Source organism: Teleopsis dalmanni, chromosome 2, assembly GCF_002237135.1.
Source record: "Teleopsis dalmanni isolate 2A chromosome 2, ASM223713v2, whole genome shotgun sequence".
Taxonomy (NCBI): Eukaryota; Metazoa; Arthropoda; class Insecta; order Diptera; family Diopsidae; genus Teleopsis; species Teleopsis dalmanni.
In genome coordinates this window covers 84532446-84604534 of record NC_051847.1, presented here as the reverse complement: position 1 = coordinate 84604534, position 72089 = coordinate 84532446, and the positions used below count along the sequence as shown (strand labels likewise).

Sequence of the window (72089 nt, the reverse complement as noted above, 5' to 3'; positions counted from 1 at the left end):
TTGCATTTGAAACTGCACTTTGGCTACAAAGCTTAATTATTGCTTAATTGATTCTAAATTAAAAACGTCTCGTGCGGTAATCAATCGACCGTTATACATCCCGTCTTTACCGCTGAAGCTGATTACTTTTAATTTTCAAAGCATTGCACAATATTCACTTGATAAACAGTTTTCAATTAAGTGCTCAAACGTTTAATTAGCTACTGCAAATTATACAATAAAAACAAAACTAAACGAACTCTAGACTTTGATAGACTGCAATGAAATTCAGATAGACGTGGCGACCGCCAGCATCAATCAGAGAAGGAAACGGAATGAGCATACGAGTATAAAATATCGCAGAAAACAATTGCAAAAAATTAATTGATTTTCAATTTCAACCGCAATATAATTTCATTTTAATAAGTTTTTATTCCCCCCTCGAGGTTCGAACTCCAAGCACATAAAACTTACAAACTAAATGAATTCGTCTTTCACTGTGTGGTTAAGTAACGATAACAATAAAACAGAGACTGCACTAAAACGTTGGATAAGAGAAGTAAAAATTCATTTAATTTCATTTTATTTGATGAGCTTACAATTGCACTCATCATTCCATCAAACAATGGTTGCTTGGATTCAAACGATGGTACTTCAAACCAAGTTTTATAGTTTTCCGTACAAACTTGGCACGAAGTTTTCGACTCACATAAACTCACAATCCCTGTAAACTCTAAGGACGGCAATCATTTGTGGTGCGGTACAGCGGTAATGATAAAATTTTGTAAACAAAGACATTCAAATTTTCGTAAAAGAATCTGTTATGGGCACAACAGTAATATATATACCAGTAGTATACTCTCAGTGGGGGATTTGGCCTCAATAATTAGTCCACATCTGAATGTATTTGGTGCGTCTCTGTAGATGTCGTTCCATGTATGTCGTGTTTCAGCAACACCTTTATTTTCGACTATTCTTTTCCACATTTTCACTGAAACACCAGGTCTTCTGCTACCTCGTAGATTCCATGCCAACGCTTGCCTCTCTATGTAATCTTTCGGTTGTCTGAACGTATGGTCTATACACATCCACTTTCTCATTTTTATCTTATTTTCTACTGCTTTATAGTCTGGTCACTATATTTTCAGAGTTCTACGTAGACACAAAGTTTCTCCCCAAAACAAAGTTTCTCCCCAAAACAAAGTTTCTCTCCACCTGTCTGGAGTGCTTTCATGTTTAATATGTATAAGTATGTACATATATGCCTCGTCACACAGGGATCAATGGTAAAGAGTCTGCGGACAGTCTTGCGAAGTCAGACTCTGTCATACAACTGTGTGAACCGCAGTCATATTGTGGATTAAGATGGTCTACAACTAGACCTCTGATTGATAAATGGTTTTCAGGCTGAAGCTTTTAAATACCCCCGCGATATTTTCAGCATTTGCATTGGCTAGACACTCGCATTTATCAATACTTCCAGCTGGTTGTAACATGACCAATTTTCTTTCCACTATTACATGAAATTATAAAATCAAAACGCCTTTCTTAACTAATTGAGAATAATTTGTTCTACTCCACTCCACTCCACTTCACCTAAACTAATCTAAGTCCTTCCATTTTATTAGTAAAAACTTGTTAGAAAACAACTTATATTTTATTCTTACTTTACACTGCCTCTCTTTCCTCTCATAATAAATATAAATAAAATTGAATGGTTAAACCTTTCATATCGTTGAAGCGTTTTATGAGTTATAATTTTTAGATTCACCTTTCTGCGATATCATAAAAGGATTTATTTAAGCCCTACTATATCCACAATGATTTTAAGTGCCTCATATTGTAAAATAACGCATTTAGAGGATAAACAGTTTAGGATAAGATCTCGGGGACCTTAGTCAATATATAGCAGCTACAAAAAAATAATTGTGATGAACTAAAGAAAAGAAAATATTATATGTTTTTAAACCACATGGGGACTTAATATGATAGTACCAGAAATAGAAAATAGAAATAAGACAGATACATTGTTAGAACGAAATTTTTTTTTATTATAATCTAGAAGATAATTTCGTGACATTAATTTTTTAATATTGATATTCGGAATATGTCTACTGCAGCCACGAGTTACATGTTTCAATCGATGTCTAAATTTTGACTATAATAAATAATAAATGTGGCCGTATGGCGTCAATGTTGGCATAAACATTGGCTATCAATGCTTAAAGAGTCGGATGATTTATCAGCATGAACCAATGAGTAATATAGTACCATAAAAAATAATCGAGAGGCTTTAAATCGCTCAAACGAGGGGGCCAGTTAAGAGGACCACTTCTAGAAATAAAGTTCTTGCCGAATTGATTGTTGAGCGCGGTGTATGGCACGTTTCGCCGTCTTGTTGGAACCAAATGCTAAATAATATCGGTGTTTAACTAAATAATTTTTTTTTTGGAATTGCTGACAAAAATTCAGTTAGCATAGATCTAAACCGCCTGCAATTCACCGTAATGGCAGGTCGTACCTCATTTGAAAGGAAATAAGGACCGATGATGCCTCTAGCGAGTAAACCGCACCAAACTATCAATTTTAATGAATGTTCGCTCCATATATGGCAATTTTTGACGTAACCGTTTCCAACAGAAATGAGCTTCTTCACTAATAGACGAATTGCTGTATGAACTTCGCGAACAGATTTTTTTTGTGAAGTTAATTTCCACATTTTAGAAGCTTGAAACGATTCAGGATGAATTCTTAAACCTTTCCGAACTGAAATGTTAACATTCTCAGTTGTAAAATATAGTTATCGATATATTATCGATATCTCATTCTTTTTCGAAAAACGTAGAAATGTAAGCTTAATATTTTCACATATAAGAATTTTTAAATTATTTTTAAAGAATTCATGTAATCCGACATGATTATTATATTGAATTTTCTAATTACTTTGCATAGAGTGCTTGTAGTATACACAAATCGTGGCCAATATTCTCAACCCATACCAATGCCAACCATTAACAAAAGTTGAAAAGTTAAAGAAATCTGATATATCATTAATCACATTTGTCATGATTCGGTGCTCATGAAGTATATAAATAATATAGTCATGTGGAAGATAATGACAAGTGAGATTTAGACAAATGATAGAAATGTCCAGGCAAACCGGAGTCCAAATATAAAGGCTTCAACCATTTGTTGTTTTTTTTTAATTAGGGGTCAAACTAACCTAATTTGTTTAAATATTTTAAATATTTAAACACTCAAACAAGCAGTACACTCTATTTTATATGAAATTGTGAAAAAAGAATTCATTATTCTGGGATCCACTTACATCACATGTTCACAATCAATAGATTGGTAATCCAAAAATCTTCAAAATTCGACAAAGATAATCTGTTTTGGTGGTTTTGTTGCTGCGGTTCTCGTGTCATAATCTTAATATCATGAAGAAGTAACACCCATGACATTACACTACAAAAATTAATGTAGCAAACTATATTCCTAATATCAATTTATATTAAACTACAAGTACAACGCATAGAACCCACCAAATTTTAAACACAAACTCAAGCTGGAGACCACTGAGTTAACGTTGATAAAATCTTTATTAACCTTGATTAAATCTAGATTTCTGTTAAATTTCATTTATTTTTATTGGAAAATAATAAGGTTTTAATCCGCGTTGAAAATTTGACTACTTTCAGTGGTCAAGCATTGTATTACTGTATGATGAGAAAGTGACACTACGTAACTAGATATATGGATATCGAGTAACATACATCCAATTTTTATTCTTTAATGAAAAACATTCAGATACATTTATTTTATGTATTATTAACAGACTTGTTGGTTATTTTAATTTTAATTTGAAATAAAAACAAATCCTGTTCAATATTAGTGGATATTTAAATGTATCAATAACATGCTCCAATATATCAATCATCTTCAAAAGCAATCCTCAGGAAAGGGAATTAAAAACAACACTGTAAAAATGTACTGAAATATCACAAATACTGAAAATCCAAAAATAAACAATACATGTACATACAATATAATACCATCACTCTGTATTCATCAAATTTTTATATATAGAAATACAGCTGTTGTGTCAATCCTGCAATTGAGCCTTAGATTATTTGGAACCCTTTATGAAGAGAGCGTTTTAAAGAAAATTTTTAGTAGTTTCATTCCATAATATGATACGAATACCCACACACCATCCTTGTAAACTTGTCATAGTTGCTTTGTATTGATACAATGTGAAGTCATCCCTGTTGATTGCTCATCGCCTTATCATGCATATTCTTATGAGACGACGCATGTTTGTAGAAGTCGAGTTGGACGTATGTGAAGACAGATTTTATATAATAAAATTAATAAAATACTTGGGACTGAAATTGGACTCCAAGCTATCATTCTGGGCACAAATTCAACAAGCGACAAGCTAGACACTAAGGGCTACTGCTTCGTTAAGTAAAGTAATACCTAACGTTTGCGGCCCAGTGCTGAGCAAACAAAAATGGGTAATGTCAACAGTCAACTCTGTTCTATAAGGAAGTGAAATATGGACTGATTCGCTGAAAGTAGAACAGAAACGTAAGACATAAGCATCAGTACAACGAATGGCAGCTCTGATCGTTGCTTCAGCATAGCGTACGGCATCAAAAGGCAGCGGTGGTGCTCATCAGTGGCACATTAGCTATAGATCTAGCAGACAAAGAAAGGAAAATAAGGTACCAAATTAAACAGTAACAAAACACAACGTTAAATGATCTAGAAGTATAATGACACATCCAAGAACTGTGGCTACAAAGATGGAATGCAGAAACAAAATGAAAATGGACAGGAAGATTAATCCCAGATGTAACGAAATGGTCAGACAGAAAAACTGACGAAGTAAACTATTATCTGACCCAATTCGGTTTTGGTTATGCATATTTTCAAAAGTACCTTCTCTGTATTGGCAAAGCAAATGATCAGAAATGGAAATCATTACGGAGATGCAAACGAAGAGGACGCAAAACACACCATTCTATTCGATGAAATAAACGTCGAAGATATCACAACAAAGATGACGCTATCTGAAGAATACTGGTCCGCAATAGACCGATTCATTACAATCATACTTAACGGAAAAAAATGACTAATTTCGAAAAAGAGACAAACCTAAACGGAAGTGAGGCCAGGCTAACGAAAAAAAAAATTTTTTGATGGATAACCAACACAAGCACCCTATCCTGAAGTATTCCCGATAAAGTTCCAAGCAAACCGGGCCTACCACTATTGTGATGATATAGTGACGATGCGTTAGACAATTTTAAACCTCCTCTCTCCACAAAAAAAAAAAATCATTGTGTATACTACGTTCACGCCTAGTAATTCGCAGTTATCGCAGCATAAAATATTCGAAAAAATACACAAGGAAATTGAAACGATACGCAAAGCGTCATAAGAGCAGTAGTTGAAAAACCATTAAAAAAACTAATCCAGGGTGTAGATCTCCTCTCAGTACAAACTATTTCTCAAATTATAATTTATAACCTATTATAACGAGACTAGTAGTATTAAAGGGAAATATTTGGGTTCGAATTAAATCAATGCCGCAGTAAAAGACAAAGGAAAAGTCAACTGAGCATATCGAAAGTAAATATACAATCAGCTCAAAATCCAAAAAGTTACAAATAAAAACCCATTTCATCTATGTTCAAAACAAAGCTACTATACCTATATTCGATTAATGAAAAAGCTATGTGCTTATTTGAATACGGTCATTTGCAAAATGTCAAGTTCTCTGATGGAAAAAATTCCCAATGGCACCACACGTGAATGATTAAAATAATCGATTTTATTTTAAAAAGATCATATAAAAATAAAAATATTTCGGTGATCACAAAAAGTCAAACACCACAGATTATAATACCAGTCGTGGCTCATATAATGGTATGTCGCTCTTCGTTAGTGTTTTTGGATCGTGGCATCAAGATAAATGCGGATGACTATCGCGAAAGAATTCTGAATGATGTTCTACTGCTATTGGCAATCAAATATTTTGATAACAGACAACCGACATTTCAATATGATTCTAAATCGTTACACTAGTTTAGAAGTTACAGTGGTTTTGCTGATCTAAGTTTTATAATTTTCAAAACAACCGTTTAAAAAAATTTTCATGTTTTTTATATTAGCCAATATAAATTTCATTATTTCAGTAAACTTACTACAAACAAACAGGTAAACGTTTTCACCTTAGATGTTTTTCCCAAATTCCTTTTTTTCCCAATCCAAAATGGATATTTTTTAAAATCTGTCTTAGGAAATATTTGAAAAATTCTTCTTTTTGACAAAAAAGGAGAGAGAGTTGCAAGAAGATGTCTAAAGGAAAAATGCTGACCTATCTATTTGTAGTAAGTTTACTGAAGACACATAATTCGAATTTCTTAAAGCAAATAGAGATTATATGATAAATCTTTCATTCACACTATAAGATCTCAAACTTTAAATTTGAACAAGTCATTTTCAGTAACCTAATTATCTCTTAAAATAATAGATTTTAACATGTTATTACAATATATTTATTATCTCTAAGATACTTAACCTCAATTTTTAAATTGTAACATGTAATTTCAAAATATCTATTATATCTAAGACATCTCATAAGAAAAAAATTTTCTATTAAATAACCGATTTTATCTATCATAAATAAAATCTAATCAGATCTTAAAATAACAGATTTTTATTAACCCTACTTAGCCTCAATTTTTAAATTTCAACATCTTATTGCAATATATCTATTACCTCTAAGATATCTCTTAAGAAAAAATTTTCTATTAAGATTTTGAAACCTCGGTTTTTGAACTTTAACTTAGTTTTGACACAAACCATAATATATATATATAGTATCTTAAATAAAATTTTTTTTAGCCGTAAGATACCTTTGTTTTTTACTTTTAATAAATTGTTGTCAAAAACCCACATATCTCTTGAAATAAAAATTTTTTATTCACCCCATAAAAACTCAAATTTTGAAAGTTACCAAGTTATTTCCTGAAACCCATATATCTCTTAAAAAATAAAAAATTGTTATTAATAATTTTTATTATTTTATTATTATATTTCCAAAACCACTGATGATGGGTATTTGGCAATACTCGAAACAGCTATATGGTCGGCCAAAAATTCAATTAATTAAAATAATATAAAACAGAATTTTTGTTGTTGTAGTTCGGTACTTTTTAACAACCACTTTAATTATTTTAATATAATATTATTATAATTTACTAGATAGCCTCAATTTTTGAATTTTTTCAAATTATTTCCAGATATGTTAGCTCCAATCACTAATATATCCCTTCTGATTTAGTCCCAAGCCCCGATATCTTTCAAAAAGAAATTTTATTTAAGGCCTATAAAACCTTCGTTTTTTAATTTTAAGAAGTTATTGCCAGCGACCTATATGTGTAAGAGAAAAACAGTTTGCAATTTTAAGCCCATCAGACCCAGTTTAACCAAACACCATTACAAAATAAAGAAGAATATAGTGTCGCACAGTAAAATTAATGAAATCATTAAATCAGTTCACGATTTTAATTTTAAATAAATTAAAAAAAATTATTTTTGAAAATTTTCCATGAATAAAAATTACGTCATGTCCACCAAGAAATGAGTGCCTACCGCCTTATACAAAATATGAAATCCAATTTCATGCCCAAAGCAGACCGAAGACCGGTCATACGATCGTATGGGAAGACGCGGCTTACGAGTTAAATCTATTAAGCCATAAATTTAAACATACATAATGGATTGAATGAATTCTTATATTTTGTCTTCATTTTAAACGATTATTACTTTTTTAATCTGTGCATTTAAAAATGGCGGATAATGAATGAATGAAATGTAGCATTTTTAAAAGGTTGCTGCGTAAAGTCATAAGAGCGGATTTATTCACAGCAACAACGACGACCTCACTCAGGTAAAACACATAGCAACGTACAGAGTACGGCGAACATTGAAACATTGAACAACTTTATGGTCTTAAGTCCGTCCGTCCGTATAGTCAACATACGCAAGCCCGCCGCTCAACGCAAACAGCAAACAGCAAACAGCAAACAGAAAACAGGCACACCAGAACAATCAGAAGCAGCAAAACAAACAAATAAGACGAGCAGGTACCACAGCACAACCGGTGCCAGTGAGGAAAGACAAACAGACACACACTTGTGGGTGGGCTTAAAGCGCACTTTTCGATGTTTTACATATTCCAGCGAAATAAAATGAATTCAACCTCAACTCGAATGCTACAACTACAACAATGCAGTCAGTCAGTCAGTACTCATGTTGCGAACGGAGCGAGAAAATTCTTAAGTAAATGTGCAAAAATTTTTATTTTATCCAAGAAAAAAAGATTGTAAATTCTTCGCAGTCGGTAGGATTCGAACCTACGCTCCCAGAGGGAATCTGATTTCTAGTCAGACGCCTTAACCGCTCGGCCACGACTGCCACACCAGCCACATCAGCCACACTAGCCATACCAGCCACACTAGCCATACCAGCACATGCTTTAAATAATTTAAATAATTCGGCAGAAACGCAGCTATCTGCGCCCGTCATCAATCTATGTCCATTGTACTTCATTGTCGTTCATTGTTAACGTATTTATGCAACTCAAGTGGCTACTCGAAAAGCTATCAAAAAATAAACTCAAACAAAAGCCAAAAAACCAAAAACCAAAAAACCGAAAGACAAACAAGATAAAAGTATGTCCAAAGCAAATATATAAAAAACAAAAAATAAAAATAAATGAAAAAAAAAATGAAAAAAAATAAATAAAAAATTTAAATTGTTTAAAATCAGCGCGTTTGCTTTGTGCAAACGTTTTGCTTTCACCACTAGAGATAAGATATTTTAAAAAATATTTTATTTTTGTATTTCGTAGATACTTTAAGCTACCTCGGTGAACAAAAGTTTTTACGATTATTTGCACTTCATACAAAACGTATCGTGTTCATTGTGTTCACGTCTCACCCAGAGGTGTGCATAAATTAGTTTTTTATTTTCATAGATTGATGTGTGTGTCTAATTACGGCAATAATAAAATAATGTATGCTATCGAATACTGTGGATACGAGTCTTTCGGAGATACATTGCTTAGGTGTTAATGTAATGGATGTCTATCGCAATTGGCAGTTTTTATATTCGCAAGATACTCGCATGAGTGCAACATATTTCATTCAAGTGATAGATTTACTGCTCGATTTCATAGCTTGCAAACTGCTAAGTAATTTAATAACGAATAAATAAAAAGTGAACATAAATTTTAAAATTGTAATCATTTAATTTGTTGCTAATAAAAAAATTATGTTACATTATGTCGAATAGTCAATAAGACCTCGAGTTCAATATAAATTTCTTCTCTTCCTCTCCGTATGCTTTCATAGAACAGACTCAATCAAAATCTCATTTAATCATTATTATTAAGTTGATGAATTCCACACTGTACACTGAAGAGAACCACTGTAATCCCTATATTCCCCCTGCAGTGAAGGGATTAGAATGTTCCCGCGGAAGGCATGCCTGTCGTCAGAGACGACGAAAATTCCGGTACCACGCCGACACTTGTGTAAGAACTGTGCATGGTAGTAGGTGTTGTTCCAGCCTGCGATATTTGCCCAGATTTGGCAATATCTGGTACTAAGGGGGTCAGTGACCTGCAGCTTCGGCTGTGCTAACCAATTTAAGTTGGTTCCGTAGTGGTAGAATGTTCAGGTATTTCTTATCATTCGGTCGGGGTAAAGTTGCGCATTCTCTACCGGATGCTTAGAACCAAAGATCAGCAGAGGCTTAGTTGGGCCTTGCATCAAGACAAAGCTAAAGTTATGTCTTACACACATTTCTTCATTGGCAAAAAAAAAGAAAGAAAACAACAAGAAAGCAAAAAAAAAGCAGCAAGTCACAAACTGAGGTTGCAGCAACATGTTAACACAGAAGCTGTTAACATCATAACCCCGTATGGACAACAAAGACGACTTAAACGGTGAAATGTAGCTGACATGGCATTGCATTAGAATGTAAAGTAATTTGTGTAGAAAATTGCTTATTTATGTATGTATAGAATTTATCAGATTCAAGCTACTCGTTATTTGTAATGTAAATAGTTGTAGCAATAAAAAATAAAAAAAAAAAATTGGCACCGGCGGAATTCCTGGATTTCTAATGGAGTTTTCATCGATGCAATATACCGATGCGTTTGTGAAGAACACCATGATGTTAAGCCTACATGGCAGGAAATCACGTTAAATAATTCTGGACTTGTAATCCCTATATGAGTTTAGAGATTTTTTCACAATCTCATTTAATTGTTCTTACAAAGTAAGTGGATTCCATATTATGCTGGAAGTCTACTATGCATTCTATATACATTTAAAGATTTTCTTTCAATCCCATTTCCTCAATAAATTCCAGTGTCTAACATATTTTACTGAGTCATATCATATATAACATATGCCTCTGTCTGACACATGAGGGGGGTTTGTTTTTAGACCGTGTAAACTATTGTGACGACATAGTGACAATGCATTATATATAATTTTCATACTCTATTAGGAACTGAAAGAGTCTACAAAAGTTTTACATTGGTTTCTATTTTGTGCTATCTACGCCTTGAACTATTTGCCCATCTCCTGCGGAACTGTTCTTCTTCGGGTCATTGCTAGTCTGCCTCTGTGCCTAATCCCCTGGGGGTTTCAAGTAAGTGCAGAATGCGGGATATCTTTATAAGGCTTGCGCAATGTGTGTCCAATCCACCATACTTCTTTGTTCTTATCTTGCTGTTTACGTTTCTTTGATGCGTTATTCTCCATAACTCTTCATATGAAATCGTTTGAGGCCATCATATGCCTAATATGTTGCGCAGGCATCGATGGATAAATGATTGGAATCTTCTATGGATGTTAGAGTTAGCAAGCCAGGTTTCCGATCCATATAGGCCTACCATACAATGCATTAGATATTTTTAAACCTCCTTTTCGCATAAAGCCAAAATAAAAAAATAAAAAAACATACATAAGATGCCCACCTACGTATTCTTTCTGTTTATGCAACAGTATATAACAGGCTACCAAGCATTTTTTTCCGCTATAAGGTTTAATAAAACAGAATTAATCACAAATTTCATTAAATTATTATTACAAAGTAACAAATCTCACACCATACCTTGGACGTCAACTGTAGTTTGTACATGAATTTAGAGATTTTCTTTCAAACCAATTTCTGCAGTTAATTGTAGTGTCTAACCTACCTTACCGAATCTAAACTTATATTAAATGCACACCACCATTTTTCTTCCATTTATGTTTCAGCGTAGGGCAAGCTGCCTGCTCATGTATTCCACTGTCATTCTCCTCCTTGGTGTGGTTCCATATAACAGAATTTATCACAATATCATTAAATTATTATCATAAAGTGAATCCGACATCATACCCCGAAGGTCTATTGTAGCTCCTATATGAATTTAGAACTGTTCTTTTACTCCAGTTTCCACAAGCAATACTAGTGCCTAATTTTAGACTTACTGAGTCTTAACCTAAGTGTGCATCATATCCCAGTGTGGCGCAAGCCGTCTGCTCGTGTTTTGTGGTGCCACTCTCTTCTCTACATGATTTATAAGTTCCATTAGATAAGTTTCTAGTTTGGTGGCATGATAGACTCACCAACAATGCTACATCGAAATACATTTAATGATTTCAGTTATTCTTATTTAGTTGCAAATAATCTTTAAATTGTTTTTATGCGAAAATCTCTATAAGAAATTTCGAATTTAATAGTCCTGCTACATTTTAACAATACAGCCTTTTTTATTTCTCCATTTCTTTCTGAATAATTGAAAAGAAAAAAGAATAAATCTTTTATCTAAAATAAAATCTTTTTTAACATTGAGTGATATAAAAAGTATCTCATATTTTTTTGATACAGTTTAGAATAAAAGTTTTGTTGATTGAAAATCAGTTTTAATTAATTATATATGGGCATTATGATTCATCGGTGTAGAACTTCTGTGATTTATTGGCGAAAAACCAATTGTTTTTCAGTTGTTCTTTGATCGGCTAACTTTTTACCATTAAGGAAATTTAGCAAACACCAAAATAAATAAATAGCATTCAGGTATAGAAGGTCTTAGCTGTACGATGGATGCATTAAAACATTCCAACCAAGTTTCGTCAATTTTTTCTGTTGAGGCATATACATATATGCGTGCTTATAAGCTTAAATGTTATTAGGTGCCAGTTGATAATTCAAACAAAAAATTCGACATTTTGGACCACTACCATAATCAAAACATTCACAGTATTTGAAGATATGAGAAGCTCTTCAAACATCACAGACCCGTTTGGGTCTGTCTAGAACGAAGCAAATCAGAAAAAATTGTGGCGGTAATTTTAACATACATTTTTTAATTTTATATTCAGGATACTTTTTACATAGAACGTATAAATTACACCCTCTTCTTATGAATGAGTTATGAAAAAATTCAACCTGTAAAAGTCAAATCACCGATAACTTGTTCTAGTAATTAAGGACAGACACTACACCGTAAAGGAATTAATATTCAGCTAAATGAATTTTATTATACATTCGCCATCAACGTTAATGTGAACTGTAACCCAACATACACACCTATTTAATTTTATATTGCTTTCTTGGGTTATCGAACTATTTCCTTCAACTCGTTAACTTCCGTTCCACAGTTATAAAGAAAATAATCAGAATAAAAATGGATTATAATATATTATGTGTAAGATTCTTAAGTCTATAATGCGTAAATATTTCCAAGTTCATAAAAGTTTATATAATTTTCATTCGCGTGTAATGTACTGTCGGAGATGACAAAATATACACAAGTACATTCTAAATTTCGGCAAAATGCTTTTTTTTATTTGTCAAATCATGTCCATTAATTATAAATTACTAAAAAAACAATTTGCTATAAGTTTTTTACAATATACATTCTGAAAAATATTATATTCAGTTCAAGTTAATTATAATTCTCATTAAGTTTAAAAACTTATACATTTAAATGATCTGCAATAACAACATTAGGTTGTTTCCATATATTGGTTTAATTTTAATATAATTTGATTTGTAATTGTCATTTAGCATTTTGGGATTATACATTGGTTTCTTTTTCGGAATTAAGAATAAACTTTCATTTTAATTTATTCTTATTTTTCATTTAAACAAATTATTTTTTAAAAATATTTTTCATCCGATTAAGTCCATTCATTTTTATGCTATCAAATATTTCAAGTTCAAGACAGCAGGCTCAATCTAAAGACAAAAATGGTTCAAGTCCCTTGAAATAGAAAATCAATTTGAACAATTATAAAATATAGGAACAGTAAACCGGCTTTAATATATTTAGGAGTGAGTTTAGGTGGTAAGTGTTAAGTATTAAGAGTGTCTTTATGTCTTACAGTATTAAAAGTGGGCTTATCAATTGTTAAAAAATATTCTATGAAATATTAGAAAATAGTGTATGGAATGAATTGTTATTATTATTTCACCAAGATTTTTATTTCAAAATCAAGCAAAAAATCATACACCTATACTTTAACTCGTCCACATTACCGAGTCCAAATTTTAATATCATTTACCAGTTTACCAAACAACGTGCAGTAATAATCTCTCCCTTTTACAGTCTCATGATTTAAATTGATGGATGGTGTTGAAGAGGATGTCAGAATGAAATTAATTGATGTGTAAAAGTGCATTAGATGAAAGCAATGTCCAACCATATTTAACGTCATGTTAATTAGGTTGCAATATGAAACCTCACATATGGTATAATGATAACCAATACAAAACAACTATTAAAAAAAAATCATCGTAATTCATATATGTATATGCCGAGCTGGCATTGTATAGTTTAGTACTATTGTCGTATTGAAACGAATTTTAATATGAACTGAGACAGCTATTGAAGAATCACAGGTGGGTTTCCTAAAGAACAAATTATTTTCCAAATAAGTTACAAAAAGTCACATAAATAAAGTCACATACACGTTTGCCACTTGAAAATTTTTTCCTGTACCAAAATTGGTTTAAAAAGGTACCATTTCTGTAAAAAAAGGTCCAAAATTATTTTTTCGTTCTGTGTTTTTCATAGTGTTATAAATGAACAAAATATAAAATAGTGCAAAGTTGCATTTATAAAAAAAAATTAATTGGAAATATCCACAATAAAGTTGGGTCGTCAAATTTGTACCATTTTCTGAACATGAGTACCAAACGAAAAAAAAAGTACCAATTTTGGTACTAAAGTACCATAAGTGGCAACCGTGGTCACATAATTCTAAGATATATTTTATAATGTTCTCAATTTCTATAAAAAGAGTCTAAAAACCGCGTTTCTCAATTTTATCATATCCATTTAGTTGTAAGGCTTTTGGTGAGCCTTAGCTCCTTAGGGAAAACACTATCCGCTCATTGACTTAAAAGAGCTTAAAAATATAAGCGTTTTCTGTTTATTTATGGACATCTAAATTATTATCATTTAAAATATATCTCACAAATATCTGAAAATCTTTTTATCAGACATCAAAACAAACGATTTACTACAAAGAGTGAAATGCATACCATTGAGGTAGTAATGAAATCAATTTTGGGGGGGTTAAAAAGCCTTTGTGTTCTTTTAAGTAGAATAATGTATGAGGGGTGTTTCAGAAGTCAGTGACAACTTCGCAGAAAAATTTTCGAAACAAATACATATTTTTAGAGTAAATTATCAGACAATTTATACCATTTTCTTAAACTTAAAATTCTTTAATGAAATGCGTTGGGTAGTAACTATATCTAAATTTCAATATATACTATTTATTTTTAGTAACTATATAGAGAATAATTAATAATATATAATTATATCCATATTTTGCAAAGAAATCGTAAACAAATATATATATATATATTCTAAGTAAACCTTATGTCTGATCCTAACTGAAGCAACTGGAATCAAATCTTCACTAGAAGTTACAGTTTTTAATAATAATATATATTACTATAAAGACGGATTCTGATTTTTATCAGTTCCAGAGACATGTAAACGAAGACGTTACGAGAATTCTTAATACCACAGGTCCACTTCGAGGACTTCAGCGAGAGAAGCCACGTGATTAAATTGTGATGAACATATAATATTGGTTTCTAAATAAACTATGTACATCTAATCTATCTATGTATTCTATGTAATATGTTTACATACCGAAAAAATTTCAACTTTGAATGTTTAGTTAACATTAATACAACTGTATATCCAACTGTCATCCGATTATGGACTTTCCTATGAACGTATAATATTGGTTTCTAGATAATCTATGTACAACTAATCTATCTATGTAATCTATGTAAAATGTTTCTTTACATTGAAGCATATAGACGGAAAGTTTCTGAACTTCAATCTTGTCATGTCAACCAAAACGAAATGATTATATCTTATATACTAAGTATCAGCTTCAATGTGTGCTTTACAACACAAACATCACGACAAATTTAAGATGAAATTTCTTCTTAATGGGGGTTAAAGGATTTAAAAATACGTGACCGCTTACTATGCTGAAGGTGATACATACGTGAAAGTAAACCTGGTACATTTTGTTTCACATTACACCATTGCTAACTAAGCCCATCAAAATAATATTGAAATAGCCTTTTTATACTAGAAGAAAGCTTGAAAATATTTACTTCACACAATGAACTACTTTAAGCATTTCAACATAAACCAACCTCGTCATAATCCCATAAATTTACCACTGGAACCAGACACCGTAACAATAAAGAAGTCAGTTCTTTTTACAAAATTTTTATGCTCAAGAGAGCAATTTACCTAAATTCGAACAAACCGGCATTTATTGAATCAATTGGCTTTCGTCGGTTATGGGTAGGCAAACCAAAAATAACTGACCGGTGGAGAAGAAATTAATATGGCATATGAAACTTCGAAAAAGGAAGTTCTAAAAAGAAATTAGAATAATTGGTGTATCAATAAAATTATTACACTTTTTGTTAATTTATTTTAATGTGCTCTTTAACTATTACTATTTCTATTTTTGGAAAGAAAAGTGTTTAATACATAAAAAAGAAACTTTTTTGCGATAGAAAAAGAAGATCATTAGAATTGGAATACCTCAATGAATTATTGGTCAAGGCACCTTGACCAAGTTGAATAGTTAAAGGTACTCAAAAAACCCGTATTTCACATCGGTGCACCAGAAGGAGCTGTGCAGCAAATTAAACACTACCAGTTTTGCAGTTACCAAATACTATATGAAGACTATAATCACCATTAGATTTTCTTCAAGTTAATATTGGTTCAAACAATACTTCATCACTTGGAATACTGGTACATCTATGAATTTTTTTCTCTTCATTGTTCATTGTCTGGGAAGTAGATTAATATGCTACCTTATAAAATAAAAAATGTCTCAGGATAGAAGGAGAACGAATATCAAAGAGAAGTTTGCCTAAAAATTGAGTCCATTGAAAAAAAGAAAATAAAATATATCTAAAAAATAAAAAAATAATAGAAATCTAAGTATTGTCCAGTTAAGGACAGAAATATTCTATCACATAAACAACAATTATAGTCCAATACAAAGTAATAATTTCCACAAAACGAAAAACCCTACCTCTATCTGATTACTGAAATGCGATATCTGTCAGAAGTTTTTCACAGTCTGTGATAGCTGAGGTCTTCTTTAAATCTTCCTAAAATGTGCTTTTAGTGGGTTCAAGTCTCACACTGTGTTACCAATCTAATCGAAAAATTATAGAATTAGAATAAATAAATAAAAGTAAAACACCGATTATAAGCACATGAACTTATCAAGGAACCTAGAAAAGAATGAAGTGAAGGGGTGAAAAAAAATTTTTTTTTTCTAGAATTCTTTAATTTTTTTTATTTTATTCCATAAATTCTAAAATGTATCTGCTTAGTTTTTATTATAGATCAATATGAGTTTCTTTTTTGATTTAAGGGTGATTGGCACTGGGCTTTGAAGAAAACGTCTAGATGTAAAGAAAGCTAAGTAGATGTGGAATATACATTTTGTCGGAGCTTATAAACAAGTGAATTAAAAATGACGGTTTAAGCTTTAAAAAGAAAATCAACTTAATGGTAAATATGGTCAGTTACATATTCTGGAAATGTCTAATGGAGAGCGGAATAAAAATTTTATGACTAACTATGGTATTGAAGGACAATCGATCAGTAAACAAAAAAACTCTTATAAAGAAAAATTTTTATTTAATTATTTATATTTTTTTATTTATTTTATAAAATAAAATCATTGTTATGAATTTATATAGTTGCTTTGCCAAAAATATAGAAAACATTTAATATCAATAAAAAAAAAAACTCCTGCCAAATATTAAAAGTATTTTTGTGCTATTTTTAAGTAAATTAACTTTATGTTAATAAAAGTTAAAGTTAAGTTAAAGTTAATAAAAGATGGGAAGACTTAATCATATGCAGGCAACTGTATGCAATCTGGTCACGTTACGATAAAAGGAAATTCAAAATTCTCATTGAGATACCCCATAGATATATTGGTCTTTTGGTAGGTTTACTTACACGTCACTGTAAACAAGGGAACCATGCTAGAAGATTAGGTCTCCCCTTCAATTAAATCTGTCACAGCTGTGGGGAAGACGATGGGAGTGTCTCTCATCTACTATGTTTTTGCCCACCTTATGCACGGTGGCAACTTAATACTCTAAGAGCCCCTTTCTTGAGGACCTAGACAAATTACAGGACCTGTCAAAAGTTCTAGGTGGTTTTAAGCCATGAGTTTTTCCTATATATATACGGTAATACAATGGGTCAATAGGCCTAAGTGGATCCACAAGGGATTGCCGATATAATCTAACCTAAGTTAAAGTATCTCAGAAATGTTTAACTCTTCATATATGTATTTATTTTTCTAAAGAAAATTAAAATAACATTTTAATAAAACTTTGAAATAAATGAACAACGCATAAAGTATTGATAGTTTACTGTAGTTGTAAAATTTAGCGTAGAGTGCTCTGCTTGGATTGCTGTCATTTACAACAAAAACATAGAAATATAACGGCGGCAAGACACATGTTTTTATATTTCTATGTTTTTGGATTTACAGTAATAACGCATGCAATCCGTTGACGACCAACAAACAATAAAGCTTTTAACATAACACGAAAGAAATTATAGAGAAAATTTCTATCTGCAATTTTTTTTAATTATTTTCAATTGTTTTCTTTTTTTATAACAAAATATATAATAATATAAATAATATAAAAACAATAAATATAAGAGAATATAGAATTTATGTATGTATGTAATTAGAATATATAATTTTATAAAAAAAATATATAAATAATATCACCAAAATACACTTAGCACTTACTTGAACAAAAAGATGCCGTTTTGCTTATGTGATGCCCAAAATTAATATACTTTAATTATTAAATTTTTTTTTTTAATAATATTTTATATATTCTTAATTTCCAGACTCATGATAATGCTGAATTAGAAGATATTTAAATTTTTTTAACACGCAAACAAAACTGTTTCTTAATATTTTTTTTACTTCGACCACAAAATAAAAAAATATAGCAATTAAAAAAACATCGATGCGTTCAACACTCCACGGCAAAAATTTTCACAACACTCACTCATCGCATTACCGATACGTTTGCACTGCACTTGAAAAAGATCAAAACTAATTGTTTATAATTATCATTTAATGCAAAACAATCAAAAAGTGATATGCAATTTTACAATGAAAAACATACAAAAAAAAAATAATAAGCACAGAAACGATATGAATATGGAATGTACTTTTCAATACAATAAAAAACAATTTAACAGTTCTTCTCATCTAAGCATAATTATTTGTCATTAAAATTCAGTTTAAGTTTTACTTAAACTTGGAACGCAGGTTCCAAACTTATTTTGTTTACACTCCGTTTTCAGCAATAAAATTAGAGTACCACCCCCTCCCTACATTATCACAACTAATGTGTCACAACACAATATATATTAACATAAACAAAATGTCCCAATCGTACTTAACACGTACTCGTGTTATTTCAGCTCACCCCAGGGAACACTTTCGCCCACTTTAGGTGTTAGCTGTGTAGTTTAGAGTGCAGTTTAGTTAACAAAATTCTAAATATTTGTACTGCAGCAACAAATACACGGCATACGTGACACTTGTGTTGGTGCGAATATTAACATGCGATATTAGCAGTTAATTTTTAACCCAAATAAGCAAACATAAATATTTAAACAAATTAGCAATAAAATTTTATTATTGAACTGAAATATATTTTATTTGCAAGCACTTCTGAAGTTAAATAAAATTGGGTGAATATAACACTAAAAACATACATACATATAACATATGTAATTAAGTTCTATTGGTGATTGAATAGTTTAAGTGTAATAAAGAAAAATTGATTACACAGTTATATTATTTATGAACTTCGTCTATTCACAAATTTAATGTACAAAATCTTTCCACTGGTACCTGTTTCTCGCTATAGAACGTAGCTGAGTAAAGGTCTTCTTCGTTTCATTGGCTATTGTTCTTCGCTAGGTTAAATTATGTCGCGGTTCTGGGTTTCCTGTCACAATTGAATGGCCCAGCCATCCATACTTGCGCTTTATAATTTATTTTCCGGTTTTAACTGACTTTCTGATAGTTCTTTCTGTAGTTCTTGGGGGCCATACCATATTTGTATAATGCCTCGCAAACATATGTTAAAGAAAATTTGAATCTTTTGAACAGCCCATCTTGTCAATGCCCATGTCTCGCAGCCTTATAGCAGTAAAGACTTAACACAGGCGCTGAATATTCTAATTTTAGTCTATGCTTTGACATTATAGCTCTCCAAACTTTACTTAGCATTACAAATGCGCCTAAAGCCTTGCTATTTAGTGTTATTCGGTTATCCACATCTGTGAGACTATCACCAGCACTGTTTACAAATGCTTGCCATGTACTCGAATTGCTGCTTTTTTTCGATTTTTCTTCATTCAACAAGAAAACACAAAAGTTATGAGAATAGAGGTTATAACAATAAGTCCAAAAAGTAAAAAATGTGCAAGACATAGAATGTATATATAGTTTCTACTACCTTGGAGTAAGAGTTATGAGAATATGAGTTTTGGGTGATAAAAAAGAATCCTCTGATTTTTAGTACATTTTTGAACAAAAATTTTCTTTATTAAAAATTAATTTTAATCAAGTTTATATTGGCTATTATTATTTATGACCTTTTCAATTTTTTCGGGTAGCTTTATAATTCTGGGAAGTGTTGCCAGATCTAATTCGGGTAGTAATATGCTAGATCGAGAACAGAATTAACTAATTAAACAAATTCACAAAAAAAAAGACCAAAAAATGATTAGTTATTAAAACACACCATCTCTTTTAAATGAAATCCATAAAAACCAAGACAACAATGGTGACCCAAAAACAGCTGGAGACGCAAATGAGTTTATAAAAATACGTTTTATTTCCAGGGCCCCATATGGCCCACTGGAGACATCACATTTCAGGGGTGACCTAGAGAAACATATAAAACTAATATAGAAAGTAAGCAAATCATCATGTAGGAAATATGATTGCCATATAAAATAGTGTTTATAACCTTAAGCATTGTTAGCTGTCACGTGATATTTTATAGGAAAAATTTGACATTTTCGACCACTATCTTATTCAAAAAATCTTCTCATTTTCTAACTGCGCGTTTATGAGATAGTAACAGGGCACGAATTGTAGATCCATCCATATGAGCTTAAAACTAAACTGCTCTGACAATAACAATAGTTGTTGCGATATAAACACTTGGACACAAACGGTTGCTTGTTTTTTCGGAAAACTGCATTTGAGACAACAACGCCACAGAGTGACTTAGAATGCTCAAATTTAAATGATATAGCACTACTAAAGAAAACCAACTTCTATTGGAGGATAATTGAATAGCAAGGTACTATAAGCACCACGACCTTGACTTAAATGTCATGTTCGTCTCTTGAACCAACTCTCTGAAACTGATTTAACAATTTTTAAACATCACTCTCATGACCTCGCGATAGAAGTCTGCTTAGAACAAGACAAAGAAAAATTGTGACTATGACTTTAACGTGTATTTTTAAATTTTAATTTTAAGACATAAGATGTACAAAAAACACACACTTTTTAAGTATGAACTGTGGAAAGATTTTAACCTTTAAAAGTTAAATGACAGGTGACTGCATTGGTCTTAAAAGTTATACATATAAATAAGGTGCTATAATGATACTAGGTTGTTTCCATATATTCTCTTAATTTTAATATGATTTGGTTTGCAATTGTAATTTAAATTTAAAAATTTAGTTAAATATGGATTGATTTCCTTTTTTGAATTAAGAATAAACTCTCATTTTTAATTATTGTAAACTTATTCTTAATTCTCAGTATAACAAATTATTTTTTAAAAATACAGTTCTTATTGAATGAAGTTCATCCCTTTTTAGGCCATCAAAAGTTCCAAGTTCAAGTGTTTTAAGCTCATAATTGAATAACGTAGACGGTCTTTAGTCTAGTTTATGTCCGACATACAATTAAACTCCATTAGCTAAAAGTGCTAAAAATAAAAGTAAACAAATACATTTCAGTGGTACTTCCCATGGTATCTATCTAGAATTATAATTACAAGTATAGGAATTCAATAGGACATTATTAATATTGAAGCTTAAAATTGAAGTTATGATGTGAAGATATGTGGATTCAATAGATGGCGCTACAACTCTTAACATGTTCTTTTTCGCTTTTGTGAAGTGATAAACGTAAATCGGAAACGAAAAATTTTACATTTTGGTGCAGTGGGTTGGCTACTAATACCATACGATGAATCACCACTGGAAAAAGGATCAAATTTATGCGGACAATCTTTAGACTCTGAACTTTTTATAAACTAATTTTTGGCAAGCTATAACCAAGGTTTTGCTAGCTATATGCCGACAATTCTTCGGATATTACTACAAAAGAATCCAGTAGTGCCAGACGTCATACGGAAGACATTTGACAGATGTTATGTTTCGCAAGGTTTACATAAAACAAAGTTCAAATACATAGAAATAAAAATTTGATCAAACATTTACTTTCGGGACCTTGAAATAGCTAATATAGAATATTGTAATATGCACATACATATACCATAAACACAGTTTGTAAAATGTGAAAATAGATTTAGATAGGTAAGTAGGTAAAGAAGAGAAGGATCGAATCCTTCTTAATGAGTTAGGAAAGTCGTTTTAATTCCACATTTCTCGTGATTATGGGTAGAAGGATAGACATATTAGCACCAGCCGGACGAATTAATGTATACAAGTATTTGACCAATACTAATGTTGGATATATCGTTGAGTATGTTAGAGGATGGAACGCCCCATGGCTTAAGCCTGGTTCTGGACAATCTTAACTGTATCTATGTTTATGGTATCTCGTGTTTCTGCTCTTGGAGCGCTGGTACACATGAACTACAGTAGATTTGATAGGGCAACCCAAGCCCAGCGACATCCCATCCTAAAGAAAAAATTAAATGTGTTATACGCTTTTTGTATTCTATCGTATATGAATTAATTGGTACTAGATTACATATACAGTTTTTATAAGTGCAATCAATGTATTATATACACACTTCGAAAACTCGATATCTAGAGATTAAAGCTGTATTAACATTTTATACAGTGATAAAAGTTACTCAAAATAAATAAATCTACTTAAAATCGCGCCATTATCAGTTATAAACGTTCTATCGCAGTATACGGGTATCCATACCCGTATATACACGTATACTTAGTTAAATCTACTAATGAATAGAGAATACCAATTTTTTCCTGATGAGTACAATTTAGCTTTTAAGTAACATGTAAAATGTATTGGCGATGTCATCCCTTACTATTTTATAAACTTACAACAGTATATATAGAGAACCCCCCGTACTCGCCGTTTTGGTGGTGGGTGACTAAACATGCGTATTTTGATATCCATTTCAAGAATTCCAACGATTGATCAGGCTACATGCACTGACTTGGTGACGACTATTCTGCTTAAACCCAGGTATTTTGAATTCCTTTTTAAAGACTCCAACGTCTAATCAGCTTTGACTCAGGTATTTCCGAATCCATTTCAAGGACTCCAATAAGTTATCGGGCTACTATACTTGTAAATAAAGAAGAGAAATAGAAGAGAAAAACAAAAAATAAAATATGGTATTAAAGTATAAAGAGTTCTCCATACTTTTGCTCTTCCCTATCCTTTCTAACCTTCTAAATCCCAGCAGTCTTAAGTGTCTCTGTACGGTAATACATTATTGTATGTATCTGAAAATTCAAGTTTGCTTAATACGTATCATTTGAAGAAGAACATATTCCATATTATTGGGACCTTGAAGTGGCGGGCAAGGTTTCGAAAAACATTTTTACGACATCGACTCTCTAACAAATCGCTCGTTTACATCCTTTATAAAATGCAACACTTGTCTGCATTCACATCCCCATCCTCATCCACATCCACATCCACATCGAAAATCCAGAACATAAAAACACTAATAAAATTAAACTGCAAATCCGTCCGAAACCGAAATTGGCTGCGATGAAAATACTTTTTGCCCATAAAACACATAATATGTACTTTTTGGCATAAAATCTCAAAGGAGAAAAACTTTTGAAAAAAAAGATTGCCAAAGTCAAGCAGTAAAAAATCTTCTCTGCAATTTGTACAAATTTATGTATACAGTTTCTGTACGCGTTTATATGCGCTTGCTTGTGTGTGTGTGTGTGTGTGTTTGTTGAGTGTCGACAGAATGCCAAATGCTCTTTGCAAATTCCAGTGGCAGTTTTAAATTTAAATTTCAACATTATTTCGCATTCAACTGCACAACGCCGCGCTGCGCCGCATAAGCATTTTTTCTCCACATCAAAACAAATATACAAACACCTCAATATATGTATGCATGCATGAGTATGTCTGCATGTATTCATATAAATATTTGTATGTTTGCAGTGTGCGCTTTCGTACAAAGCTATAAGCGATAAGCTGCTAGCCAAATGTAATTGTTGGCGTTTGTGGAATGTTGAGGGGAAAGAATGGTGATTTTAGTTTACTACACTGTGTATAAAGTGTTGTTATTGTAGTTGTTGTTGCAATTTTATATTTTTGCTTGGCTTTTATTGCCATTTCGTTTCGTTTCTACTTTTTATTTATTTTTCTTTGTTTTAAATTTTTTTTTGTTTTTTTTGATACAACGTAGCAAAACAGTTTTGTATATTGTGCGCCATTTGTCAAGTTTTTTTCCGATATTGTTGTTGCTTTTTATTATAATTGTATTTGTTGTTGCTTTTAGTTTTTGCCTTTATTTTCTTTTACTGTTTTTGTTCACAATCCAACAACGTTATGGCTTGTATAAATCGCGTGTTGTCGTTGCTTTTTTCTTTCATTATTTTTCTCTCTATTCTGTGTATATTTTTTGTGCTCATTTTATTTTACATTTTGCTTTTGTTTTTGTGTTTGTATTTTTGTTTTTATTATCTTCTTGTTTTTATATTATTGCTTCTAGCTCTTTAGTTTCTTTCCCTTCTCACCGCACTGCAATGACTCTGACTCTATCAACATTTATTCTCTCGAGCGTTCGTTACCATCGTGTATTTTAGCTTTTTTATTACTTGACTTCAGTATAATATTACTTAGCCGACTTTTCCTCATGCCCCAACGACGGCAGCGTCGCTGCTACATGCCGCTGCTTCGCTAGAACCATTCAAACGTTTTGGCTTTTCACATCATTGCCTGAATTGCTGCCAGCATACGAATTTGCAATTTTCTACTCTGTAAATTTATTCGTTTTCTCTCGATTCCCTTATTTGGTACGTTGTGTTATGCTTGTTCGTTTGGGTGGACGAGCAGGCACGTACATGGTTGGCTTCGTGTGGAGGAAACCGAAAATGTTTGGATAGAAAAAAAACGTATCTTATTAGTAGTGTTGTTGCGTGTCAACTCCTATTTTGACAAAATGACAGTAATATTATTCAACGAAAAATTTAAGCCAGCCAAGTCTGACATATTTTAGATTTTCTGTCATTTGCGAATTTAGCACATAAATTTAATGCTACCTACATAGGTACCTAAATTTCCCATTATTTTGTCTGATAACGTAAACTAGAAAAAGTCACAAGTCAAAAATCTCTTAGTCCATAATTTCAGGTATTACCTGGTTTTTGGAAAATGTTTTAAACATGGAACTGTGAAAAGAAATCCAATTTCGCGTTGAGTTTAAAATGACTAATGAGTCACAAGTCAAAAATGTCTTAGTCCATAATTTCAGGTATTACCTGGTTTTTGGAAAATGTTTTAAACATGGAACTGTGAAAAGAAATCCAATTTCGCATTGAGTTTAAAATGATTACTTAAGTATAGAAAGTACACTGAGACACTGAGTCAAAAATATCTCGTAGTCCATAATTTTAGGTATTATCTGGGTTTTGGAATATGTTTTAAAAATGATTCTGTGAAAAGAAATCCAATTTCGCGTTGAGTTTAAAATGACTACTTCAGTATAGAAAGTACATTGAGACAACCAATAAACATCCTGTTTGGTACCTCAAACCACTGGTACCTCTAAAACTAACATTAAAGTAAAAAAACTCATAAGAGTCAAGTCACCAATACTAGTAATATACCTAAATCAACCAATAATCATTGACAGTGTTCCTAACCAATATTATAGAAGATGTGCTGAGAAAAAAAAAAGCAAAAAATATAATATAAAAAATTTTTATTGTAAGGACCTAAAAGCTATCATCCCAATTCGGACACCTATTTGAATAGGTGACATCCCAAATATGTGCATATCTTGAAACAATAACTATCTGCTAGTAATTACCAAAATCATACGGTGCTAGGATCGGGAAATATAGTACTGAACAAATTTTAAAATTTTTTTTATTTAAGGGAACAAAAAAACTCATACAATCCCAAGATAGAAGAGTATACTGGTGAACAAGTTTCTACAATCCCTGAAGACGCAATGAAGTTGTTCTATTTTTTAGCAGTATAACCTACCATGTTATCATAATGTAGAGACTCAACTCCTTTTTTAACTAATCTCTCACGAAATTTTCAAAAACTTGTGGTAAACAGATTTTACTATACCATTTAGTCAATACCATCTGTCCAGTCTTTAATAAAAATAACTACAAGTTTTGCACTCGTGAAATAAATTGATTTGATTTCTATTATTGCTAATTGCTGTTGTCTAGCTTTAACGAGTAGATTAGTTGCATTCGGGTTCCATACCGATGACCGTTGATTTGTTTCTCGGTTATACTGGTAGAACTTGTGTTGGACCAACTATTTTTAAATTTTTAACGAAAATATTGAGCGAAACACACACTCACCTCTCTTTTATTTTTAGTTAAAACCCACAGTACTGATATCTTTGTGCATCCAAGATGATTGTTTATTATTACCGGCAAGTAAATCTTGGATCTTTATTAAGTTGGAATCTTGCCTGAATCTTACCTTTTATTCTCAATCGGAGACTTTAGATGCCTTCTACGAAATTTATCTTCCACACAAAAATGTGCGGTTTGGATCCACTTTAAGAAGGTCACAGGCAGTGTTGTGTTCTATCTATATACTATTTGACTTTTAAGGTTATTTAAAGAATAATAAATCAAATCTCTTGCTGCAATGGCTAACTGGGGATTAGTACTAACTCTGTGTCATTAAGCGTTTTATTCTTTTCATTTATATATCATTGACATTACCAATGAGTATGCCTATATTTCTACAAAAAGGTGTATTATCTTTTACTATTACCATACTTGCTATCATATAATTTGTATTAACAATCTGAGCTATTAGAACTTCTCGTAGAAGTTCAATATAGTTCTACTTGATGAAATAAACTTACGTTCAGCACAACTCATACAGGGTATTAAATTTTCATGAATCTAATCCAAAAATCTTGATGAAACATGAATATTATTGCCACAGTACGCCACAAATACAAATATTTTTAATCAAAACATCTCAAAAAAAAATTATAAATCATCAAAGAAAGTTCATCTCGGCTTCACCAAAACTAAAGTATCCTCCACAATTGACATCGTGAGCATAATTGGCGTAAAACATATACATAATATAATGATGTGTTGAATAAAACCGTTTTACACAATTATGCAAGTGCCACCTGGGCCATTACAATTCTCGTGCTTCCCTCCCTTACCCTTAACTTTGCTACTGCTCACCATGCAGATGAACTATAAGATTTATTGAGTTAGTATTGAAGAGTAGGATTAGTGTAGCACCCGTAACCGATATGCTATTGTAAAATACCATTAAAGACCTTGTGAGAATAGAACGCTTAAGGAAAGTAGTATTTAGTTAACTTGGGAATGACAGATGAACATAATTTTAATTAAATGCTTATAACAAACTCCTACCATTATACCTATGACGGCTTCGTACCAGATCGATACTAAGAAAACCTAAAAGGGTTAAAATAAAATGCATTGCAGTCGGGTATTACAATTGAGAACCTGTTGTCGATTTAAAATATATATGAATATGTAACGAGACGATTTTCTAAACTGCTCTTTAGACCTTTAGATAAGATAAGGTTATATCGGCGACCTGATATTACTAGAACTTTTGGTCCATAATTTCATTTATTTAAATTATTTTCACACTCTATCTTTATAAAGAGTAAAGTAATAAAGGAAAATTATTTTTAAAGATATATGAAGAACTTTTTCAAATTATATTTGTTATCAGCATATGTACTAAAAATAAACTTCCTCATATATAAAAGATACAAAATTTTAAGTACCTTAACATATATGTAAAATAAAGAAAAACTCAGCTTACAATTAAGACGCAACACAAAATATGTTAAAAATTGTATTTTATGGGTGGGCGTAGCCAGAAAGTCAGACAGTTCGATCACATTTTTAAATAACTTTTTATAAAAACCTAAAGAGAAAAAAAATATTATTCAAATTAAAAAAGCAATGATATCACGCTCAATATCGGTTATCTCAATATCCCTTACATCAATCACCATAGAAAAACAAGCAAATGAAAAATCTGCAATGTGAATAAATCATATTTGGGGGCACATAACCCAATAGATCCTTCTTTCATTATAAAATATTACTGCTGGTAAACTTGAAGGCAGTAAAGTGGCCAGGGTTGGGGCTTGTGGTAGTTTATTAGACCCGCCCTGTAGGCTTCTGACTTAACAACATTTGTTCATTTTCCATTTCTAGATTTAATAAATTATATATTGTTGGTAAATACATAATGTAAAATAATTAATTCGAATATTGAAGTTTAGTTGAAAGAAAAAATAAAAAAAATGTTAAGCTTTCTTCCGCAAACACCATAAAATCACACTTAATTTGACATTTCAAAATGGTTTGTTATTTTTACTTTCTTTTCCCGTAAAAATAAAACAAAGTCAATATTTCTTACATGAAAAAACTTAAATACATTACTATTTATGTATGTAACAACTATAACAATAACCACATTCCCAACTGGAATAACTAACCCATATGTCACCAGCTCAACGATAATTGTTATTGCACATTGTGGTGTCCGCAATGGCTATAATGCATTGTTGTCGCTTCTGCTAAACTTTGTTACTGACAAAGAGATGAAAAAATGTTTGTTATTAGATACATCAAAACTTTTTAAATATTAAAATAAGTTATAAATTATGTCATAAATTAAAAATATCGCACAGCACATGAATTGAAATGAGTTTACATTAATTATTGAGGAAACCCCTTCACTCCACTCGACCAAGTAGTACATGCTCAACTAGCAAATCTTTACATTAAAATAAGCAAAACTCAAAGTGCCAGCTAACCACAACTAAATTGTACAAAATAAAAACCACAACACGATGAAAAATAAATAACAAATAAAAAGAATTATGCCATGAAATCTATTTTGAATAGACAAGAGTGCTAAAAAAATAAAATAAAAATAAAAAGTTTCAGTAATTTTAAAAACCTCACTCATTTCTTTTTATTTATGGGTTATACCTGCCTACAATGTAGAAGCTTAATGTAAAAGACTGTGGATAATTAAACAGTTATAGTCTAACATTGAATATATTCTTCCGCTTAGAAGTGCAGCAAAAAACAATGTCTCTTTTCAAAATCTTTACTTTGTACACACAACACCAATTCTCTTGTCTCTAACAGACTAGTTATGAACTGTCTAATCAGCTCTAAATATATATTCATATATATTTTTAAAGTTAAAAATTTGAAAAAAAAATTATTGTTAAAAAAAATGCATAGCCTAAGTAAAGAAGTGCCAATAAGAGATAACAATAAGAGATACCAGAATTGTATAAACCTATCAAAAGAAAGACTTAGAAATATCACAGGAATCCTAACAAGGCACTTTAAACTAAAATACCACCTTACGAGACTGGGTATACATACGGATGCAAACTATAGATTTTCTGAAGAGAATGAGGAGTCGACCACAAATGTGCTGTTAGAATGCCCTGCGCTAATGCACTTACGAAATAGGTTCCTGGAAGTATATATTCTTGCGGAAGAAGCAATAAAACTCTGTAAAGTAGATTCTGTACTACTTTTTATTGATGCGCCAGGGTTTAGAGACCTACTCTAACCCAAGAAGGGGGCACAATAGACCCGATGATCGCAATGCCACATCCCCTAACAATAATAATAATAATAATGAAGTACCAGGTAACAGCTCTAAATACCAAAGAGAAGAATAATTTCGCAGAAAAACATTTTAGAACTTATGTTGAAAAAAACAGAATTTATAGTTAAAAAATGTGTGGAGTAGAACTAGAACATAAAATATAAATCCCCCAATCGTTGATGTGAAATACATTTGTGGAATGGTTCGTGGGTCCTATGGGTTTGTACCATAACAGATTAAATAGTGTATCTAACGTACAATATATACATCGAATGGAAAACGACTATATCAGACCTTATCCTCCATACATTTTTCGTAGACTAACATATTTGAGCTATGGCCGTTCTACAAATATTTTTTAAGGGTACAATCAACTAGGAACACCTTTCTCAATGTGTTAATTCCACATTGGAGTACAAAAAAAATACAACATCACGCAAGGCTATTATTTGATTATAGAGCTTGTTAGATAACATTCATTAAATGTTTTACCAAAATCGATCATTTTTATATATGTTATCTCCTTGATACAATAAATTTCGGATCCTTTGTGAACTTTATGTATACACCAATATCTGTTTATATTAACATTACAAATAAGACAACATTTTCAATTTATTCTATGGTATATATAGATATATATTTTCTGTGTTATATAAACATTTGACTTCCAATATTGATTTGATCTAAACCATTATAGCTATAAGCAAATTTTCAAATTCGTTATTTGATAATAATACAATCTTATATTCTATCATATTTATCTTTAACCTATAAATCTTATTTATTCTTATTATTTATTAAATACTTTAAATTTATTTCCAAATTCTTTATTCTTAAAATATTTAAAAAAATCATCGTTGTTTACCAAAAACATTTCTTCTTTAACGAAGAACCTCAATACTCCCATTATTAACTATCTATCTAAATCAAATCCTATTTGAAAATCACAAATTACTCTATCTATAACTATCTTGCGATTTGAATAGAAAATACTGTGTCCGAATTCGATGGTTTCGATCGCAGTGTCAAGAACCATGCCTATGGTTTTTGTAGGGTGATAATTTATAGTGATAAAGGCATCACGATGTGTGACATATTAACCAAAAAATTTAGCATTGCTAGGAATCATCTATCGTATACATGTAATTATGTCAGTGCGACTCCTGGTTGTACTTCCAACTGATATTACCGATGAAAGGCAATTGCTTTGACACCACATCGGTAATTTAAAATATTCAGACCGACATATTCAAAACAATTTTGACCGATGAGTATAGAAAATGTTTCGTAAGTTTGAAAAAGACAGTATAGGTATATATATATTAAATAAATATAAATACAGGCATTCTGCTTTCTTCTATTTTAAAACTTGTCACAATAGACTAACACAATAACAATGTGTTACTTTAAATAAGTAAATAAATGCTTTAATAATGCACTTTAAATTTATAAAGCATAATTTTTGTATAAAAACTAAATAAATGGTGAACAAATTGTGATTGTGACCAAACAAATGTCCGATATTAATATGATGAAATATATATTATAATGAATTTGATAAGGCGTAGCACATACCGTACATTCCAATCAGCCTAAATATTTTACTAATTCAGAAAATGATGTTAAAACTATATACATAAAATATTAATATCTGGTATCAGTCCGGATGAATCAAGAAGTGTCGAGAGCTACTAGTCAAAATTTTATAAAAATCCGATATTGAGTTGAAAAGTATTGATGGTTCTGGTGATAATACTTAACTCTGAATTAAGTATATTTAACTTAACTCTTTTGTAAGTATATTTAAGATGAAATATAAACTATTTAAAATAGAAAATGTGTAGGAATTAAAGAATTACAAAAAAAAATTGGATAATTCCAGATACCCATTAGTGAGCAGAGAATATTATGCTTTCAATTTTCACAGAGTAAATTGTTACTCATTACCAAATTACTGAGCTTCGTTTGAATACTTTTATTGTTTTGTTTGATATAAACAGATTTGGACATAGGAAATTTGTTCCAGAAGGTGAAAGTTTAGACACGAAATATTATCTGGGTATTCTACAACGATTATGCGCAGAACTCTACAGGTTCGGCGGCAATTTTGATAGTCAAACAATTCATTTTTGTAGTACTATATAGCACTATCACACAAAGCCATCATGGTACGTAAGTTGTGGACCAGAAAATGCATCTGTGGAATTGTTCTTCGATTGTAATAGCCTGATTTTGATCTCTGCGTCTTCTAGCTATACCACATACCACAAAATTAATTTGTATTGATATTATCTTGTATGAAAAATTGACAGCGCTGTGTTGACTGGAGGTGCAACTATATTAAATAAACTATAATAAAATGTAAAAAAAATTATATAAAAAAAATTTCAGACAAGTCTTATCGGATCTGGGATAGAATGCTTTTTATTTTGACGTGGTTTTTGTACTGAAAAACTGCTTGCTCTTTTTATAAATATTGCGGACTGGGCAAATATATCAAAAGAATGATATCTTCTTCCTTTCTAACCTTCAATAGATAGTTTCTAGATTTATTTAGTTCACATAATGTACACACAAATTATAAATAAATATTATTCAAATGATTTTAACTTAAGCCATTGCAAATAAGGTACGAGTATCTATCGTACCGAAAACATTTCAGATACTTTTTCGCTATAAAATAGGAGGTAACAAATGGCAATTTGCCAGCACGTGGTAATTGTTTACCTTCAAATATTTGCTTTCAGATAACAGCAAAATATTTGCTTTATTTTGATAATTTTATTTACAATTTAATAAATAAATTTAAAAAAAATTTCGAGTGTAAATATATATTTTTTAAGGGAGTTGGAAAAAGATAACCACAGCAAATAAAGCCTGCTAGACATTTCATTTTATAGCATTATAGCGCCTACAAAAGGTAATAAATTACCGAAATAGATTAAATATTTGAAATTGATATATGAAAAATTAATTACTACTTGAATACATCAACTATTGAGAAATAGCTCAGATAACTGATAACCCATATATTAAATGGAAAAAAAACGTTGCTATTATCAAAATTTAATTATTTTTATAATCTAAAAAATGGCAAGTTCTTAATGATTAATGATTATTTTAGAGAATTTCCTATTAATTCAGAAAACATAATTTTTTTACTGTGTAGAAGTTTATACAGCAAAAAAATGGGTCATATTTGAACAGGTGAACTACATAATAGACTTCAAACTAGTGCTAGACAATATTGACTTAGTTTTATTAAGACAATAATTGGAAGGCATTTATATTAACATAGATGTATCTGCATATAAAAATATTGAATTCTATTTTCCAATAAAACATCAATTGTTACTGAATAATAAACAATAACATTTTTTTATATTGAAATAATATGTATAATAATGTATGTATAATAATACAGAACTGCAAAAGCCCATAAAGTAGTTTTAGCCTTACTAAATGAATGACAGTGAGCAGTTTCCGGATGAGGAAAAGTACTCAATTATAAAGGAAGTTGAATGCAGGTAGTTACTTTAGAAATATTAAGAAACTATGACATCACACTTACTTCTCGTTACTTTTACTTTTCCAAAATATTTAGACCTCAATGATATAATCTTATATCATTGAGGTCACCATATTTTAAGTATATATCACCATATTTTAAGTTCCAGTGTATTAAATTCTGGATCATTAAATTTTAGTGCAGTACTTTATCAAAAAATTTTAGTAAAATGTTCAAACTTCAGTGATACAGTCTTCTTACTGACTACAGCCTTTCTGATGTTTCAGAATATTCTATATTTTTCTGGCTTAGTATCCTAATTAATCTCGTTTGAATTTTAACAAAATCAAAATCTAATACCTACTACTTTATATACATTGTAGAAAAAATGTTCCTTACTGAAAATTAATTTTAATAAAGTTTATACTGGCCTTCCTTATACTTCCTGAACTTTTGCCATTTACTTGCCATTTCATAATTTCATCGATGTATATCACTATTTATCGTCCAAAAACTTGCCGAAGTGATATATGGGTACCAAAGAAAACAAATACTCTTGACATCAGCATGATATATCCAAATAAAAAGCGAAATATTTCAGTATGTATCCAGAAATAAGCATCCTCTATTATTTTTATATTTTGTGCTATAAAATATTGTAATTATCTTAGTCTAAAAATGATTATCAATTGCAAACACAATAAAGCCAAAATATTTGGGTAAATATTTATTACCAAATTAATATTACAAAACTCAAATCATAACATTCAAGTCAAATATGGCTTTGGGTCAGTTGGCTAACGAACACTGACTCTGAGCTTCAAATTTGGCAGGGTTCAAGTTCAACTCTTTGTACTAACAGTCTTGAACTTAATAGGTCCATTTTCCTGAAAGCCCTCTGTTAACCGATGAGTTTATAAATTTCATGGTATGAAAGATCATAATTTGACAACATTTCTTTAGTAACATATGTATGCCAAAGAGAACTGCCATCGAAGGGAACATTAGATTAGTCTCTGGTTTACCATTTTATAATATAGATCATTTAACAATCAGTAAACAAAAAAAAAGATAACGAGAATTCACAAATAACTGTGAATAGTCACTATATGGTCTGTCATTTAGGCTGCAGATGTGATAAACAAATTATTTTTAATTTTTTTTAACATGAAGATATGATATAAACCGTTTCTAATAAGCCAAGCGATTATCAATTTCTAAGCAAGAAACTGAAGATATGGATGTGGATGTATTTAACACAATTGTGTGACCAGCCACACAACTCTCTATTTTGTCCTTGTTCTTCGAAGAATTTTCCGTACATGAGATTTTACATTTTGATAATATAAACTGTCCATCAATATGGTGAGATTGTTCACCACTCTATTTTTGTTCTCGGGCGTCTTTATGTTGACAATTCTCAAACTGCTGAAGCTTAACAGATAAGTATGTCTCAAACCTATTACAAGTCATGTACAGAATTTAGTGGAATCTAGAATCTAGTAATGTTAGATATGTTATGGAAGACACGAATGCTATTACCTTTCAAATATAGTGGCCGCATTTTAACGAATGTAGATACATCCACACCACAAAGTGGATACCCTTTTTGTAGGAAATACTAAAGTACTTAAACCTGGCATTCTAAATATGTTAATATCAAAGGAAGTTTATTACAATATTTACTCTGATCCTAGAAATCTACTTAGATCTATTGGCTTAATCTGTAGCTCCATATAATTTAAAAAACAAAGTACTTACTTTCTAACTGCATTAAAACCACGGAATAAAAATATATTAATATAAGAGTATTAACTAATTGCACTTGGAACATAATAAAAATGAAAAATTTTTCTATGAAAAACCTTTCTATAAACATTCTCTATGTTAAAAAAATCCATAAAAATGATTTACTAGCGCATTTAATTAAAAAAAATAAAAATGCTTTAGTTGCCGAAATTTATTATTTGGCAATTGTAGTGTAGAATTTATTATTCGCGCTGTACATTTCGTGCATATACAGCGCCCAATAATACTCAAGACAACATGGTTGTGTTGTAAATTTGTTTTTGTTTTGCACATAGTTTTTTGCATTTGCCTTGTTGATTTTTGTTTTATGTGAAGAAGAAAATAGCTCAAATGTATTCTTTACAAAGCGACAAAGAAAAGTAACGAGTAATAGAAAGAATAATAACAACAGCAATGACAATGTCGGTAAATATGAAAAAGAAATGAAGAAAAAGGCCTACGGCTGGGAAATTTCTAAAGAAAACTATTAGGTGAACATTTTTATTATTAAAAAAATACTTGAAAAAGGCAAAGGCAAGAAATAATTTCATGTGATAATTTTGTAAGAATTTTAAAAATATTACAAAACAAATTCTCAATTAAACTTAATTCACGAAGCTAAGTACTTTAAGGTCATAAATTATCATTTTGAACTGTTTCGAATTCTGAAACTATTACGATTGGATTAGAATCTATTCGATATTCTAGAATGGGATTTCCCAATTTTTAATTGGAAAGCACATAACAAACTTTTATTATCAACACTTCAACTGAAAACGTATTTTAAACTTCAAAGAAAGAAGAGGAAAAAAAACGAAAAATAAAATTTTTGTTCATTACGAAATATCCGACATGAAAGAAATATGAAGAATCGCAGCTTTTGTTATTTGCTGGCATGTTATTCGACTAATTTCGATCCCCTCTAGCGGCAATATAACTTTTATTTGAGTTCCGCCCACAGAGTGTAGCCGCGTTCCCCGTTCGAACGAACTCCTATGTGTCCATCGTCAGTAGTATCAGCAAAACGAATGCAGTGTGAACGCATTCGAATTCGATGAAACTACAGCACATACCAAAGTACCGCACAATACACCACACTAACCAAACTAAGAGCATTACACCAACAAGAAAGCAAGAAGCAATCCATCCAATGCTGCGGCTACGCAGTCAACAACCAGCAACCAGCAAACAGCAGCCGCCAGACAGGCTAACAACAAATAAAACAGGTAAAGGCTAGAAGACAACCACAAAAGAATTGGCTCAGTTGTTTTTAGCATCGATGAACGACAATGACCATAAATGAACGAACAGACGGACAGGCAGAGTGAGCGGACAGACAGACAACTAAGCAAACGGAACATATCACTGCGTACGATTAAGCGCAACACAGCCGATGCTCGAACTCTTGCTCGTACCCAAACGAAGCATAGCAAAGCGAAGCGAGGCAAAAGGCAGCCAACACCGAACTCATCATTTACATCTCCAAATACAGAACAGAACGTAATAACGAACACGTCGCCCTTCTGGCCTGGCCTGGCCTAGCATGGTTTGGCCTCATTTGGCATCCAATGAAGCCTCAAAACTGCTGTTAGCATGTTTGTTCGTTCTTCACTGTTCAAAATGGCAAATTGCCATGCAAACAGGGGATATGGGGGAGCCAACAAAGTGGCAGCGTACATGAAACGAAAATTCGTTTTGCGTGGTTCGCATAATGTTAAGTGGCAGTAGTGGCAATAGTGGCAGTAGTTGTTGCTCTTAGTTGCTGCGCCCCTCAGCACTTCAACCATAAAACCATTCGCATTAGGCATCGCTAAGTTGGGTTCAGTTCGCGTTGCTTCCAGCGTCTTTCCGCGCGGAGTTTGCTATCCATCGTGAATTACGTGTTCCCAAAGATTCGGCGTGAATCTCGTTTATTTCGCTGCCAAAGAAAAAACTCTAGTCGGAATACGTGTGATTATGATGGAGTGAGTTTGTATGGATATTGGGAAGCGGAAAGATTGAAAAACAAGACGCATTTGCGTTACTTGTATTTGCACATGTTTTTTTGATTAGGTTCCTGTCGTTGTTGTAGCCTTCCTCGAAAGAAACTAAAGAACCCAGTGCACGAGTAACAAGAACTCGTAATGATCCTAATTGAAAAGTTGGAGAATGTTGTCGGCTTATCAATTCAGTCTGTCTTCTCGGAAGAAATGTTATTGATAATGAAGCAGTTGGTTTTATTACATGACTAATTAAGAACGCTCTGCAGAACAGTCGATATGTTAATTAGTTCAGCTGAAATCCTTGTCTTAGTTGCAGTAATGTTCCAGATATACTTGTTAATGTATTACGTAAAGTGCCAGAGAAGTTTTGCGTCCAAATATAATATGTAACAGGAAATAGTTTCCTTTACAATGGTTGATCTACTTAAAATGGTTTTGAAAATGGAGACAGAAAAATTTTGCTGTACTTAAGTTAGACAGAGGTTACGAAAAATTACAGGGGTCTGACATAGCTTAATTGTGGTCAATCAAGATAAAATTTGTCACCAATGCGGCCACAGTGAAAAACACCGAAAATGTCATTAAAAAGTGTAGGTTGATTATTGAGTAAAATTCAAACAACTTACAGAGATAGTCGGTATTTTAGTTGATCATAATTGCAAAAAATTCCTTGGAGATAAACACACGGTGATAGCTAAATGAGCTGCTTACAATAATAAGAGATGTAGTTATGCGAAGGACAGCCACTTTGACATTAATTCAATAACGATATCCGAGAATTGAAGGACGAAAAAGGTTCTAAGTCGTTTCGTAGTCTACCTCAGTGCGGCCACTTGAACAATGCGCTGTCCCAACGTTCCCCCGATGCGCACGCTACGGGCCACGTAGGCTAAATTTGAACATTAAAATACACATTCCATTAAACGGTCATCCTTAAAGCCCGGCAATTCGCCACAAACGACTTTAAAGCCTCGATTCACAGAAAAAAAGGTTATTTTGTCTTTGATAGGATTAGAAGGAAATTGTCTAATATGAACTGCCTTAGCTTGGTCCTCTACTGCTTAAAACTCGATCATTCAAACGAAACATTCAGGAAAAAGTGACCAGAATTGGCCAACAGAAAAGAAGTTACGTTTCATTATGACAATGCCAGGCTACACACAATTTTGATGTGTCAGATAAAAATCCTCTGACTATCATTTGTATTTAACCGACCGGAGAGTCCATAAATAATAATGATTAATATATACTTAATTGAAACTATTGCTACTTGAAAATGATTTTTAATAAAGAAAATTTTTGTTTAAGAATGTACCAAAAAACTACTGATACTTTTTATACTACCTATTATATATATATATGTATGTATATATTACGACCCCTGTATTCGTTTTACTACACATTAAGTATTTTTACACTTACACATTTTTGAGATTTTCCAAATGTTAATTATCGAAACTGAAATTTCCACAAAATTTTCTCGTACCACATCTGTTGAAATTTTAAATAGATGGTTCGCGTTTTTAAAATCTCTCCGAAAATATTACCGAAAAAATTTTACTGAAGAAAGAAAATAAAAAAAACAAAACAGAATAAAAACTCAAACGATAAAAAACTCGACAAATTAGTGTTGACAGTTCACACTTCTGAGGAAAAAAATTGTGAAATGTGGGAGAATGACAAGGATTGATGTCGCCCCAGAAAATAAAAATTTAACGCTTTGCCCACTGTTTGTAGAGTATTTGAAATGGTTCCACCCATTAGAATATTAAAGACAAGAAAAAAATTATATTTCATTTCTTTGAGTTGTGTATGCCACAACTCATGCCCGACAGAAGAAGATGAAGTTTATTACTTTTAATTGAGTTTTGGAGTTAATAGATATTACTAGGGTAACTGCCTATAAATATTTTAGAGATAATCTATTGTTTATTATTTAATAAATATTTTTTCTATAGAAAACTTGATGATATGATCAACTTATTTGATATGATCAACTTATTTGTTATGATCAACTTACATCATATAAAACTCAGTTGAAATTTTTACTCGGAGAGATAGAGACAACTTCAACGAAATAGATGTAAGTTATGAAAAGTCCAAAAACATAATTCGATCAAAAATTAAGCATAATTCGTTGATATTGACTTAGATGCAGTAAAAGATATCAAATAATATTGAGTACAAATAAGTAATCATCCTTTATCATTTAGATTAGTGTCTAAACTAAACATAGAACAATATTAACTCACCTAATACGACCCTTACTTAAGTACGGATATAGGATCTAAATACACAGAACTAGTGCTTGTGCTTTGTTATAAGAGTTCAAATTTCTTCAAAGAGTATTATAATGAAGTTGCTCAAATGCACACCCTCTGACTTGATATACAGAATCAAATTAAAGGTATCTTAATATCTATGTAAGCATGACACCGGACGATAGGACCCTGTGGTGTCTCCTGCAGCGTATGTATACGAACTCTCGAAGAAAGCACATCAGAACACCTGTTGTGTCTATGCCCAGCCAGAAGTAGGCTTGGATTTTTGGGTGCCCCCTTTTTTAATACACTCGGCGGTATCTCCTGTATTAGCATTAAACAGACTCTCGTATTTGTAAATGATTCTGACTAAGTTTATTCGACCTTCTTCTAACCACTATTACGATTCAAAACGGTTTTCTTAGCTAATTGAGGAGGATTCATTCCTCTCTTCACTTCAACAAACTATATATCAATTATAATAAGACTCTTCGAACAGACTCTACGAAAGATGCAATAGTAGGCATTATATTACTGTCAAAAGAATTTGAGAGTTCTTGTAAATTATATAAAAGCAAAACATGCAATGTAGAAATTTTGAATTCACTAAACCACACCAATATCTCATTTATAGTAACCCGATAAAATATCGTTGAACCTATAGCCATATGAAATAGACATTTTACTTAAGTACCCACATATAAAACGTATGAAGCGCTGTTTAAAGTTAACAATAAGCTATTTCATATGATTAAACAATACTGTATATATACTAATGATGTACAATATTTTTTTATGTCACGAAAGCTCCAAATGATAATAGACGAAACCAAAAAAAAAAATTATGGAAGCCGAACCGATTAAAGTACGGTTGCATATTAAAGATATTAGAAGGCCTTGATTTCGAAATATTGATCCAACGGTCTGTTGTAATTAAGTTATAAAAAAATAAATTTATGAAATGTGATTGAAGCTACTATATATATCTGAAAAATCTACATTAAAGATATAGTAAATAATTAATCATTAATAGTAGCAGCATTGCAAAGTATACTGAAATAGTGACAAAGCCCTAACAAAGATACTTTCTTGTATTAGTAAGGAACTACCGACACAAATCACTTAAAGAGATTATATAAATTTGTTAAGATGTTTGTTAAGCAGCGAAGTAAATATCACCGCACCATAAAGTCCACACGTTCTTTATCAGCTCGACTAGGTGAATCTACGTTACCATATTCACTTGCTAATCAGTCAACCTATGAGACAAATCAAATTTTTAGTTTCCTGCCTATCACCTAATTGAAACAAATATTTACTAAAATTTTGGTTTTCGATTCTGTAGAAACTGATACTGTTCAAAATCGGCTGATTATAACTCATTCTCATAAAGTTAAAATTAGAAAGTAATACGTATTTATTACTAAAAAAGATGTTTGGTAGAAATTTAGAGTGTTATAAATATGAATATAATTTAATATCCTTCATCAATTTCCATCAAACCGGTTTAAATTTAGATATAGCTATCAATACCAACTGGCGTTTTAAATACATATATTGGTTAGAACAACTACTTCACTTGTTATATGATTTAAATAAAATTTAGATATTAAGGATTACAATTTATACACATGTCATCATGAAAAAAATGGAGCGTCCAAATTCCATCTAAATTTATTTATACATATGGACCATATAAGATGAAAATGCTTGTATTTTGCAATGCAAATAAAATATTTTAAATATATATTAATATATTAGATTTATTCTTTAAAAGGGTATATCTATTTTTTCCCCCTTAAAAGTATTACTCTTACAATTTGTACTTCAGGTAATTAAACAAAACAGTAATGTGTTCATTCCTCTTGTTTTGGAAATCTTATATGAAAGTGCATTGTCACCATCATCAATGAGTTTGACAGGTCACAGCGAACCGTAGGCATATTTACCGACCATTTGTCTCCCACTCATAACTTTGCGCCATCTTTACATTAAGGATATTCTTCAATAGAATGTTCTTCAATACAATTCAGCTACCTTGATTTTACCTTATTTGAACTCTTGCAGTACGCAAGATAATATAAGTCTATTATTGAAGTAAACAAATAATTTCTATGAAGTTACTAGTACGTGACTAACACAATTTATATTAATATATCGAAGTAAAGTTACTCCATTAATTTAATTAATAAAACTGTAATTATAATATACTATATATTTCAAAATACCTATCCAATTCGAGGTAATCAAAATCCTTCAAAATTAAAAACAGGTTGACTTCGTATCACTTCGGGTGCTACTAAATATATTATAAAATGTATTATAAATAACAAATTATTTTTAATTTCTAAAAAAAATTAATAAAACACTTTATTTATGACTTCATATCGCTAGTCATCTAGACCTTCCACAAAGATGTGAACATCTTCTACAGCGATTTCTACCAACGGTTACCGAATTAAATACCTTTCTAGCTAGAGTATTCCCTTTCATACGCAAGACATGACCATGCCAGCATAGACTCTAAATTTGTATGTTGTAATGTCAATATCACGGTATAGCTAATTTAATTCATCGTTCAATCTTATTCGATACTCGTGGCCAACGCATAAGAGATTATAGATCTTCCAAGAATTATACTCTTCAAAGTTTCTAACGCGTTCTCATCACTGTTAGTGATTGTTCAAGCTCCTGCACCATAAAGCAAGAGAGGCGTAAGTTTTTTTTGCCCAGACAGGGTTTTATTTTTTATTCACCTTCCTGACCCGAAATAACCCGGGACCTGAAATAATAAATGGGAAAATGTCGTCTCCACCTGAAGTTACGTTTCTAATTACAATCTGTTTGGATCAAAGCCAGGAGCAAAATCCTCGGAACTCATGTCCGCATTTACTATTGTGATACTAATAATGAAAACATTCTCCCATTTTTTTAAAAAGTGAAATTTCTACTGAAGATTATGCAGTATCTTGATTTTATCCTTCTGAACATATTTTCTTTCGAAAGCATGGTTTTCTATTTTTGGTTCTTCTTGTGATTTGCATATCGCAGTCAGACTTTCTGTTTTTAAATTATGTTGTAGGAGCATGTCTTACCACCAGTCTAATATGACATACGGATTTATTTAAAACATGTTTAATGTGTTAATACTGAACAATACTAAGTTTTCCAGTTTCAAGTCACGATATCCAAAATTGTTATTATTAAATATCTATTGATACTAATTTTTTTATAGTTATCTATTCAACAAAAAAGCTTTAAATACAATAAAAATCTCCACATTGCTTGTATAAGAGTACATTAGCATAATAAATATGTCTTATAGTTCCGATGCTATATGACCGATAAATCTATGTTGAGGCTAGTTGAGTTGAGTCAGTGCACCTGAGCACTTTTACTCTCTATAAACTGCGAGGTTTCTACAAAACCCCTCTTTGCGCCTTGACTGGATTATTGTTTATCACTTCATTAGACTAAGCAATAATTGACCTCAGATCTGCATATCTCCCCGAGGAGCCTGTAACCATTCTGAGATTTGATAACGCGGTGTTAGTAAGTCTGTCAGATTTCGCAAATAATTTCAGGGCTCTATCCTTTATGTATTTTTGGATGGGATCAATCTTGAGGTCCCTGAGTATGTCATTCGTCCTAATGTACCAAGGAACTTTGAAAAGTCTTCTCAGAGCCTGACTTTGTGCAATTTCTAACTGGTGAATAGTAGTGTTTGAAGCTTTGCTAAACGCTACACAACCATATAGAAGTGACGGACAAATTATTTGGTTATATATCAGTTTCCTGTTCTTAGCATTGAGGTTTTCATTTCTAAATAGCGGTTGGAGGTAATGAAGAATTTTGGCGTAGCTAATCCTTTTCAGTTGAACATGTTTATTGTAATTTACGAAAGAAAACGAAAAATGTATAAATTCTATTTCGGCTTACACCATCGTATTTTTTGAATGTATCTTATCATTGGTAATTATGTTCACTTGGTGTGTATTTTGTTTAAAAATAACGCAAATTTCACTTAATGGAGTTGGGGAGGGAATACTATTCGTAAACAGAAAAATAATATGATAAAAATGGCCTTGAAATCCAGGATGTTTCCAAGAAGATTCATTACTTTGATAGTCAATTTTAACCACTTGGCACGTGTTGTTTATTGTTATAAAGAATATCTCCGTAGAAAACAGATAATGAAGTAACAAATAGAATATGTCAAAAAAATTTGGAATATACTCGTATTATCTGTATAAAACTTTGGGGATTCATTTAACATGAGTGTTAAAAATTTTTTTGCCGTAATCTGATCTTTAATAGTGTTAATTAAGACTTTCTTTCGACAAAATTTTTCCAGAATATTTTTTAAATGAGTACATTTTTCCCATCAAAGAAGATAAATTAAATTGGTACATGATTACTTTCACACCATTATTTTATGATTAACGATGAAAGATAATTACACATAACTAAACAGATTGATTAGTTTTCACTAATATACTCATAATTTAATACTAATAGAAGTTCACTTTTTGGCGAAGATACCATAAATTACAGGTGTTTACACTTGCTAAATCAGGCGTTAAATGAATTTATCTGATATACATATGTAACTTAAACAAAAAGTATGATGTAAGCGTCGCTTTATAGTCAAGAAGCCTCGATAAAAGAGCACATAATTAATATCAAAAACAACCGGGACTGTAAAACTCCGTTTTTACAGGAAGTTTTAAGAGGCAGGGCATATGGCATGTAGATATCATACTAACTTAATCGGAACTCTTGCATGTATTTAATGGTTTAAATGATTTAGAATGAAAAGGGATCCTTCATTTTTTAGAAAATGCAATAATGTGCAGAAGACTTCTTATTAGAGAATTTATTACACTTTACAGGCGACAGATGGTCCTTATAATTATGTATTATTTCTTATAATAAATATATTTTAATTTTTAAAAAAGTGAACTTTTCAGCTTACTGTACAGCTTATTCGAATACCGCTAAATATACACATATCATAAGTGGTGTTTGTAAACATCGATTGGATTAGACATCCGTTTATATTGTACATTTTTTGATAGTAAGTATCAGGATTTGAACACTATCAAATTTTAACAATGGACACTTGTGTTAATCACGCGACTCACACCATCTTCTAGGTTTATTCGTAAACCAATAGCGGGTATTAAAGTTATAACAGGAAGTTTTAAAATTTCCTTATCTACTTACTCAAAACCTTTATAATTCCAGATTTGAGCACCGTCTGATGGAATCAACTGTACATACTGCTTGGAATTATTTGCATTTCGCTTATAGTGTAATATTATTTTCTGTTAAGACATTGTTTTATGTGATATTGACATGAACGTATCTCTCTTAAATAGATTTATTGCGATTTGTTTTTGTCTAATATTGCTTGCATAATCATTCATCTAAACTTGCCAAACGGTCTCCTTTCTTAAAAACTGTGAAACAATACTATATTAGAGGAATAAGAATCCTTAATGAGAAGTTATTTATACCTACATTTCTGATGTCTACATGAAAGCTACGAAACTTACCCTAAAAATACTACGTGTTGATCTCCTTAGTGCAGAAAGTTTGTAATTTATTACCTTCATTTCTCTAGTCTTAGTTAATTGTCGTTATTGTCATTATCCTTAATAATATATATATGTATATAAATACATAAATACATTTATATACATGATTTATATACATGATCTTAATTTTATCTAAAAATTTATTCTATATAGAAATTATTCTATATCTCACCGCAGCTAATCCTAATGATTCTACACGAATCGTAGTCATCTTAACTTTATTTTTTCACATTGTACTGGATAGTTTACACCATAATTCGGAGACATTTTCCAAAAATCAGTTAACTGGTTTTCTATTTAAAATATCTAAAGTCATACACATCTAAATAGCCAAACACATCTTAAAAGATTAATGCAGATGTGTCATCTTCAGACTTAAATTTCATCTCAGGCATATGATCTCTTATTGGCTTTTACGCACAATGGTCTAAAAAATCACACTTCGTTATAGGTACGCTAAGTGATCCTTAACCTCTGAGTTTTCTTTATACGGTAATACAACGGGCCAATAGGACCAAGTATATATATAGTTCTCTAGGATCATTAACATAACTTAACTTAACGAAGGTGTTCAATTATTCTATAGAAATCTATTGACAAATTATATCTTTAATAACAAACTTTATTGAGATTGAACATTTTTGTGGAGGTTTTCTATAGAAACTTTTCTAATTTATATTATTCCTTGTTTCTAATGCACCTAGGAAGCACTTTCTTCATACTTATTTCTATTTTGAATTTTTAGTGCGATAATAATAGTACTATAGTTTACAAATCGTTTATCATTGAGATATTAAAGCATCAGCGAGTAAACTCAATTGTTAAGGGTGAGATTTTTGATTTTTGGTGTTGTTAGCTAGCACTTTTACATTTGTTTTTATATTTTTTTAACGTGTGATGTGTGGATTTCTAATTGATGACGTGATTTGTACGCAGTGCCACATTTTTTTGATGTTTAATTTTTTTAATAATTTTTAGGATAATTTTATCCTTTTTTTTACTCTTTGACTCATTTATTGTAAGAAGGTATATCTTAACAAAAGACATAATTTTCTTTTCTTTGGTTTATTATTATTATTATTATCTCATGGTGTATTTACAGTACATTGGGTAAAGACACCGCTCTTACTAAGAGCATAGGGCGATTTAGTTTAAATTAAATATTTAATGCTAACTCTAGGTCTTTTAGTTCGAATAATTTTACTTTCTTTCTTTCTTTATTATATTTCTTTCTTTATTGTTAGAAGGATTTTTTCTTAACAGAACAAAACTTAATTTTTTTTTCTTTAATTTAGTTTGAATCACGTATACCATATAAATATATATCATTAAATTTTTACTCTAGGTTTTTATACCGGATACCTTTAATTTATTTTTTTCATTTATTAAATAAAATTTTGGATAAGTTTTCAATATTATTTTACTTGAATTTATTTTTTGCCTTTTTTATTGTTAGAAGAAATTTATTTTAATAAAACAAAATTTAAATTTTCTTTTCCTTGGTTAAGTTTAAATCAAATATCTGATACTTACATTTTTAGTGTAGATTTTTATGTCCAGATAATTTACCTATTTGTTTCCAACAGAATATTGTAACGCAGGAATAGACAGATATTCTATTATTATATTATTCTATTCTATACAGATACAGCCAAACTTTCATAACTCGAAGTGCCATTATGCAAAGAAAAGGTTCGAGTTATGGAGACTTCGATTTAGAGAATTTTTTTATTTTATTTTTTTTTTTTATTTCTAAAAGAAATTTTAAGATATTTATTTATTTAAAATCAAACACAGCACAGAAGTTATAGTGAAGTACAATATTTTGAAATTAGAGCTTGGAATTATATTTTTCTACTTATTTTCAGTAAAAAGAGATTTCAATTTATTCAAAGCCTTATAGTGATCATCAGTTGAGTATCATTCATTTGCAAACAAAAATTCAGAATTATGAATAATTTTTCTACTTCAAACTTGGAACGTTGATGAACAATTTCATCCATCGAACCCTCATCATCACTTTCCGTAGCGTTTAAAATTGTATCCACTAATTCAGAGCTATAAAGCTCTGAAAAAAGCTTGATGCACAAATTTCATTGTCAAACTCAATATAATCATTAAGAGTAACATTGAAAGTTGGATTGGACTACATTACCACCTCAACAAAATGGGTCTTCCGAAGAGATAAAAGCATAGGAGGCATCCAACCACATTCTATGTGACTGCCCAGCCTTAATCTGGGCCAAAAGGAGGTCAATAAGTCGGGAACTGCTCTCACATTTCGACATTAGGAGGTCCTCAACGGTCGACAATTTAGTCTTTATTCGGAAGGCGGAATATCTTCTGTTCGGTTAGGGTCTGTTGTAGCACAAAAGATCAATCATGGTCGCAGTGCTCTGCTCAAGTGGAAACTAGTACCCCGTTCATTTTTATTATTATTAACATTGGAAGTTATTTTATTTACTTTTAACCACGCTTCATAATTCTGTTCCATCAATTCAAGGTCTTCATCAATGTTATTCAAGAAAACTAAAAAAATGTCGTCCTGCCAGCGACTGCCATTTGCACATAGAAGCAAAAATTAAACATTTGGTTTGGAAAAAGGGATTTCCCCTAACAACAAAATGGATTCATACTTAAAACAAAAATTCAATTTATAGAATGCACTTTCCCATATTCCTATTGGAGAACATGACATTATTTTTATTTGAGTCATAGAGCAATTCGAGTTATAGAAAATCGAGTTATGGAAGCAGAATTGTATGAAATTTGCGCTCTAAAACCCTGTTGCACTCTTTTTAGTTCGAGTTATAGAAATTTCGAGTTATGGAAGTTTGACTGTATTTATTAAATCATTTTAAGGATCTTTTAAATTTTCTTTTGAAATTTGACATTTTTTTTGCTTTTTTATTGTTAGAAAAAAGTTTTCTTAAAATTAAATTTTCCTTAGTTTAGTGTAAATCAAAAATATCTAATACTTACATTTTTAATCTGGATTTTTTGGTCCGAATACTTTAATTATATCTTCTCAACAGAATATTGTAATCCGGGAATAGACAGATATTCACTAAAATTTTTGCCTAAATTTAAAGAAATGCCTTCACCTTCTTCATCATAATAATTTTCATATATAATAAGTATGCGCATATGCTTGTTGGATGACATAAAGTCAACCTCGAGACTCCACCATTACCTCTTAATAATCTGATTTATGCATAATTTTGATATATTAATGCGCGTTATAAGATACTAGAGATTGTCATCCGAACGACCAAACATAAAGGCGATATGGTTGTAGCTTAATTATGAGTTGCGTCACACTCATTTGTTGCATTCGAGTAAGCAACCGAACGACGACGAGCTGAGCTGAGCCACCACAAAAGCGATAATCAGTGTACGTAATACGTAGAGAGTGCGGGTATGCAGTATGTAGACCAAGTCGTATATGGGAGTACGAGTTTGTGTGTTTGTGTGTGTTGTGTATGTCATAAAAAAAACTGCACGCCTGAATTTAATGAACTGTTGGCACCAGTGTCGATAATGGATGGCATTTGAAAAATTGTGACTTAACCACGTGCAGCCAGCCAATATGACTCGTGTCGACTCCGTTTTGTGTCGGGAACGTTTGTCATATGCTTCTGACATAATAAAGAAAAACGAAACAGTAGAATGCGAGCAAAGTACGAGCAATGCGAGCAAAGTAAACACTGAAAAAAAAACACTGTAATCTGACACTGAAAAATCTGAAAATAAAAGTCAACGTTTTCAAAAATGTGCTAATTTTATTTGTATTCATATTCGTAAAATACATAATTATTTTTTTTTTTTGTTTTTGTTTTTTGTTTTTAGTATGTGTAGTTTCTTACGAGTATCTATGTGTGCCATGTATCTATCTGGCCATATATTTACAGTTTTGTTAATGGAACTAATGGAATTGCTTAATTATATTTTGTTAACGTTTAGGTTTTACACTAAAATTTATATTTAAAATTATTTTTATATTTTGTTTTTAATTAATTTAATTTATTTTTATGTTTATGTTTATAATTTATTATAAATAATATTAAATGTACATGTATGTATGTGTTTATGTATTTATCTTAAAATTAATGTGCTTAAATTAAGTCGTTTGAAACAAAATTGCAACTTTTTAATATGTAAATTGAATATTGCAACAGCATAAATATCTTTAAGATACTTTTATACATTTATAATATAAATATATATATTATATTCATATGTGTGTACGTATGTATATTTAATCTTCGGTTATACGTATCTATAGTAAATTGTAGCTAAATATGTATGTTTATCTCGAATCGTATTTAATAATTGGAATCAACTTGAGAAGATCATACAAATTTGTGTTAAAATTTAAATAAACAAATTAAAATAAACACAATAATAAGAAATAAGAAATAAAATTGTATAAAAGAAACTTATTAAATGTGCAAAACAATTCAAATAACAAACTAAACAGAAGGAGAAATATTGAGTTGTCAAAACTTTGGAAATACTTTGAACTGTCGAATATTTCAAGTAGTATTCATCAAATAAGTACGAGGGTCGCGTAATAAGCAAAGTAAGCGGCACATATCTCAACAAAATTAAGTCAGCTGACCTAAATACGTATTAAGAAAACAAACTTTAGTAAGAATTAAGTCAACAAAGTTAATGATTTAAGCATAACTCAAGACAATATTAGGACTTAAGTTACGACTGTAGAATCAGCACAAAATATTCCAAGTATAGCTATTCATGTTCACTGTTGTCCAGGCATTGCTAAAGGCGATGCTCTCAGTGCATGGATTTATAACCACTAAGGTGGTTATGGGCCCATAAGGGTGACGGCACTTCAATTGGATGTCTGGAAGCCAGGACAAATGAAAAATTGATTGAATTATTTGAAAATTACGAAGTTCCAACACATCGAATATACTCGACTCTAAGATTTGAATTAAAGGCATTGAATTATACAGAAATTAAGCTGATCATCCAAGTGAGCTGCTTTGCTCCACCTTATAGGTCAGGCAACTATAAGGTTAAGTTTTAGATAAAGGCATAAAATAAGTAATACCCGAACAACACATTGTGTTTGAACATTTGCGATAAATAAATTATATTCCCATTTTATTGGCAAACTATTCATATATAAATGAAATCTAAATCATTGGATCTTTAATGCATTTAAAGATTCAAGAAATAGTGTTAAGTATGCTTCATATTAATTCACAATTTTCTTTCATTTATTATAAATAAATTTCTTGACATGGTAATATCGTAAATTTTACTTTTCAGTTTTTGCCTAAATCAGGGTTAGTATGAAAACATTCTCTTTAGCTCTAGCGAAAAAGACGCTTTAAACGGTAGTTGGAAAAGCATTGGATTTACTGGAGTACCATGTTTCCGGTGAAGTGATCAAGTGAAGGCAGAAGTAATAATGCTTTATGTATGCAAGTGAAGAATGAGCGACCGTAGAAATGGCGCCTGGAGAAAAGCGCTGTATCAGTCAGATGCCCAAGAACGGGATGTCATGGGTAGTAAGCATCAACTATGGACCTATAATACTGTAATATATTATAGTAAGTCTAATATTTATTTATTTATTTATGAGTTTAAAACTAAAATTAATTTTAAAATTTATTGAAAATAAAGAACTGGACTATAATATTATGTCATTCACCCGAAAATACAATAAATACAAAAGTAAGTTTTACTTTTTATGAAAAGAAGAGTATGATATTTTTGGCACTTTGGGACTCTTAATATGGTAAATATTAACCAAAAAGAGTTAATGTCATTGAAGCAAAACATTTCTATGTATATATAACAAACTTCTACGTCAAGGATTTAGACCACTTCACAAACAAAATATAGCGTACTTAGCTAAAATTATCCTTTCCAGCGTATTCGTCTACTTTATTATATATTTTCTTATATATTAAACGTGGGTTCTGCTACGTAGTTAATCACTTCACTGCTCTAAACAATTTTCAATTGTATTTTATAAACTTTAAACATTTTCTATAAGGGTAATTTTACAATGTTTAAATGGAACTTTACGTTATCATGAATTTTAAATTAAAATAAAATAAAAAAAAGAAGTCAAACCTAATTTTAAATAACGAAAGTGTATAAAGCAAAATCTTATGACGCCACCCTCGTAAGTTTGTTGTTCATAGTTATATTGAAAATGTAGTTACATTGCTAAGAGATTATACTGTATCTTTTATTTGTATTCGTATTATTAATATTGTATAATGAGTTATTTGTCTAGCTTAAATCTTTGAAAAGATTTAATATTTTTTTACGAGTATTTATGAAAGTTATAGGTTCGTATTCGATGTTTGAAGAATGTGAGGCAAATGCTTTAATGACAAGTGTATTCAACTACATTTAACTGAAGTACAAAATAGTCGATTTCTATTTAGATAGATTTAGACAGAGTTTCAATACAAAGCTTGATGTGTGTTTAAGTTTGGCTTTCAATGATTTTTAATGTGAAATAACGTTTTTTCTTGGACTTCAGTTATACAATTTCAATAAATGCAGTCAATTGGCATTCACTGAATTATGTATAATTATTTAAAATATTTTTTTCTTTTTGTTTTTTGGTATAGGCATAAAGTTTTTATATATTATTAATTTGTTGAAATCATTTTGTAATATTTTTTTTATATTTTTTGCTTCGTGATATTTACAATGTTTGCATGTTAAGTAACTGTTATCATTAAAAACTACAATATTATATATTTTACTTATACATTACACACAATACAACTGATTTACTAAGCTATAATTTGTGATTTTTAATAGTCTTTTTTTTAAATAATTACATACAATGCAATACAATGCAATACAATGCTATACAATATACAAACACAAACAAAACAATTTAATATTTTTTCATAAAAATTTAATAATATTTCGTAATTGTATCTTTAACGAGTGTTCGTGACAAACTTAGCATAAAAATCGCGTGAATACACAAATCGAACACTGCGCAAGTTCGAGTTTCAGCATTGCTACTGCCTTTTCTCTAAAATTTTATTTATTTTTTTTAATAAAAATTAATTTTTTTTTTATTGCATTTTTTCAGACAATAATTTGCAATCTATACACATTGAATTTAAAAAAAAATTAATATTTTTTTAATTTAATTTAATTTACTCATAATATACATAAGTTTACTGTACTATACTTGTACATAGTTTAAAGGGCACTAACATTTAAATAAATTTATAAAACAGCCTCCTTAAAGAAACTTTAATTTTCATATTAACTTATAATCATATACATTATATATTATTTAATATATTTATGCTTAGACATAAGCGGAACAATATCAAACTGTCTCTAATTGATTAAGATCCTATTTCCTTGCAAGAGCGCACAAGACACTACGATGGAGCGTGAATTTTACTATTTAAAATAAACAATTTTCTGGAAATAAATCCAAGAGATTCGGTTCCAATAACTCGCAAGACGATATAAGACGAGTGATTACAAAAATTCAAAACATTAAATTCAATTAGTACATTTTTAGTACTTGGCAAGTTATAGATGTTCAAAAAGTTGTCTATATAAAGGATATATTAATCAAGAAACTAATAATGCTTCGAAAATGTTTAATCCAAATAGCTTAGGTCAGGATCATAGTTGTCTATATAAACGATATATTAATCAAGAAACTAATAATGCTTCGTAAATATTTAATCCAAATAGCTTAGGTCAGGATCATAGTTGTCTATATAAAGGATATATTAATCAAGAAACTAATAATATTTCGTAAATATTTAATCCAAATAGCTTAGGTTAGGATCATAGTTGTCTATATAAAAGAAATATTTAAACAACAAACCTATAATATTTCATAAATGTTTCATAAATAGTTTAGATCAAGATCATAGTTATCTATATAAAACAAAAATATTTAATCACGAAACCTATATAATTTCGTGAATGTTTCATCCAAATAGCTTAGGTCAGGATCATAGCCAAGAATATACGTGGTGGTAGACTCACAATAATAAAGCGTAAAAATTTAAAAGAATTAATTTTAATACATGTACTTATGTAGAGTGTTTTATATACACCTCAATTATATTCCGATTCTTCCGTTGAAATTCGATAATTTCTGTTTATTGAAATGGGCCATATAGAGAACGGAACCTACATTGTAAGTACTAATTAAGTTACAGAGTGTCAAAGAGAAGTCTTCTCGAAGAAAAAAATAATTGATAAAAAAACCGTTAACAACTCAAAAATGTTTGGTCTAAACAGGTTACAAAGCGGACTTAAAAAGTGAAATATTTTAGAAGACTTATTACAAAGAATAGAGCCATTAATTCTAATTGGAATAAATTAACTTATACAGTGTGTTTCTTATCAACCACAAGAAAATACCAAAAATAATTTTTGATCTTCGTATGTGCCAAAGGGAGAAGGAAGCTCCATTATCAATACTAACCAAGTTACATAGATAGTTACATAGTACATACATAGTTACATTACAAAAAAAAAATGTGGATCAAAACGCTAAATATCTCAAAAATATTCCATACAAATAGCTCGCGTCAGACTTGTAGACCTAAATGTACTTCCAGGGGGGCTTATAGTTCAAAGCAAGTTATCTCCTAAAGCACTTTTACATAAAGTGTTGGCCAGTTCATCTGGGTCAATTAAAGTATCCCAGCGTAACGAAATTATAGCAAGTGCATTCAGTTCAACTAACATCTCCATGGAAGCTAATGAACTGTCGGAACTAACAATTGTAAATGATAGAGCGGCCAAAACGATAAGGAGAAACTTGATTGGCAGATAAAAAATTTCATCAATTTCAAAATCATAGAGAGTTTATAGCATGTTGATTTAATTTGGTCCTTTAAATCCCTGGCTTCGTACTAATTTAAGATTGCAATGAAATTTTAAGTCTATTAAATATTCTTTCATAAGATACCTAATCTGTACGAAATGAACTATTTTTTATAGTAAGAGTTTTGAAACTAGAAAGTTTTTTTGATCTATTGAGTCTTTTGCAGATTATTGCAGTCTACATGGCAACCGTAGCGTACTTACACAGTTTACATGGCTTGTGTAGCAAATTCGCGCATTTGCTGTTCGCTAATTGAGTTAACATACCATAGTGTAAACACTTGCAGTTTTGAAGTGCAAGCACAGTATTTGCCATTAGTATTGTGTTTCATAAGTACTTAAATAGTAATACATTTTTAATATTTTTGCTCGTATATAATACTATCAAATAACTCAAACTAAATACTACCCACAGATTAATTTCTTAATACCAAATAGTAAAAATAATAATCCTACATACTTAGGCAACTTGAATATTTGAGAGGGCGTTCGTCTTGCAAGCAAGCAATCAACTTCTTGAGGAAATATTTAAGAACATAAATACACTGACCCATTAATCTTAATCTTAATCCTTTTATATGCGATTCCAATTCAGGAAGTGGGAATTAATTTATATTTCTTGCTCTAGGGCACATTAATAAAGCTTAAAACTATATAACAGAGGTTAAATAAACTACAGATAAATACCAAACATTTCGTTAAAGCCTTTTACTGGTTTTTCATTTAATTAAAAAAAACATTATAATAATTTTAAGTATAGTTATGTAGACACTGATATCTATATCTATATACTGCAGTATGAGATTATTCTATATATATATACAGCTTTTGTATTTTTATTGAGCTTCACATTACTTTCTAGTATTTTTTAATTTATTTATTATTTCATAATTTTATTAATTTTTTTTCACTTTAGCTTAAAAAATAAATAAAGTTTCTTTCACCGAACTCACCTCATCAGACGGAGGAGTTTGTTGTTGCAACTGCAAGGTTTGTGTCTTTGTTGTTGTGATTATTGTTGTTGGTCTCCTTTTGGGTTAATTGCACTACGTCAGCCGTAACACTGATTTTAGGCGTGGTCGTAGCTTCAATTGTCTTCGTCGCTTTCTCCTCTACACTCTTTGTAGGCGATTCGCATTTTATAGTTAAATCGACTGTCTCGTAGCCACTCACTTCACTTAAGACATGCTTTGGCTTAACGGCGTTTACACTGGCTGTATTTACCGCATATGCTGTATTTACCGCTGCTGTAGATTCTTCTATGGCGGCTGCTTTCGCTGCTGAAGCTTCCGCGGCGGCTGCTCTGATATTTAAATTAGCGGCCACTTGATCGATTGTAGTTGGTTTCTTAGTGGGCCGCAAGCTCGAAACCGTAGAGATTTGCGTGGTTGAGCACGCGCTTTTAGTTGGCATAGTTAATGTTGTATTGTTAAGCGGTAACTTTATTTTATCTTCCATACTTGGGGAGCTTAACGCACTTTTGTGCTGATTTGGTGAAGTAGCGGTTGTTGTAGTTGTAGCAGATACCACAGTATCTGCTGCTGTTGTTTGTGTATTAGTTAAAGTTGCTGCTATCGTCGAGACGATAGTGGGTTGATTGCGAAAAGCTAGCGCTGAGGGATTTGGTATATTCCGCACAGAGGCATTTTGCTGTCGTACCACGTATGGTTGTTGTAGTTTTGGTTTGTCATAGAATTGCGTTTTAATTGCAAGTCTTTCCCGGGTTGTGGCAGATTCTGACAGCAACTGCAGATTTTGTAGATCTTCATTCCGTTCATCCATGCTGTTGGACTTTGTTGCAATATTGTTGTTGGCAGAAATATTTTGTTTGATTTTATTCAATGCTGCTTCGAGACTATTGCCTATGTTGTTTTGCACCACTGGTTCAGTCGTTTTGGTCTCGTTTATTTTACCAGCTGACAGGTCAAGTATCTCGACTCCATTATCTTTAGCAGTTGGCCGAAAGTCTCTGAGGCTACTTGTTTTTTTGGATTCAATGCAACCGTTAGTTTTTTTAATCTCATTCGGTTTGTCTATTTCAGCTGTTTTAGTCGGTAACATCAATGGTATAGTATTGTGTAAGTTAACTAAAACTGGAGGCGAGGGATTATAGGAATTATTTATTATGGGTTTAGGTACGTTTAAAGGCGGTGATGGTATTACTGTTGGCGATGTTTTTGCAAGCTTTTGTTGTGCTATCTTCTCTTTTTTAGGATGAGAACCACCAATAGGTGGTTTAGTGAGTCTGTTACCAACCGGAGGACTTAATGGTGTTGGGAGTGGTAACAAATCAACTGTATTGTGACTTGTTGATATACGCACAATTTCTACGGCAGGTTTGCCTTGTCCATGATTTGGAAATGACATCATTGAAGATGGCTGGGTAGTGGTAGTTTTCGATCGTGGTGTTATCGTTACAGCACTTGTACTGCACGGCGCATTGTATATTTTACTGTTGTTCTTAGAGATGTTAATGGGTGTGTGTGTCATTTGTGATGAGTGTCTTTTGGCGCCTTGCCCATATGCAATTGTCATTTGGGAATAAAAAGGCAATTCCGTTGCCTTTGCTGGCAAAGTGGTTACTTTTTCATGATTGCGAGCAAATTGGTTTTGATACTTTACATTTGTAGAGTAGGGGCCATAAGCAGACTTACGCATCAAGCGATCCTGTTCAAGTTTATGCAGTTTGCTAATCGATCCGGAATTAGACTCATCGAGTGAGATTGAGCGTTTTAATTGCATACCAGCTTGCTTATTGGCAGAACTGGCTATTGAGGTAGGGGTTGAAAAGTATTTTTGTGCATTTGGTAGTGGACGTGGCGGATTAGGAACTGCAAATTGTTGTTTTGGTTGCTGCTGTTGTTGAGGTTTCTGATTTATGCCCTTCTTATCAAAGTTTAGTGTATGTAATTTTTGTGCCTTTGGTAGTGTGGCTTGTCCTGGTAAAATTGTTTTCGGATTTGACAAAGCGGGTTTTACTAAAACTGTTTCCTCTTTTGTGGATGAAACGAATGTTGGTTGCTTAATCGATTCAGTTGGGTTTTTAAGAAACGTAGTAGTTTTTGCTTTCAGCGGCCCCAATGTCATTGCGCTGGGCTTGAAGAGGCTGGGTGGTAAGGGTGGCGACGAAGGAATATTAGTTTCTATTATATTTGCAATTGGTTTTGGTAGCAAATTGGTTTCTTTTGCGCCGTTAACCGTGTTATTATTACCGATTACGTCTTTATCTCCAGGTACAGTTTTCTGCTCAGTATTCGTTTTTGTCTTTATGAGATTATTTATGCTCTGAGATTCTTCACAAAGTGCTTTATTTAAGGCTAACATTGAAGAAAACGAATTGGCGGCTCTATTATTATTGCTTTCGCTATGCTTTATTTTATGTACTGGAAACCTTTCAGACTCAGTAGCTGGAGTTTTGAATATATCTGAATCTGCTATCTTCTTACTTTCAGTTTTATGTGCTTTATGATTGGAATGTGCTGCAGTGATTTTGACCTTCATTTTCAGGCTTTCATCTGCAGGTTGCGAAGATATTTCAGCATGAAGTTTTCTTCTTTTGCTCTCTTTGACATCCTTAGAATCTTTTGAATGCTTCTTTTTACGTTTCTTATGCGAAGATGAAGTGAAATCTGCAGAAGTTGCATAATTGAAATTACTGTTCGAGGATGAAGTGGTTGACGAACTTGACGACATTGGTGAGGCATTTGGACTATATTTAAACTTTTCTGTCTGCTCGGCTGTTTCATTTGCAGTCTGCACATCGATTGGCTTTAAACCGATATTTTTGGCATATGTTTCCAAGTCGACCTTATCAGCGATGGGCCGACTATCATCGAACGAGTGCTTGCGATGCTTTACTTTTTTAGTTTCGATAGCTTCGAAACGTGCATCAGCGGATTTTGGTTTTGGAATTGTCAGTTTGGTCTTCAAACTACTCATATCAATTTTCAGTTTTGGTACGTTATGCGATTTTTTTGGTGATTCAGCCTTAATAATTGGTTTTGGGGGCGGGTTCTTTTTACACGCATTTTTCAATTGCGCCAGGGTCTCGTCGTCCTCACTAAGTATGGAGGGTGCGAGTTGCGAATGTGGTATAGTAACCACAATATCACACTTTGTTGCTGATGGATCTGTTTTTGCAGTATTCGTGTCTCTACTGTGTAAGTTTTGAGAGTATTTTCTTGCATTACCCGCTGAATTTGCAGTCGGCGCCACTGTAGTTGTCGTTGAATAATCACTGAAGCGCATATCATTACTGCGCAGGCTTTTGAAATCATGAGTTATGTCCAGTGATGCACTTCCAAAACTAGAACGCTTTGAAGACGCTTTCTTGTGTGCATTTGATTTCTTTGCAACTTTCATGGAGTTTTTGGACTCTTTATTCTTCATTAATTTGGTTTTGCCTGTAGATTTTTTATGTGTTAATTCCAAATTTGTCTTGTCAGTCAGTTCAGTCATCGGTTTCACAAAATGTGATTTTATGTTGGCCGTCTCTACAGGTTTTTGACTACCACACTGAGTTTCTATTGTTAAACATTTTGACTTCTCATTACTGTATAGAAGAATTCTGTAGAGAAATTGCATTGGTGCCTCCTGTAAAGTTTATTTTGAAAATAAAGGAAATATTCGATTTAGAATAGGATTCATATTATAGTTATTATTGAAACTTAAGTTTGATTTCATAAATATATCGATAAAAGTTTATAATACCGATGATTATCATATAAAATAATTGAACAAAAACCAAAGAAAATATTAAAATCAAATGGATTGATAAGGATTATAAAAGGTTTTATAAAAAAACGAACAAACTGAAATAAATGGTTATTATAAAATTGATTTATTGATATAGAATTGATATAAAGAACACATAAGAGAGCCCTTGTAAGTAATCTACTGCATATTGCTGTAAAAAAAATGTATATACCCATTTTCTCTATATTCTTAAACTACATACAGTAGACATTCGATTTAAGGAGTACTCAATATGTTGGGTGATCAATTGAATAAACCACAAAATTCTGTTATTGAGGTCTACTGTATTACACTCTCGTTCTCCTACAGCCCTTATTTTCACTATTTTATTAAATTTTTTTTTAACCCAATAAATCTTTATTTACTAAAACACGATACAGAAAAATATATTCAAAATATAGATTAACTATATTATTTTCTCTCTTTTAATTAATATTATTTTGATGGTACACTTTTTTATTTATCATTTTCACTGTTCGTTTCATATATATATTTTTTTTAACTAAAATTTAAATTTTTAGATTTATTTTAAGGTTTTTATACGGTTGTTCTTTTTAAATATGTTCTTGTTTAAAAAATCGTTATTATATTTTTTTTTATAACAATGAGTTTTTATGAAAAATAGATCCGGTATTTTGTATTAGAAAAACGCGGATAAAAGATTTTACACCAGTTTTTTTTTTCTAGATTATAGCACTGCACTCTGTTACTATAATCGATTTGAACTCGATTTGTTGTCCAATTACGCCAACAACTGACGGGCCCTAATATAAACCGAAACCCGCAAAAGTTGATGATACTACCTAACTCAATAAGCCCACAAAAAATGTATGTAGAATTGGATCGCTGGAATTATGCTGGAATTATGCTGGAATTATTAAATTATTATTACAATCGATAAGACCTATTTTGAAGACTACTGAATAAATTTTGCTTAATTATAAACCTTATGAACCTTGCGTAAGGGCAACAAAATAAATATTGACTGATCATAGTTTATTTTATAATTCCATAAAATTTTTACATAGTATTTAATACGATTTTAATGATCTTCAGAGCAAAATAATGAAGGCTGTCAATGATAAATTCGGCTTTTTTACAATCTTAGATATTTATTTTCTACCTATCAACGATAGGTCGATAGGAATCGCCAATTGATAAGGTTTTTTAATAGATCAAAATAGGCGACTTATACATTTATCCAGCTAGTTCGTTTTGTTGACAAAATAAACTGAAATACCTAAATTTACTTAATTAACATTAGATGGAGCGACTTTTATTTTGAAGTCAGATATGGAGTCACGATCTTCGACGCCAAACAAAATTAAATACAATATTAAGAACAGAAGTAAGAAAAAATTGGCTGTCTAGTATTATAAAGACATAAACGCTTTATTTCTTCTTTTTTTTTCTCTTACCCTTTTCTCTCTATTTCATCTTTCTCTCTCTCATCTTTCTCTATTTTCATTGATTTTTTTTTATTTTCGTTTCTACTTTTATCTATCTCTTTCGGTTCTTTCTTTCCAACTCTCTCTTTATTTTTCCCACTCAACTATTTTTCTCTCATATTTTTTCCCTCTCTTTTCTTTCTCTCTTCCACTTTTATCTTTCTCTTTCCGTTTTCTCTCTATTTAATCTTTCTCTCTCTCATCTTTCTCTTTTTTCATTGTTTTTTTTTATTTTCGCTGCTACTATTTGTTTTTCTTTCATTTTCACATCCACGTCCTGTTTATTTTTCCATCATTCATTTTTTTGTCAATATTATTTTTAAATCTATTTATTATTTAAGTTTTTGCTGTTGTTATTGTTGTTGTGGTTTGAGTTAGTGCTATTGCGCACTTTTACTCTTTTGTGGCTGGGAGCTTATTCCTACCCACACTAAGCTTTACACTAAGCTATACTAGAATTATTATCATTTATTTATCTTTTAACTGATGACGGACCGTAGATCAGCATATTTTCCTATGCGTCATGAGGTGGACTTAAGGTTTGTTAGGGCGGGGTTGGGTTTTAAGTTTTTATTTCTTCACTAAATTATTTACTCTATATCACACTTTGACATTTCTATTTTATTACATATTAATTTAAATGTATATTTTATCTGTATATCTTCATTAGAAAATTTTTGATTTATTATACATATTTACAACTTTTAATCTCTCTAAGATGCATTATTTTTTTATTTTTTTTTTTAAAGATTATTTTGGCTTCTTAATTTCACATATTGTCATTCCTTATTTCTCATGCTTTCTTTCATATACATCTTTTTCTACTATTTTTTGGAATACTACTGATTTGTATTTCTTTAATCACTATATTTTTACCGACATTTTGTTCTCAAGGTCTTTTTTTCGTTTTGTAAATTTATAAAGTATTTTGTTTTTCATTTATTTTATTTATTTTTCTATAACGTTCATACTTTTTAAGAAACTTTACTTTTACAATTATTTGCCCACAGCTTATTTTTTCTAAAATTTTCTTTGCGTCTTTTTTTCGTTTATCTTTATCACTTTACTCTTCTGTATTAGATTTAGTTTTCATTTCTTTGTTTTGTCATTATTTAGATTTTTTCCCATTTTATGCTTTTTTCTATTATTATTTTTTATATCTCTTTATGGATTTCTCACATTTTTCTTTCCTTACGTATTTCGTTATTATATTCCCATTTCCTGTTATATATTTTCCCGTTTTATGTCATTTCTTTTATATTGTAACTTCTTATTTCTTTATTTTTCTTATCGAGTTCTCACTTCTTTGTTTTTTTTTCGAATTTCACTAATTAAAAATATTTTTTTTTAATATTTTTTTAAATCCATTTTAAGTCACTTTTTTTTTATTCGTTTATTTCTCCTATTTTCATTTCCCCTGGCCGCCACAGTGATCCAGGTATTGTCATTCAACAATATATTGAGAGCATGGCTTTGTATCTATGATATGGTTACGAGACTGTGACAGTGACAAAGCTCCACACACAGTTTTAAAAAATATGTACATTTTTATTTTGTTTATTCCTGCTTTTCTCTTTTGTGTTCTCACTTTAACTCTTTTCTTTACTTTTGTGATTTTCTAACAATTGTGAAATCCTTAATATAAATTTTTTTTAAAAACTGTTTTATTTCCCTAAAGTTATGATTCCGTGATTTTTATATATATCATATATAATATTTTTTTAAAAACTATTGTAAATAACTGTCATTAGTAAGAACAAAAATTGGACTTACCCTCTTCCATTTGTAGCAGTACGCCACATCCATTAAAGTAAAATCATTGGGAAGAATTTCTCCTTCATAGATTATTTCCACTTGGACTTGTTTATTGTCAGGATCAATATCATATTTTGAGCACAGGAATCTCTTTAAATGAAATATTCTCAGACCAGCAGGACATTGCAGATACCTTACTGGCGGTATTTGTGCTTCATTGCACCACTTTAATTGTTGTGGATGATACTCCAAAGATAAACTATATAAGATTAAATAAAAAAAAAATAGAAGACAAAATGTTGGTTAAATTGTTTTTAATATATTTTTAGAAAATTGTATAAATATAATTCACTTCATCAATAATAATAAATTAAATCACCAATAATTTATTTTAAATTAAATCATATTAAATTAAATAATAATATTTAGTAATTGCATACCTAATTGGTTCTGTCGGTAAGAAAAAATCATCTCCCAGTTCATATTTTTCATCGGTTAAATTATCAACGGAGTTACGTTTCTCCTCTCTAAACCGTTGTATGCGCTCATACTCGTGCTGATAAAGCCCGGGCACTACTTTATATATAACGTCACGTAATATATCATCCGACCTAAAATAAAAATTGCACTACTGTCAAGAATTTTTCTCACAACCAAAATACTAGAGACACCTACTTTAAGTTATTCAAACTAATCTGCTTGCTAATGACAGGAGTGCACTGTGGGCAATAAATATTCTTACTGCTCAGATACTGCACAATGCAACTTCGGCAATCTGAAAAGAGGAATATCAGGTTACAGCAAAGATGTTTGCTTTCCTACTCGTATGCAAAATTTAAGATTTGGCACCGAATTCTATTAAGTGCATGAGTCTGCACATGGCACTACTTACATGTGTGTAGACATGTATCGATGGAAGTGGGATTCACCATGTATCCATTGCAGAGATAGCATAAAAAGACTTGATTTATTTCGCGCACTTGAAGTCGCTCCTTTGTAGTTTTCATTGTGTCACGGTTTATTGTGGTTCCTTTAATAAACTCTTTGTCTGTCTCTGATAATATTTGCATTTTATGCAAATGTTATAATTGTACAATTATCTGTTGAAGCCTCCAGTAGATTCTACAAAAAATAAATTAAAATTATTCTTCATGTGTTCCTATACAATTAGAGACATAATTTTATATCAAAAAATGTTTATCAAACTGTTAAGTAATTTATTATTGATAGTTTTTTAATTAGTGTTATTAATAAAGTATTGAAATTTAACAATTAAAAATAAAAATATAATTAATTAATTCAATTATTCTACAGCTGGTTTATGATTTCACTCTAAGTGATTTCACTCAGCAAGTGTATTTGTTAATAAAACTTTCACAGCAAAGTAACAAATCGCCAAGAAAATGTGCGAACATAAAAATCAAGTACGGCTTTGGGTCAGTTGGTTAAGGAGCGCTGACTCTGTGCTTCATATTTGGCAGGGTACGAGTTCGATTCTTGGTACTTGCAGTCTCAAAAAATTATTTACGAATAATTAAATACAAGAATTATTTCCAAGACCACTGATGATGGGTATTTGGCAATACTCGAAAGCCAACAATTAAATTAATTAAAATAATATAAATATAATTTTTGTTGTTGTTGCTCGCTACAGTTCGAAACTTCTCTATTATTAATAAAGATTATAAAAATAATTCAGAGTTGAACATTTTTTATTAATTCTAATTCCTAATTTTGGTACCTTTATATACTTTATTCATTATCAAAGTTTAAAAATATTAAAAATCATAATTGACAACGTCGAAACATACAGATGTTAATTGAGAAATATACTTTTTTCTTCTTCGTCTTCTTTTTAGCCGTGTTACAGCCAAAGAGTCTTCAGAGAAATAGATCACTTGATTCCAAAACCAATTAATCTACAATATGAAGCCACTCATCATAAATGATGAATTGTCGGCCACAACTTTAATCGGACAATAAGTAATCACAAACTAAGTAACACAGTTATAAAAAAAAGCTATCAAGGCTTTAACATAGTTTTTTCAAATTTTTCTCAGGAGTATATTCCCATCCATTAGTAAACTCTAAACTTCACATCCACACTTCCTTGACCGTCGCGTATGCCAGGGAAATTTTAAACTAACCTTTCTTACCATATTGGTATTCTGTACACATTTCTGCTCCTTGATACACACTTTTTAAAAAAATCTATAACTAAAATACGTTCCATTTCACTAATTCATTATATAATTTACGATTTATGATTTGGCAAACATTTTTATATTAAATTTAACATTTTTAATTTCAAAATTTTCGATAATCTCTTGTTTTCCTTCTTGGTTGGCCATTACAGATGTGGGTCGTCTTTGACCATGTCCAGCAGCTTCCCCTAGACAGCTCGATCAGTGGTTTCTTCTCGCCAGTTGGTAGTATCAAATGCCTATCCCTACTCATAGATATTCGTTTGACCTACAAGTCAAACAAAAGAAATTAAGTCACTACCTTGAAGCTCCATCACGCTATTCAATTAAGCAATTTTAGGTACTTATATGCAACGAATGAATTCCGAATAGAGTGAATGATTGCGCCAAAAAGCAAATGTGAGTGTGAGTGTAAAACATTAAAAAATGATGACACACACTAATATACAATATTAATACTAATATTAAAAAGAATAAGCTGAGAAAATGAATGGACAAGGGAGAGTAAACATTTGCATCAAAGCAAACGAGCAACATAAAGTTATTTATGTTATGTTAATTAAAGGTTCTCCATATTGTTCTCCTGACTTTATAGCACTATTTTAGTGCTATCAAGTTTTATGTCAAATAAAACAGACTTCCAAATATATCATATGCTTCCTTTAAAGTATACCATTATACATTATGGATTTTTTGACAACCTGTTAAATTTGTAAGAGTTGTTAATTTTGTAATACGAAAATTTCACATCGAACTTTTCTCAGTTAAAAGAGTTAAAAGTTATAAGATATACCGCTAACTTATTAACCCCAACTTCTTCTAATCTACTTAACCTATGAGCAGCTACAGCACAGGGTTGCCAAAACTATGAACTTTTAATTGTCAATGATTTTTAGAAATTCCAGTCATTTGTTAAAAAATATTCCGTTTATTATTTTTTAAGTTTTTGTTTAAAACTAATTTTTAATATTTCTAATAAAATGGAAAAACTAATTCCACACACTGAAGTTTTATAAATATGTGGACTTGTCATGGATCCTAACAAACCATTACATAGCATTTCAAGTCTTGTCAACCAAAGTAATGCATATTTAACAATGTCTTTTTCTAGTGTGCTTACAAAAGATTAGACCTATAGTAACTATATTTTTCACACTTATAAATCTCTGATTTAAATAAAACTGTGGTAAAACTTTCATGCTAATTAAATCAGCAAATCTTTCTTAGTTAAGCTTTCACATATTACGTTGACACTTCACAGCCAAAGTTAATTGCACAAGTGTTTACATTACAGCAACTCAATTATCGAGTAACGAAACAAAAACAAGGAGAAATGGCAAATATCACTAAATAAATTAATTTTTAATAAGTGTAATAGAAATAAGTAATAATAAATTTATAAAAACTAATATTTAAAACATTTAATTTAATATTGAGCGGAATTGCACATTTTTTAATATTTCTTATTTGTTGTTTTTTTTTTTGTGTTGTTTAACTCAGGGACAATTTATTTCCATCACGTAGTACCTTCCCTATTCAGCAGATCACAACTTACACGACTTTAAAAGAATGGAATCCTAAGATCAGCACTAAATAATATCGCAGTGCTAATGTACTTAGGAACACTCTTTTATGTGAATAGGTAAAGAATTCGCAGATTCATTTTCACACAACATGAGTGTCTACTGACTCAGAGCCATTATTATTTTTAGAAGAAACAAAAGTAAAGGAATACCTGAATAAAGTCTCTTAACTTAACCTAAACATCAAATCAAGGCAACTGACAAACCTCAATTCAATAACATATAGAATCTATTGTGCAACACCTAGATAGAGTTTCCTTATTTACTCTGATCGTCAAATCAATGTTACTGACAAACCTCATCATGTCTCTTGGTTCTAGAGCTCAAATCTCATTGGACTAAATTATATATAAAATATATTGGTTAAAGTTTTCTTACTTAACCTTGATATTGAATCATGGCTACTGACAAACATATAATGTTCTTAGTTCTAGATTCCAAACCTCGATTTAATAAAAGTACTAGAAAAGTACGAACAACGGTACTGGACTTATTCCCTGGTAATCGTTGGGCACAAACAGTTAAGACAGGTGGAAGTTTTATTTTGCATGTCGCAAAATCCAGTGTCGGTATGATTTAGCTTTATTTTCGAAAGCTGATATTTAACAAGAGCATAAGCAGTTAAAAATCCAGTGATAAATATGAGCTAAGATTTAATTCAGAGCTATAGTTTTTACTATAGCCAGCCATATAGAATATTTAAAATAAGTTGAAAATTTTCCTTCTAACAGAGACAATTCCTAACAATTTCCAAATTTTAGAAGTCAAAAAGCAAACATATGGTTTAAATATTGAACTTTAAAGTTTATCTGTGATTACCACCCTGATAATAGATTAAAGTTATCAACATTTCTGAATGCAACCTTGGCTAAACTTCGCATAAAACTAAGTATTTATTAAGTAATCAAAATTTTCTGAATACAAACTTAAGCCAATTTTGTATAGAACTAAACATAAATGAAAGTAATTAAAGTTTCTGAATGCAAACCGTATTAAATTTCGTATAAAACTAATCACAAATTAAAGTAATCAAAGATTATGAATGCAACACTGATTAAATTTTATATAAAAGTAATCATACTCGTAAATGAAAGTTATGAGATCCACACGATATCTTACATGGGTATATAATAGCTAAATTTAACACTTTGAGTGGCAAGTTGGTTATCAAAAGTAAAAAAATTTATCGGGACTAACTAACCATCTGCTACGTTCACTGTAACCATGAGGGTAACCCGGAAAAAATCTTTTGTTTATCAGACTGGTTATATAATTTTCAAGTACTTTAGTGAAAAGCAAAATGATGAGGAAGAAATTTTGAAAAGCAATTGAATTTAAGGGTTGCCACAACGTCCGTTCGATTATATACAATTTTGGAATAAGAAACTATATCTCGAAAACCTCACAAGATAGCGCAAAATGATTAAGTAATTTGAGTTAATTACAAATTACTTAATAATTTTAATTCGAGTTAATTACAAATTACTTAATAATTTTGCGCTATTTTGTGAGATTTTCGAGATATGGAATTTTTTCCAAAACTGTTTTCAAATCCTGTACATTTTCACTTATCACCATTCCAATCACCAATCTGATTCGAAAAAAAAATATTTTCTCTATCACACTGAGTACCACCCTGGTACTTGGTCCATATCGTTCCCATTGAATTCAATAAAATCTATTAAACTTGTTTTAATCAATTAGTGATCCATATATGGTACTGGTACCTTAAAAATGTTTCCATATGTTAAAATTAAACAAACCAATAGATTTGACGAGACCCATAGTATCCATACATTATAATTGCCGTCGGAATTTAAAGAGCTAACCGTTATATGTAGACAAATAACGGTAATGTTGTATACTTAGCAATATCTTATAATTATCAACTTAATTAAGACTTTTTTATTTCATATTTTAATGACACATATTTGAAAGCATAAAGACACAAAGCATAAACCTGAGCTTCTTCAAACTCCAAGATATCTTCAACAACAACAACAACAAAAACAACAAAGTAAGTATAAGTCAAATTTAATGGGCAAGTCACGAAAATTAAACAAAATATCAAACAGAAATGAAAGCAATGAAAGCAATGAAAAAAAGACGTCAGAACAAGTTGTGCGCAAAAGGGGCGTATGGTGGGATGAGTACAACATATTGCTAGTGTAGTATGCACAGTGAAGGGTGCAAAAAGAAAAACTAAACTTTCAAACAAAAGTTTAGCAAAACCCAAAATGAAACCAACATAAAAACAAAACAAAACAAAACGAAAAACAAAAAACAACAAAAAACTATATAACAATTTTAACCAAAAAAAGAAATGCTGACAAACACGTCTTTCGTCTCTTGCAACATAAAATGCTCGTTACAGCGCGCTGTAGTCTAGTAAAGCATCCATCCATGAACTTATACAATTTCTCAACCGCCAACTGCACGACACCCAGCGCCCTGCGCTTTACTCCATGCGCTGCTGCCAACACCAACAACACCAACAACAATAACGAACAGCCTCAAGTACTTGTAACATCGCTACGTACTTATATATGTAATTGTCTGTATATATTCTTCGTTCGTACTTACATAGGCATCAGTACTAACAGGCAAGAAGCACTCAACGTACTTGAAACCGAATCTTGAATTCGCAGAGTTTTGTTTGGGCACATACAGCGCACAACAGATTGTGGGGCAAAGAAGAAAAGCACATAGAAAAGAAAAATGTGGCAAGCAAAATTAAAAAACAAAAATTGCACACACAAATCTGATATAAAACAAAATCTAAAATAGAAAAATAAAAAAAAAGAATAAAAAAAAATTATTTGCTGTAATTTTCTATTTGTGCTACAGAAACCGGCACAGCAGACAGCCAAGTGAGCTTTCGTGCTTATACCACAAATACAAAACAACACACGAGAAGGGAACTCTGAATGCTAACTTGGCTGATTTTTGCACTTAACATAAAAACGTAGCCGTCGGCATACAACAAAATCATTTGTGATGTATTCTAATCTATTAAAATGTCAATTACGCACATACACACTCACACACACACGCACACAAGACAATGATTTATTATTACAAATAAACGTGCTTAGATATTTGTATGTTTATATGTATATTCATATGAAAAAAATGTGTGTATACTTAATGGCACATATCGATACAAAAGTCCAAACAAATTGTTATTGTTATTGTTCTTATTTTGCTTTTTGTTTTGTTTTGCCTTTTTTTTACGTTTGCTATGTTTTTTTTAATTTATTATTTTTATTTTAATTTTTTATTTTGCTCTTAACTTATTTTTGTTTTACTTATATTTTTGTTTTACTTGTATTTTAATTTTTTGCTTATATTTTATTTCTCTTATATTTGAATTTTACTTATATTTTTGTTTTACTTATATTTTTTTTTACTTATATTTTTGTTTCCATTTTAGTGCTTTTATATTTTCTTTAATTTTTTCTGTGCTTTTATATTTTTGTTTATTTTTTTGTGCTTGTATAGTTTTTTCTTTTTTGTACTTTTTTATAAATTTGTTTTCATTTTTGTGTTTTTATATTTATGTTTTCTTTTTTTGTGCTTTTATATTTTTGTTTTTTGTTGCTATTGTATATTCGCGTTCAATGCCGCTGTTATTGTTGACTTTTTGTTTACACGCACTTTCGCAAAAAGCACATATTCATTTTCCCACACACACCTACTCACTTACAAGCCCAACAAAACACTTATCACTGGACTCTCTCACACTCTCCCATATAGCACAGGCACAGGCACAGCAAGTGTTAAACCTACTCTATTGAATTATATTTTCAATTTTAGTCGTTACAAAATCACATACCGAACATACCAACTACGTACAACGACGACAACTAGAAGCGATGAAGATAATTTCGTTACAATTCTCTGTTACATTTTCGTCCATTATTCCATTATGCAGAAGGGTGCTGCAGAGGGTGGTGGGCGCGCTGTAAAACTGTGCACTACTCTATATCAATATAATTGTGGCGAACGAACTGAACTTCTCTCTTCAAAAGTATTTTTCTTGTTGTTTGTCTACTGCTCGGCTGTTGTTGTTGCTGTAGTAGTTGTTATTGTTGCAAGCTATTTTAAATGCTATACGCACCACAAACAATTGACAATAAATGAAATATAGTAAACGATTTTAAGTTTAGCGACACGATGTCCGCCGCAGCAGCAGCCAAAATCAAACTGAAATTTGTGCCGAAAACCGATTTATTGCTGGTGCCTTATGTCGGCTTTTCTATCTGTATCTGTTGGTAGCGCGCGCAATTCACATTTTACAGATACACAATTACCCGACCCATCGCACCAATTGAGAGTGAGAAAGAGAGCATGAAAATCATTAGAGCGAGCGAAAGTATCGTTTTACTCACATTCGTATTAGAGTTGAATGCGGCGAAATGAATTCGCCACGATTTTGTACGAAAAATCGTGTACAAATTAAATTCCAATACGACAGAAACAACTGAAACGGCTGAAGCGATTGAGGAAATATTCAAATGTACACATTTTATTCGAAACACACACCAATGCAACTCTCATCACGTGTACGTGTACATGTACGTAAAGCGTATGTTTACAAATTGTTGTTACCGCATATACACAAAACACCCTCCAACACTTATCAACCAACAAATTTAAAGTAAAATTTCTCTTATTTAGAAAATACACAAAATAGAAATTTCGTACTAATTTTCGTTATTTGAAAATGTAGGAACTTTTACACTTCTACACTTTTTGTGTTTTGTATTTTTTTCGTTTTGTTTGTTTGTTTTTTGTGCAAAATACGAACATTTTCTTTTACGACGTCAAATTCCCGAAATGATTTTTATTTATTTTACGCACTACATAAGATTCCAATAACAAACCAAACCAAACCAAACCATTGCAATTTCAAACTGCCCGGTAAATTACTATACTAAATACTCACACATTATCGATTTGCATATGCCAAACAAAACATATTTGTTTTTAATATTAATTATTTTATATAATTTCAATTAACATGACAATAGTTTTACACACTTTAAGATAATTTGTTTTCTATCACTATATTAGTTACTATCTTTTTATCGATTTGTCAATTATTTAAATTATTCGATTTTTTATTTTTCAATAGAAATTTTAAAACAAATAATGTAACGCCTTCCGTAACAGAAACACACTGAACGAGCACTATCAACTGACTGACTTCGTGTTTTCACATCAAAAATCTCAATCTATCTCGCGGCTGAGCTTTTTCGTGTCACGCCACCCTGTTGGAAATGTGAGCATTTGTGCCGCAGAATGGGGAACAGAGCGAATGTTAATGTCTTGCTCGTTTGAGCTCACCGCTTGAGAAAAATTAAATTAAATCTTCAAATTTCTTCCCATACTTGTATTCAATTTTGACATAGATATACTTTTTGCCTAAATATTAAACATTCTGTTTACCTATATTCTTTGATTACTAAAATGGGGTATCAGCTTTTGACCTATACAGTACAATAGCAGAAATTTAATCATTTTACATTCCTTAAATGCATTGTAGGTTTTAGTATGATCAAGTGCTACATTCTGATTTTCGATGCTTTATACCCATTGGAAAAAGCGCAAAAATTTGAATATAGCAGGTGCTCAGGCGACAGATATCTTTGAACCAAAATTAAAATTTTTTTCTTTCATGTTGGGGAGAAAAGGAGGATATTGTTGCTAGGTAGTAATAATGAAAATCTAAATTTTTATAATATCAAATTGCGAAATTTTGAATTTAGTGGCTTATACGAAGGGACCTTTCAGGCTTCAAATTAACTTTTTTCATTCAAATTTTAAATAAGTTTCTTTACACCTTTGTATAAGTTCCTGCCTCCAGGAGAAACAGATTTCTAGAGAGGTACATTTGGACAGCTTGTCAGACACTTCATTTGTTAGGACCAATAAACGCTATATTAAATTATCCAGATTTGAGTGCATTTAGTTTTTTTCATTTTAAACCTTAAGGTTTCTTGCGAGGAATATGGCAGTAAAAAAGAAAAAATCCTACCATTGCAAGCAAACAAGTAACAATTTATTACATTAATTTAAATATGTTTGATATCGACAGATATCAAATTAATCCATAAATAATATTATTTATATTTTTAACTCAACATATTAGTTGTAATTCTTCATTTTTTCAGAGTAGCAAAAATTACTCGCAACTTTCGAAAGAAAATAAGTGAAGCAATAACAATGCTCTTTAAAATTTTTCAGAATTAGACTTCACGCGCAAAATATTTTAAGTCTTACGTTTCACTGCTGTCAAATTCGAAAATCAGGCTATTGTGCATGTCCATTGGAAAATTGTTGCTAAATTCCAGTCATCAATTAAAATCAAATGAACATTTCATTTACTAATTCAAATACATAAATAAATAAATTAATTTAAATACATAAAGTAAAAATGCTAACCATTGCTCTTCTAATATTCATTTGGTTTCTTTTTATTTTTATTAATTAATTTTCAGTGTTTACACTTTTTATATTCCAAATAAAAATACATAATAAAAAACATATGTCAGAAAAGAATTTAATCTATATCAAAAGTGATA

The 72089-nt window shown here is 30.9% G+C and overlaps 1 protein-coding gene and 1 non-coding gene across 3 annotated transcripts; both read right to left on the bottom strand.

The window, feature by feature from the left end:
- Window positions 1-8390: 8390 nt before the first annotated feature.
- Window positions 8391-8472, bottom strand: Trnas-aga. The gene has a single exon. It is a non-coding gene; the product is annotated as a tRNA-Ser (tRNA).
- A 46185-nt stretch (window positions 8473-54657) lies between these two features.
- Window positions 54658-70531, bottom strand: LOC119679308 (protein suppressor 2 of zeste). 2 transcript variants are annotated; one of them, XM_038091583.1, is made up of 6 exons: window positions 70451-70531; window positions 62608-62837; window positions 62391-62490; window positions 62156-62326; window positions 61734-61974; window positions 54658-58350 (listed from the first exon to the last, which is right to left on the bottom strand). In XM_038091583.1, exons 2-6 carry the CDS (start codon window positions 62783-62785, stop codon window positions 54715-54717), a joined length of 4326 nt encoding a protein of 1441 aa, XP_037947511.1. In that variant the 5' UTR covers window positions 62786-62837; window positions 70451-70531; the 3' UTR covers window positions 54658-54714. The 2 variants fall into 2 exon arrangements, with proteins under 2 accessions (XP_037947511.1, XP_037947510.1); XM_038091582.1 differs by lacking the exon at window positions 70451-70531 and adding an exon at window positions 69338-69704.
- Between the last annotated feature and the right edge of the window lie 1558 nt (window positions 70532-72089).

What these genes read in the sequence shown, in the direction of transcription:
- LOC119679308 (XM_038091583.1), bottom strand. Translation starts at nt 62,785, where the DNA reads ATGCAAATATTATCAGAGACAGACAAAGAGTTTATTAAAGGAACCACA. An exon ending in TTACCGACAGAACCAATTAG is followed by an intron (nt 61,975 to 62,155) that starts GTATGCAATTAC and finishes AATCTTATATAG; the next exon opens with TTTATCTTTGGAGTATCATC. An exon ending in ACTGCTACAAATGGAAGAGG is followed by an intron (nt 58,351 to 61,733) that starts GTAAGTCCAATT and finishes TAAACTTTACAG; the next exon opens with GAGGCACCAATGCAATTTCT.